Below are 72,089 nucleotides of genomic sequence, written 5' to 3' on the forward strand. Positions count from 1 at the left end.
ATGAAAAAGTGGCGGTGGAAATCGAGCGATTCATGCAGTGAAACGGACACTTTTTAAAATTTCTAATTGATCCAAATCATCGAGTCTACAAGGTATCTCCCAAAATTAGTAGGACTGATTCGAAAAAAATGGTTTTTCAGGATTGATACATTCCGCACACCGCTGCAAGCGGGTTTTCCACGCCTCGTACGTCTCCTGGAAGGCAGCGACCGGAATGTTGCTTAGCTCCCTCGCCAAGTCCTGTTGTAACGCTTCCACCGAGCCGTGGTGACACCCTTTTAGCACGAATTTGAGCCGGAGGAAGAGGAAGAAGTCAGGTGGGGCATTATCTAAAAAAATTGAATCCTGACTCACATGGTCGAGAAGCTCTTGGCTAATCCGCGTGCGAGTTTTCTTTTGTTCGCCCAAGAGCACTCTCGCGGCACCATCTTCGCACCCACCTTTCTCACGCCCACGTTTTCGGGATGCCAAGTTAATCATAAACCACGCGAGCATTTGATCTGCGATCCCTGTTCAGCAAAGCCTTCACTCTTGCAATATTTTCGTAACTTTTTGAGGTCGAAGAGCGTCCTGGACGTTCCGCGTTTTAAACATCTTGGGGATCGAGATGGTGAGGTGGCTATCGTACTGGCTTCCCACCCCGAGGGCCCGGGTTCACATCCCGGCGGTGTTGAATATTTTTCAGAGGCATCTCGATCCCTACTTGAGGTGCTTTGTGGAGGGCACTTTGAGTGAGTACGCCGTCCGTCGGATGGGACGTTAAGCTGCGGACCCTTTGGCGCCTTTCGTTAAGAGCAGGCTAATGCCGACTCCGGATTTCTCTCCACCCTTCATTCTTTCCTCTCCATCCCTTATGGCGCAAATGACCTCAGGTGTCGGTCGTCTCCCCTAAATACTACTACTACTCAATTTAAACATCTTATCTATCCTCCCGAAACAACTTGTCTCTCTCCCGGGTTGGCCCAGCTTCACGCAAAGTTCGATGCCATATCGCTGTTCCAATAACCAGTTCATGACGGAGCGTAACGAGGTCACTATACAGAGGTTTTGCAAACGAATGTTCCGCACTCCGCAAAGGTTAGGAGGCAATTGCCACCGGTTTCCAGCATTTCCTGAGACTGCCCTCCCTCGAACAAAGCCAGAGAAACCGCAGTCCGTCCGTCTATCCGAGAAAAAATAAGTCATACTACTTTTGGGACAGAAATTGTATGTCCCTTATTTTCGACATGGAGTAATTTAGGTTCTAAGTCACCTGTGAGGTTACGTTAAATAAAATGCTTGGCTACGATTATTGTTGCATTCAATGTGCGGAGTTATTTTGCCGAGAAAACGGGGAATTGTGCAGAATTTTTTATCCTGTGTTCGGTGTACACCCTGCACAAAGTATTAGCGCATTACTATCTCGGTCTGATTCTTGACATTACGTTACATTACAAACCTGGAATATTTTGCACATTTATGAAAGTTTATCAAAGAAAGTATGAATGATGCATTCCAATGAATAACTTGCTATATGTTTTCAAATAAAAGGTTATAATAGGCACGGTCTTTGTTCAATGAGGCCAACTACTATGCCAATCAACCCGGAACTGGCCTCTTATTGGTTCATTAGAAATAAATATTTACAAAACATTTTATACTTCGTCTAGACCGAGTAAGGTAGTCCTCATCTATCAAAGGCACGCTTCTCTTTCTGCACCTGACTTTTGGTGAATACGACACCACATTGCCAACAGCCCGTTAATAAAAATGGCGATAAACGCTTTCTGTCAATATTGCCTTGTCTACACAAGGTTTGACAATAAAGAAGATGTAAAAAATTGAAGGATTTTTGAAAACGCACAATGTGGAAGCAAGAAAACTATGGGCCTCAGCCAGGAGCGGGGGAGGCAATGGAGGAAAGATTATATCGTATCATATACTCCAGATAAAATAAGGTTTATGAATAATTTTCAAATAATTTAAGATTTCTTTTCTAGAAATGTTAAAATAAAAACAGCTAGAAATTTTTTTACAAATTAATGCAAATGTAAAAATGCAATTTTTATATTACAATTTCTAGCTGTTTCCCAGCACAGCTGTCGGTCGCCTCCCCTAAAAACTACTACTACCCAGCACAACATGTAATACACAACCTGCACACACCATTTGTCATAATTTTTAGGCTATGCTATTTCCCATTCAGGTGGGGAATATGGCACTCGGCTGCTGCTGGTACGCAAGGAATTAAACTTGCTAGAAAGTATAAATGTTGGACTATGTACATTTCCAAAGGAAACACAAATAATATTAATTCGATTGCCTGTGAGAATTTTCATCGAATAATTGTTACTTAAAATAGCCAGAGTAATGAAAATAGTGATAAAATAAAAAACTACATCATTTTTCACGCTTTACTTTTAATATACCTCAACAAGTTTCAACACTTTCTCGTTATTACGAACATTAGTGGCGGATTCATATTAAAAGGACTTGGTACTTTTCCACAGATTTTTATTATAAGGTACAACGCGTTCGTGAAGCCTCAAAGAGGAGAATATATAAGTGGCGGATATCATAATTTTTCAATGAGAGGAAGAGAGGGGAAGGGATTGGTTAGATGAAAGAGAAACAAGGGAAAAAGGGGAAGGGATAATTGCACAATTCAGAAAGAGGAGGGGAGCATTCTCATTGATAATACCAAGGTCATGTGGAACGAAGATCTTGAAGAAAAGGTTAGGAAGGGGATGGGACATAAATGAGATAGTTGAATTGGTACACACCTCATCTTATATATTTGATACCGTACAATTTTGAGAACAAGTGTGTAAAATAATATGATGAAAATCAGATGAGTATTGGTCATTAATCAAATACTTGCCGAGCATTGACTTATTGTCCACTACGCCAAGATGATAAATGCTACGCCGCTTTACGTTAAATTTTCTTCATATTTGACCAACATAACAACAATTACAATTTGGTGTCGTGTATGTTGAAAAATATACCCCACTCTTATCAGGCACGTTAGAAAAACAATTTTCCAACCGCCACAGGATTATAAAAGCATAATTTTACCATCTCTTCATGAATAATTCTATCCATTTTTTAAAGAAATGTTATTGAAGAAGTACAATTCTGTATAACACTTGGAGCTGGACGGGGAAACGGGAGCGAGATTGGTGGCTGGCATAACAAACTGTTTCCGGCGACGCCACTCTAATAAAATTTGAAAATTGATACGATAATCGCCACTCCTATATGTTTGTCGACCTCTTGAAACGCTGAAACCGGTTGAGGCAAATTAGTAGCGTGGAAAATTATAGAGTATTTTTATTTTATTACTATGCCTACATTCCACAAATATAATTGTAATCTGAGAGTTTGAACCATTTAAGTATACTTCACTGGGATAGCATAGTAAGTGGCATTACGCTTGGCGTTTTAGGCAATGAAGGGTGTGGCTGAAATCTCTCCCCCCCCCTCCCCTATCCGTCTCCCTCTCGCGGTTGGATTATCTTTCACACACTCTTCGTAATCACTCATAGAACGAACAACGAACTCACAGTACACCCTGTAAACCATAGGTCGAACGTGCCATTCTTATGTAATCTGCTTTCTCTCTAACGTTTACTCTTCTTCTCCCTCCTTTTTATTTCTCTTTCCTTTATTATTCAAAACATTTCCATTTGAGTTTTCATAGCGGCTACATTTCTTTCCTAAAGTGATTGGAGCCATCAATAGCATGATGCTTTTAACACACCGCGGAACGCATATAAGATTCTGAAAATCACTGTTCATGTAAGTTTGGCACCAAGGTACGCTAAGTATCCTCCATGTTTAGGTAATGGTTCTCCCAGAGTATTTGAGAAATGTATCGAACGCAGGTCGCGTATGCGTTCATGCTTAGGAAGTACTGATCCATTAAGCTATCCGCGCAATTTTTATCAAAAGTAATACCTTCCAATAATCTAGTATTATTTTGTCCTAGTCTAAAAATTATGTCCGCGAATTTGAGGGTGATTTACTTACTATATAGATACCTACTTTTTACTTACTGCCGTATGCAATAACTTGGGAGCATAATTTACCAAAATAGCATACTAGTTTTATTAGCTCAAAGATCCTTGAAAATTATATCAATTTTATAGCGAAAACATTGCTAAATTCAGAAGTACCTGAAAACCAGTCAATTATATTTTGTTGCATTTTGCATTGTGTAAATTGTAATACATCATCAATTAATTTACGTGATTTTGCTCTTAAAATAATGTGCTTGCCTGCTTATTGACCTCTAATTACCATACGTGTACAATAAACACTCTATGTGAATTTACGATATAAAACTTACATTTCGATTTTGCGATCTGTTTGAATCTGACGCCAAAAGGCAGAATGTGATCTGTCGGCGAGTTGTGACCGCTATGACACATTAAAAATGTTTGACGCGTCATGAATTGAGGCACTCAATAGTTGTGTGAGGAACGAATGATCAGTAATATAAAGTTTATAAAATAAGATAAGCATTCAGAAAATATTAAACTCTTGGTTGCGTTATCAACAGCTGATTTGTTTTCTCTGCGATGACATCTGTGATCAGTACTACCCAATGAGATTCGGGCTTGTCACAGGGTTCCAAAGGTTCTGAACATTCTGCTTGTTTTAATGGTGTAGGTTTCGGGTGCTGTGTACATATTTCACTCGTTTGTATCGAATAAGTGAAAAGAAATTATAATTACTCAAAATGTTGGCCCTCATTAATCGTATACTGGATTGGTTTAAGAGTTTATTTTGGAAAGAAGAAATGGAATTGACACTTGTAGGTTTGCAGTATTCAGGCAAAACAACATTTGTCAACGTTATAGCGGTATGAGATTAATTTATTTTAATTAGTGCATGGATTTTAATTTTCTTTCTGTATTGTGCGCATATTAACTTAACGTAACAAAATGCGTCGGTTCATGAAGAAATGTTGCAAAGAATAACATTATACTCAATATTAAATTTCAGTCGGGGCAGTTTAGTGAAGATATGATTCCAACTGTAGGTTTCAATATGAGGAAAATAACTAAAGGGAATGTGACCATTAAAGTTTGGGATATTGGCGGTCAACCAAGATTCAGATCTATGTGGGAAAGATATTGTCGCGGAGTGAATGCCATTGTGTAAGTATACCTGCATAGTTAGTACGTATGTTTGTGCTGCATAATATGAAATATTATATTTATTATTTCCTGATTGGGTATGTAGCCATGTATGCATCATTTCTTAAAGAGAATCACATCACACCCACTCAGGGCGGTGATCATGGTGATTGATTGAAATGGAATATCATAATCAATTTAAAATCGCCACATTATTGGTATTAATCAATTGTCATGAGTAAACTAGTCTTAAATAATAATTTTCAACAGTTCTGGTGTGATTTCTATGATGTAATGACAAAAATATTTTTTTATAAATTCGAAATTACGTCTCCGTATTGTGACTAATGTCTCATTTGCTCCATTGAAAAGTATTTCTTCGTTCTGTGAAAAATGTTTTGTGAAAGAAATGTGTATTTGCTCAGCATTATGCACAATATGAAAAAACCCGGTTTCCATTCGATGATTGCGGTCTGTTCAAATTATTTGTAGTAATTACATAAGGGTAAATATTTCATTTTGTTTCTTAACCTTTTTCGTGATGCCGTGATGAAACCAATACCAATAAACTCTTAATATGAACAATTTTATAGCTGTTTTTGGCGGAATGGCGTCTCAGTGAATTTTCCAATCGGGTTTATTTTTGTATTTGTGAAGGTTAGAATTATTGCCGTTAGCCTTCATATTCATTTCCCACGAGTTTTTTTCACGATTAATTAGTCTTTAAAGGCAACACAATTTATTAGCACTTGAAAGGTTGAAAGTTATGACATTGCAAGTCCAGAATACCAAGAAGTGTGTAGAAAACTCGGGTGTAAGGGTCGATCATACAATAATTACATTCTTGTATAACAGCAAATGCTCAAAATTAATATATTTTCCTTTTATCATCCTGTTATTCACAGTGTAATTTAAATGTTGGTATAGAAGCTTTTCAGGTAGTCTAGAATTTTTTTTTCTGTTCATCATGAAAAGTCTGTGTTGTAGATCTTGAGTTATATTTTCCTAGAAATAGTTTCATTAGAAAAATATTGTAAACTGAAAGGATTTTAAATAGGGCAAATCAATGCATATGTTCTTCTTGGTTGGCTATGTTGTTTGAATGCATACTAGCAAATGTGTCATAAGTGCATTGCACTGGTATTATTAGTATTATAATTGAATGATCCCCTTTAAGGATGGGTTCATAAACCTCAGTGTACCTAGCTATGCAGATAAAATTCATAGATCTTGGGGTTGCTCAGAGGGCATCCTTAAAAGGCATTGTTTGCACAAAGTAGACATTTTCACGCACTGTTAAGAGCAGGGTATTATGAGTGCCCCATCATCATTATTATTTAGGCGCAAAAAACAAAGAAAATGAGTTAATGATGATGAAAATTAATTTCCATTACTCCAGCTCCAGGCTCCAGAAATGATAGTCCAAGGAATCATTTCAATACCATGCCCGATATCCACATGGATATAAGCCATTATTTTGCAAACTTACTCAAATTATTTACATCTGAGTGTATCCAAGATTACAAGTTGTTTATTATTAATTCAGATCACATCTTTCGAGTAGATGACTAAACCACTGCGTTATTTTGTGCAGTGCTCCCTTGTCCATGACCACACTTTATGTAAACATGTTAATGACCTATTTATCATAAGCATATTCTTAGCAATGGCACTTCCACATTATATGACTACCAAACTTCTTCTTCTATTACTGCTTTGTATATCCCTTGGGGTAATTTGGATGATCCATCATCATTATTTATCAGGTAGCAGAAATAAAGGAAAGGAGTATTGATGATAAAGATTCATTTCAAGAAACCTACAGCCATAATGAACAGAGAAATGTGCAATATATAAGCATAATGTTTGATATTTTTATCACCAATGTGTTACCCTATCTTGCCCTACCTACATAAGTTACCCTAGCATCTGAGGAAGTTGAAAAAATAAACTGGTAAATTTTAAAAAGTGTAAGTTTTTATTTAATGCAAAAGAACATATATTAAATCTTTAAGCTCGGTTTTGATATTCAACCTATTTAAGGTAAAATTTTAGGTGTTTGAGGAAAGGTAGGTATTTTATCCTACATACTTGCAATTCTCTTCACTCTATGTACTCTACTCATATAAGGTCGAAATTGACCTCAGCAGTCAGTCACTCCCTTTACTACTATTTAAGGAAGTTAGTTATTATTTTGTGTTTGAACTTTATACAACTGTCTTTTCTCACTGATCTGATGTTGATACCTAGTGCCTCAACAGAAGTTGTTGCAGTCATTTCAAACACAGCCACAAAATTTTAATTTAATAATCATTTCAGATATCTGAAATTGTTTGAGCAGAGTTGAAGGGTTTTTGGTGCTGAAATCTGTGTTCAATCTGCTAATGTTGAAAGACTGTGAAATAAATGTCTTGGTTGAAAAGATACCTAACTGAATATCATTTATAAGTAGCTTAGATTTGCTGAACTTTGGAGTGCTATGAAGATTTATTGTTCTGATAAATTGCTTTTGTCATACTCTCAATATCCTCTTTGAGTGAGAAAGAGGTAGTAGTTCAATATTATATCATGCAGGCTAATGCATGGGAGGATGGCAGAGACTGTTGAGCTCAGCTATTGTGTGTATGTAGAGTTTATTTTATATAGTGTCAGAGAAGGAAAAGTACAAATAAAAATGCCCATAAATCTCTAATCTTTGTTTTCTAGCTAGATTTTGTTGTAATCTCAAATTGTTCCTGTGGCTAATCCCAGAGTCGTGCAATAAAGAATTATTAAAATGCTTTTAATGATTGAATGTTACATTTTCCTGTCCAATTATATTCTGAGGTACGTACGTGAATTATACCACCGAGTTTTTTTTCTGAGAGTTTAAACATATGATTTTTTCACATCATCAATCTTAGCATTTTTTAATTCTTTTTCATCAAGGGAATGAGCTTTCAATGTATGTAATTGGAGAATTCTGAAAAATATGTTTAGTATTAAAAAAATATTGGGAAAAAAGGTGTTAATTGGATAATTCCTGAAGCTTATCTGCCAATTTTAGTTATGCTAACACAAGATAATGGAATGAGAATTGGGAAAATATTAGTAAAAAGTTAGCATGTTCAAAATGTAAGTCGCGGTAATATTTAATTCACAATTAGATTATGCAGAACCTTAATTTTTGGTAATTATTCAGAATCCATATGTTCTCTCAACTAAGGACATAAGGACTCTCTCAACCCTATTCCAGTACCTAAAGCATTCCCATTAAATTGGACTTGCGATGACAAGTTGAGCTCAAGCCCATCAGTTTCCTCAGTAGAGTAATCAATCAATAATTAGAGACCTTTTTCAGCACTACCTTTCCCACCCTCCCTGTACTTTCAAATTTAGAAGATTTTATACCATGTTATATCCCCCTATGGATTAACATATAATATTTGTTTTCGGCCATTTCAAAACTTGTTCATTCTGCTCTCTATGACTGTAATTTGTTGTGTTGCTGGTACTCATACCTAAATCATTATGCTTTCACAACGCATGGTATTTCCTAGCAATTTTGTAAAATGCATGAACACTGCAAACGCTGTTAATGCACACTCAGTAGTTTCTGTGACAAAAGGAAAATGATTGGAGGGAAGGTTAAATCAAAACAGTTTAAGATAGAAGTAATGGTAGCCTTTGATACATATTTGATGAAACAGTTTAAAAATGAATGTAAGAGAAAGCCTTGCAGTATGTGATAGTTTGATTAATTACTGACCAATGATTGTCAATCTTATACCTTGATAATGAAAGGGAATGGTGGGTCACTAATTAAAATTAGTGTAATGTCATTAAGAGTTTTCCGTCTTTTGACCAATCCCAGACTAATCAGATGTGGGATTATAACTTAACCATCTATGATCATTAGCTAAGATTTTTCAGGTCTCTCAAAAAGTCTAACACCAGAGATTTTAATGCTGACTTAAAGTCATGGTGCTTGACACAGTTTTTCTCTGCATCATGTCACCATCATATCTTGTAAAACATACCATTGTGGTTTCAGTGTTTTCAGCCTGGATGGAGAAATGTGGCCAGGATACAATACAAATCCTCTTCTCTCCTTCTCATCACTTCTGCAAACAAATTAGAAAACATGATTACAGTTCAATACGGACCTTAATGAACTAAATATATAGTCTAAAAGCCAAAATTGGTTTCTCTGGTGCATACATATTTTTAGTTAAACAAGACCTTAAAAAATTGTTTATTGTTAAATGTAATACATACTAGTTAAGTGTTGAGTATCTTATACTGTAAGGCAATTAAGTGTAAAGATGTATCCTAAAGACAACAGTGTTAACCTGTAATGTCTGGGTGCATTCAAAATTTGTGTCATAAGTTAAGTACTTAATCCGTGTCCTCTCGCTCAGCATGCTAAGTATTTTTCAAAAATTGACATTTGGTATCCAAAGTATGAATGCTACTGTTAACCCCTATTCATAAATGTTCTAGTTACATGGTAGATGCAGCAGATACAGAGAAGATTGAGGCATCGCGGAATGAACTGCACAACCTCTTGGATAAAACGCAACTTGCAGGTATACCTGTGCTTGTGTTGGGCAACAAGAGAGATATCCCGCATGCCCTTGATGAAAATGGCCTAATTGAAAGAATGTAAGTTGCTTATTAATTCTCTCTAATGGACTATGTATGTGTTTATGTATGGATATCTATATATATATAATATGTGTGTATGTATATGTACACACATATATATAACACTTATGTGAAAGTCTCACGGATGTGAAGAATAACGTATCTGAAGTTAGCACTAGTGGAAAAAGACAGGAACATAAAAAATAAAAGAAACTCACTAGGTTTCAAATTTTCAGTGGTCCAAGCCACCTTTCTCACGGAAGAGAAGGAAGGAGCTGGTTCCAAGTATGGTGCATATAAAAGTTTTTCCCTACCAATTTCCATCGTAACTCCATCAATCATGATTCAGTGTGTTTGCTTTAATCATTTCCTATAAATCCGACTGGTATATTTTCATAATGATAATGCTAAATGAGATTTCTTTTTATTTGGTATGAATTAATTGCATCTAACTCTACATTAAAAAATGTGGTACTATGTATACATAGAGAATGGGTGTGACTAGCAATTTCGAAAGTGAGGGAAAGCATTACTCATAAAACTGGTGGAAAGCTTATGTAACTGAAACTTACTGAATGTAGAACTTAAGTAAAAGGTAAAATTGTGAGAATATGCTGTACCTCATGAGGTGAGGTGAAAGTCATCAATAAGAAATTTTAAATCACCTTTTGGCTAGCTTTGTGGATACGGATATGTGAAAGGAAGAATTGATTGAAATGTACAGACTTCTGGACCAGGTGAGGAGATGAGACTGAATTTCATTGTTGGTGGACTTAAGAAAAGGGAGATAGTAATGAAAATCGGGAGAAGGAACTCCTGCGTTGAAATTTCAATCAACATATGCAACCTTTCGGAAGCAAAAGTATGTTAGAGCTAGTTAGACTAGGAAGACAGCCCTAGCACATTTATGATTTAAAGCTACCTCCATTGACCAAACAAGGCCTACTTTCTCTCTCTTCTTCATTATTTTGGTATAGAATTTATACCTTTCTACAATTTCCTTCCTATAGTTCCCTCTTCTTCTTGGGGGTTTTAATAATGATCAGAATTGTTTCAATGTCAACATTATAAGTACCTAAAGCCCTTATTGTTAACTCAAATATAGCCGTTTATATAATCAATGTTGAATACAGGTGAAAATAGCCTTTATGGGAGTTTGGCATTCTCACTTGAGGCATGTATTGTTTAAGTATTGTCCACCAATTCCTCAAATTGGTTTTGGTCTATTTTAATCTTCTCTCTCTATTTCTATGCCTCTAATGTCACATTCTATCATGCCAGATTTTACTCATCCTAAAACTATTTCAAATTGCTTCCATTGACCTGTTGATTGCTTATTAATGAATCAGGAAATTCTAGCTTCGCCCTTATTGGAGAAATATTTTGAATCATTTTCCATAAGTATATTTGCCTTAGATCTTAAATCACTTGTAGAAGACATTGAATAATGAAAAATCTCAAAGAGAAAAATTTGTATGGAGAATTAAGGATAAAACAATGCATGGAAAAAACTTCAATGTTAGGGCCAGTTAAGAGGATAGAAAGCATTAATGATTTTTGCTTAAGTGTATCGTGTAATCAGGAAAGATGATGATTATTATCTGTTATCAGTCATGGTTAATGTCAAAATGGTCTTAGTCAAACCCCAAACCTGCTCCATTCCTCTTTATCACACAAGTCAAACCTTCCATCTTGCCAAGTTTGTGGTACCTTTTGTTGAAGGTTCCCTTTGGAGAAAGTTATAGGAGAGGGAGTTTTGATCTTCTCCTACTTCAAAAATAGGAACAGGGATTAAGATGATGCAGTGGCTAGCGTATTGGCTTCCCAACCAGAGGGCCCAGGTATGACTCCTGGAGACTGCAGATCTTTTTCAGTGGCATCCCAATCCCTACTGTGGAGAGCACTTTTAGTGAGTATGCCATCCGTTGAATGTGACGTTAAGCTGTGGACCCCCTGGTGCCTTTCGTCAAGAGTATGCTAATGCCAATGTCAGGTTTCTATCCATCCTTTCTCATTTATCCCAAATGGTGCAAATTACCTCAGCTGGCAGTTGCCTACCCTAAATCTATAGTACTACAAGGGAACAGGGCCTTCATTGTTACCTCTAAATCTGTTCTCCACAACTTGTCTGGATGATTAATGTGGGAGGAGGGATTGGAGCCAAGAAAGACTCTTCCAAGGAATCAGGGATGCAATATAAAACACTTCTTCTGAAGTGTGATGATACATCTTTATAGAGGATAAGACACGTGGTTGTCAAGTTTTTTGTTTTATTGGGTTATTTTGAAATGGGCCGGGGCCAATGGTCCAACTGGATATCACCTTCATGATTGGAGGCTTTACCTTAATATGAACTCTGAAAAGTTAATTAGTTGTTTGGTTTATATTTCCAACTTTCAGATTGCTTACTGCTGGTGCATTGAGTCAAGATAGTTTGTAACTTAGAGATGTTACTCACAGGTTTATGGCAAAGCTGTCAATAAAGAAACTGTTCAAATGTTTTATAGAATTTTAAAATCTGTATTGGATCCGAAGGAGTTAGGGGTAAAACTCCGGGTCTTCACTGATGGAAAATTCACATATACTACACTATAGTATCTGATTTGCATGTACTGTTGAATTATTTGGTGAGATGAGGTGCAGGTGATTTAAAATTCATTTTTTGAGGAGTTAGCATAGTAAAATGCTGGCTTGAAGACTGCATATTCTTATAGTTGACTCAGTTAATCAGTGATGAAAGGTTGAGGCTTTATGTGAATGCCACTAGTATTTTAGAGAATTAACTCTTAAATGATTTAAGTGCCAAAGGCAGAAGTAAAGGCGTAGAGATAAAGGAGAGGATGGAAGCAAACAGGAAGTATGGAATGCTGAAACACTGATAGATTTGCTAGTGTCAGTTTTTTAAAATCTAATGTTATTTTCTATTCTATTTAATGGAGAATTAAAAATGCAGCCAAGAGAAATGAGAAGTGTAAGTAATAATTATGGGAAAATAAAATCTAAATTATGAGGTGATAATATTGAAAAATTGTTTGGACTAAATAATTCTCATATAATGATTCATTCTTAACGAGTGGAGTTAGTGTACCTTCAAGGTACCTGCCTGCTATCTCAGGGATGACGGACTTGTTTTCTCTCTAGGTGTGGGATGTTGAGTTGATTTTGGTTATTAGTAATTAGGTTGGTAACCTAATGCCCATTGTCACCCACGATTGTGCAACTTGCATTTTAAGAGTTACGAGTATCATACTTGGTGCAAAATTCTTCTGTGGGTTATGGCAGAAGAAAAAAATAATTTTGTGAAAAAGTATTACTGTATTGAATTACTTCTCTCAATAGTTTATAAATGGTATATTTATTCATTATAGACAATGACGATGCCGTTATATCCTGGCAATAACTATAACTTGGTTATGGCAGACAGGTTATAACAGCTTGGTAACCCACTGGAATAGAGTATTTCATGATTGACTGGAGGGTTCAGAATACAATTCAGATTCACTAAACCCAATGTGTGTCCTTTTCTGTGTACATAACTTTATGAGAAACAGCAGAATGCACTGGTGGGTACTGACTCATTGACCCTAAAGTTGTGGATTTCTCATACAAAAAGGTTTTAGTATGAAGTGGTGAGCTATAGCATTTAGTATCAAAATTTCAGGTTAACAAATTAATAGTAAGTACTAACTTAAAAGTATTCTTAAGCTTCTAGTATTATTTCAGTCTTAGCTAAAGTGTATTCTTTCAACAATTAAATTCCAACTTCTCCATTATTTTTAAGGAACCTTTCAGCCATTCAGGATCGGGAGATATGCTGTTATTCTATTTCTTGCAAAGAGAAAGACAACATAGACATCACTCTTCAGTGGCTTATTACCCACTCTAAATCTGGTGGACGTTGATGAGAGAGGAAAGAAGTAAAAGTTGTGCATCCTAGCTCCAAAGAAGACCTAAGCTAGCTGCCAACTATCAGCATCCCCTACATCTCTGCTGGGCATGGTGCTTTAGCCATCTGCATACACTTAGCGTGATTCAACTCTTTTATTTGGTCACAATTGCCTTCTTCATTATCCTTTTCCTCAGTAGATAGCCCAGTTGCTTTCAAGTCACTCTTCAAGATATTTCAGTTACATCATCTGCTCTTGTGGTGATTTTGTGGGGGTTAATGAAGAGTTATTTGATTATTATTTATAAAAACAAGAGGCAAAAGAAGCTCAACATGAGAAACAGAAGGGGATGAAATGTTGTATATATTCAGCTACCCAAAAAAGTTTTGGACTTGGTATTTGATGAAAATTATTAACTTACATGATGCAGTTGCTTAGTTTTATGTATTCAATCGCTGAATTCTAGTGGCTGTTGTAAATGAAAGTTACATCTAAAGGAAAAGTTGTTAAATTATTTGTTTTGCCTACAAACGAGTGTCAATGAATTGCAAATTGGTGATATCCAATTCCGGAAGATCTGCGATCTTTGTAGGCTGAATGGTACATTTATATATCAAACATAAAAATCTGTTGGTAAGACAATTTTCATATCTTTGCTTTATTAAAAAACTTTTTGTACATGCAGCTTTAATTACTGGATTTTTGGATATTGGGTAATTGATATTGTATGCACAAGATTTAGTGTACAATATTAATTATACCTTGCATTTGACATGTAATCTTTATGTGGGAAAATGAGCATATGAGAAAGAAATGATAACCAATGTTTATGAAATGTTCATGTAAATAGGGTAATAAAAAATTATTTACCTAGTCTCATATTGGATCTTTTTTGCAATTTAGTTTTAAATGGGGTGATCAGGTGTTCATGGGTATTGCTGTGGTTGATCATTGCTTATGTATGAAAAGGAGATCATGCAAATGTAAGACAATTTCTCATGAGGAATCTGTTAAATTGATTTGGGAAGTCATTCAAGACATTGTTATATTTTATATTTTCTTTATTGTGAATGCAGTAGGTAACTTTTCATCTTGCCAATTATATTTACTACCATAAACGACATAAATTGTCATTTGTTACAGATTTGAGTAAGAGTGAATGGCCACTGATTAGAAAGGATGTATAGGATTCTGTTGGGCAGTATAAAGGTACAGTTTTACTCAAAACCATTAATGCATGAGTATTAGTATGTGTTGTATTAAATATGGCATGAAGAATATTTTAGGTAGAATGTCATGTTTTACATGGATAAGTTGATATTGAGGAAGTTGTTTCTGTCAAAAGGGAATATCAAATACCTAAACTTGTACCATACATAAATGAATGAGGAGAAAATCATCAAGAACCATGGAAGTGAAATCTAAAATTATAATAAGTGATATTTCTGGCAAAGATGCAGTATTATTGTTGAAATGTTCTTCTTTACTAACTCTGTAAAAATGATTCTTAATCGAAATCTTTGATTTATGATGCTTCATAAATTACATATGTAATGTATGATGTACAAATTATAAAACTTTTATATAAAAATAAAATCAGAACTTTCAAATTGTAGACACTTCATTTGATTTGAAATATGGTTCCTTGGAAATATTAAATGCAATGAAAATTTTGCTTTATACTTCCAGGAATCCAGGTCTTATTATTTGAGTACCTATTTACAGTAATTCATGTAATGTCCGACGCTATCAGTCTATATCAGTAATAATATATGTATGTGTGTGTATATATATATCCGGGTTCGATTCCCTGGTAAGGCACTCTGGGCACCTGCAGCTCCACCCAAGCTATGTGATTTTTCAGGTACCAGGTCTTCCTGGGAAACCATAACCGGCACAGGGAAAGGAGCTGGCCCCCCTACCCTGATGTGTGAATTTCACATGCCGTCGGGCTTAGTACTGGGTGAACTCTACCATCACTTACCAACCGACCTTCAGGTTGATTACTGTGTTTATGGTTTTTTTATATACATTCAAACGCAAAGTCCTACCAAACTGCGAACAAATACTCATTCACATGGAAATAGATATAAGGAAAAGGGATTATTATTAGGTAATCTACCGGTTAAGGTAGGTTTTTGGATGGACATAATTACTAATTCAATAATTTGTGACCCCTAGCAAAACACAGCATCCTACTTTACATCAGGTCCCTCTTCAGCTCTGAGTACTTTCTTCCTCCCTTCATCCCGTCCAACATCCCTATCCTGTTCCTTCCCTTTCCTCGTTTGCCTAACATTCTCCCCTCAATTACAGTCTTCAAAATCCGGCTGCTGGTCAATACCCCCTTCATCCACTTTTCCTGCCTCCATAGGATTGCTCCCAGCAAACCCCTCTCTTCGCCCACCATACCAAATACTTCCTCATTTATTTTCTTCTCTGTCCATTTTACCTTCTCCATTCTTCTCCACACCGACATCTCAAAAGCCTCCAGTCTACTTCAATCCTCCTGCTTCAATGACCACGTTTCTGCACCGTACATAGCTACGCTCCATATCAAAGTTTTTACGAGTCTTTTCTTAACATCCTTACTCAACGTCCCCGTCATCAACTCCCTCCTCCTTGTGAAAGCATCTTTGCCTAGAGCAAATTCTTCTCCTTACGTCCCTACTACTTTGACCGTGTTAGTCCAAAACACTACCGAGATACGTAAACTGTTCTACCTGCTCTAGTTTTTGCCCTCCTTTTTTAATGTTAAGCTTGGCCTTTTCTAGAAAATCGCATAACCTTTGTTTTATTAATATTGATTCTCATCGAATACCTTTCGCACTGAATTTCCAATTCACTAAGCAATGCTTGCAGCCCCTTGGCTGACTGACAAACTAAAGCTTGGTCATCAGCAAACCTAACTGCTTTTACGAATTCCTCACCCACTTTCATTCCTACCTCCAGTTCTTCCCATGCCTCTTTGATCATTTCCTCTGCATAAAGGTTGAACAGCAATGGTGATAATGGGCAACCCTGCCTTACACCTCTTCCTAACACTGCCCAACCAGACTCTCCGTTCCCCACTCGAACCTGAGCAGTCTGAGACATGTACAGGTTGCGGATTAGCCTCCTTTCCCTCCAATCTATTCCTATTTTCTGCAATACACTCATTAGTTTTTCCCAATTCACTCTATCAAACGCTTTTTCGAAATCTACGAAACAGGCAAATACCTCCTGGTGGTGTTCTATATTTCTCTCGATTAATAATCTCATAACTGCAATGGCATCACGCGTACCTTTCCCCTTCCTAAACCCAAACTGATCATCCCCTAAGTAATCATTTGCCCTACTCTCTATCCTTTTGTTTATGATCCTGAGAACAACTTTAGCTGTGTGGGATATCAAACTAATTGTTCTGTAGTCCTCACATGACGTGGCTTTTACCTTTTTCGGAATAGGAACTAAAACTGATCTCATAAAGTCTTCCGGCCAGATTCCCTCATAAATACTACGGATCAGCCCATATAGCCTCTTCCTCCCTCATTTTCCTAAGCATTTTAAAAGTTCCACAGGAATGTTATCCACCCCCACGGCCTTATTTAGTTTTATCTCCCTTAATGCCCTTTCTATCTCATTGTCTAGTATGCCTGGACCTAAGCTATCTTCCTCTATAAATAAATGAAAGGACTAACTTTGTAGTTGTGGAACTACAAAGTTAGTCCTTTCATTTATTTATAATGAATCGGTTCCATAAAGTTACGCCAGAAACCATTAATTATATCTTCCTCTACGTCAGGTTCCTTTCCTATGTCTAGCTTTGTTGGTCTAAGCTCATTACTATACAGTTCTTCTATATATTCCTTCCATCTCTCTTGGATCTTTCCTGTGTCAACTATTGCCTTACCCGCCTTATCTCTAACTGCTAACGTTGATCTCCCTTTCTTACTTCCCGATAAGGATTTAACTTTGCTGTACAGCGCACCGATTTCACCCTTCCTCTGCAGACTTTCCATATCCTCGCACTGCGTCTTCCACCATGCTTCGTTTGCTTTATTTGTTGCCCCCCTCAATTTATTGTTTAATTCTTTGTACTTCATTTTGCCTAATTCTGTATTTACATTCTTCCATTTTCGCCGCTCATCCATCTTTGTAATCATCTCATCTGTGATCCATGGTTTCCTAGTCCTTTTAGCGCTAAAAACCCTTTCTTGATCATTTCCCAGTTTTCTTCTATAGTACTAAGCCCTTTACCATCCTCCATGATTTTCTCTACCGCCTGTTTGTATTCCTTCCTTTTCAACCCATTTAATGCTTCTACATTCCATTTTCTAACTCGCCACCCCTACCTTATCCTTTTGAAACGGACGCTACATTTCATAGCAACTAAATTGTGGTCTGAGTCCGCATCTGCTCCCGAGAAGCTGTGGGAATTTATCACACTGTTCCTAAACCTGTGTCTAACCAGGATATAATCTAGCTGATACCTTTCTGAGTCACCTGGCATTTTCCATGTATACCTGCGTCTTTTGTGGTGTCTAAACCAAGTGTTGGTGATGACTAAGCCCTGTCTCCTGCAGAACTCAACTGCTTTCTCCCCGCGGTCATTCCTCATGCCTGAACTGTAGTCCCCGACCTCGTCACCATCTCTTCCTTCGCCTACCTTCACATTCCAATCCCCCATCACTATCAAATGTTTCCCTGCAGGAACACACGCGATTATTTCCTCTAACTGGTTGTATATCCTATCGACCTCTTCTTCTTTATGGTTGCTCGGTGACATGTATACCTGAATAATAACTAAGTTCGTTGGTTCTGCTTTTATCTCTACTAGTAGTATTCTATCCGTTACCTGCTCTATGTTGACTATGCTTCTTCCTACCTCTTCATTTAATACTATGGCAACCCCTCGTTGGCTCTCGTCCTCGCCGATGTATATTATTCTATAATTTTCACTCCAGTTATCCCCGCTATCTTTCCACCTCACCTCGCATAGACCTAAAATATCTATATTTCCCCTTTCTATCTCTCGCTTAACATTCTCCAATTTCCCTGTCCTCATTATTGTCTTAACATTCCACGTTCCTATTCTAGCTAATGTGGTCTTCTTCTCCTACGTCTTCTGTCCTGCTGCTGCTGGTTATCCCTTGCAAGGGTTTTGTGGGATGACAACCGCGGAAGCCTTGCCTCCCCCGCTGCCGGGCACGACACACGGCCGATTGGGCCGAGCCCCGTAGTTGCCAGGACTCAAAATCTCTGTATAGTCCATCATGTTAATCTTGGGAATGATAATTGATGTGGTTTCCCGTTGCCTTCCTCAATAGTGTTTTTAACGTGACACCATCACTTACTGGCCGCCCTACTGGGGTCAGACGCCGTTGCAGCCGCCTCATTGAGGAACAGACGCTGCATGGACTACCTTTCGTCTGGCTCCTAACCTTCGACCTATCTGGCATGGGTGACCCTACCAGGAGCAATAATTATTACTCCCGCCAGCACAGCTCTAGGGGTCATCAGAACGCACAAGCCCTTCCACCACGTCAAGGTTGTAGTCCGGGGAGGGAAAAGGGATAGAAACACATATAAAGGATGAACACAGTAGAGGTGGGGAAGGTTGAATGAAATATATTCTGCCTTCCCCACCTCTACTGTGTTTGTCCTTTATATTTGTTCCTGTCCCTTTTCCTTTTATAGATGCATATATGCACACAAGCTATGTGATTTTTTGGGTACAGGTCTGCCTGGGAAATCATAACCGGCACAGGGAAAGGAACTGGCCCCCCTACCCTGATGTGTGAATTTCACCTACCGTCGGGCTTAGTACTGGGTGAACTCAACCATCACCTACCCAACCGACCTTCTGGTTTTATATATATATATATATATATATATATATATATATATATATATATATATATATATATATATATATATCAGTAACTAAGCAATCATATTTCACACTGATATTTTTAAAATTTTGCAACTGATATTTAACAATGATTGCTTAATTACTGATATATATACATATATATATATATATATATATATATATATATATATATATATATATATATATATATATATATATTATATATCAGTAATATATCAATAATATCAGTTGCAAACATTTGCCGGTATTTAGAGTGCAGTCAGTGAAATTTAAGCTTTAAATTGATCAAGTTATTGCTTAAATAATGAATATCACTATCCTAAAAGGGTACTAAAGGAATGGCACCTTAAGTCTTCCGACCTTTTTTTAAAATACGAGGGTCATCCGGAAAGTAGTACCCGTTCGTGAAATAAAGACACAAAAGTAAATATTAACAAACATAAAAAATTTTATTTGAAAGAGGATACTTTAAACTACTTCTCAACATAATCTCCAAGCAAATTAAGGCATTTGTCATAACGTGTGACAAGTTTCTGTATTCCTGCTGCATAGTCCTTCGCCGCCAGCTCATTGAGATACGCGAGGGACCCATCTTGCACAAATTTTTGCATAATGCAGATGGTGTTTAACAATTTCATGAACAATTGTTCGAGAAACATTGGGAAAATGCTCACAGATGTCATCAATTGTGACGCGCCGATCGTTCCTCACGAATTCGTCAACTGAGCTCACCAGTTGGTCTGTAATGACAGACGGTCTCCCCGAACGCTCATCGTCGTGTGTGTTCCCCCTCCCCATGTTGAAGTTGCGACACCACCGCCGAACAGACGACTCGTCCATTACATTGTCTCCATACACCTCCTTTAATTGGCGATGAATATCACATGGGCGAACGTTTCTTGCATTGAGGAATTTAATCACTGCCCTCACTTCACAACTGGCGGCGTTCTCAATTTTTTTAAACATTGTAAACAATCACAGAAACAACACAGGCAATGCTAGCGTCACGCAACTTGGCTCAGAGAAGGCAGACAAGCCACTGAAGCTATCTGACCTCGTCCAGCGGCTACTCGCGTCGTCAGCACTTCATGCGGCACGAACGGGTACTACTTTCCGGATGACCCTCGTATTTAGAGTATTTTACGCAACTGACACAAGAAAACTGAAGGATTGAAATGACCTAGTCTGGTGGTAATAGTAAATTAGTAACTTGACATAAAGTAAAAGACAATTTTTTTAATTCTCCTTTCATCCAGGAATTTTAGATAATTTTTTAAGATATTCTTCAATTAAGAATTACTTGAGAAAAAGTATAATCTGAGGCATTTGCTGAAATCAATGTTGTTTCACAGAGTTATCTAGAAATTACTCGATTTGAATTAATGTATTAGATCCCAAGGACGAAAATCAATGTAAATTTGTTGATGTAGCAACACAAATATTGCTGATGTAGCAATAGTTTTAGTTCTATGATTAAAACACAAAAAACAGCTTTTTAGATAATCAAATCCCAAGATATAACAAATGTATTTGCGTACAGTACGTAAAACTAACATATTAAAATTAATACGACAAAAATTGTAGACCACCACTGAATCTAGCGGTTTTTTTCAAGGTATAACTGCTAGACCTCTTGACACCTGCCGCAAGAATGCCAGACTTGTTGTACATTAACCATCCTTACCTGCTCCAAGGGAACGTAAATGGTAAAATAACACTCCACAAATATCCTTTAAAGCACCTTACCACTCTGATTCATGTAAATATTCCTCTGGCACAAAAATACTTCAGTAAAGATTAAGTAAAATCATACATATAAATACCTTTGACACAGAGTGCTCTTTGGCGAAGCACAAATATGTAAACACATTGATTAATATTTTTAAAGGCAGAAACACAAAGAAAGGTCACTCACGTTATTTCAACAACATTGTCGTCATCATCCTGTACCATAAAAACCACGCACATCTGTTTAAAATCTTAATCAACAGATATATATGCATATATATATAAAAGATTTTTAAACACCAAGAAAGGACACATATGTAGTGGGTGTGTGTGTATATATATATATACACACACACACTGTGTTTATTACTGTGTTCTGTATTTTATATATATATATATATATATATATATATATATATATATATATATATATATATATATATATATATGAACACAGTAATCAACCCGAGGGTCAGTTTGGTAGGTGATGATAGAGTTCACCCTGTACTAAGCCCGACGGCATGTAATATTCACACATTACCGCGACCCACCACATTTTTTTTTTTAAGGTAATCTACCGGTTAAGGTAGGTTTTTCGATGGACACAACTACCAAATAAATATTTTATTACTCCTAACAAAACACAAAATCCATCATCCTACTCTATATCAGGTCCCTCTTCATCTCTGAGTACTTTCTTCCTCCCTTCATCCCGTCCAACATCCCTATCCTGTTCCTTCCCTTTCCTCTTTTGCCCAACATTCTACCCTCTATCACAGTCTTCAACATCCCACTGCCGGTCAACACCCCCTTCATCCACTTTTCCTGCCTCCATAGGATTGCACCAAACAAAACTCTCTCTTCGCCCACCATACCAAGTACTTCCTCATTTGTTTTCTTCTCTGGACCCACTATATATATATAAATATATATATATATATATATATATATATATATATATATATATATATTAATATATATATATATTAATATATATATATATATTAATATATATATATATATAATTATATATATATATATTTTATTATATATATATATATATATATATATATATATATATATATATATATATATATGACCAAAAAAGTTAGACATTGAAAAAGAAAATGACGTAGAGGAAGACAGCTTAGGTCCAGGCATACTAGACAATGAGATAGAAAGGGCATTAAGGGAGATGAAACTAAATCAGGCCGTGGGGGTAGATAACATTCCCGTGGAACTTTTAAAATGCTTAGGAAAATGTGGGAGGAAGAGGCCATATGGGCTGATCCGTAGTATTTATGAGGAGGGAATCTGGCCGGAAGACTTTGTGAGATCAGTTTTAGTTCCTATTCCGAAAAAGGTAAAGGTCACGTCATGTGAGGACTATAGGGCAATTAGTTTGAAATCCCACGCAGCTAAAGTTGTTCTCAGGATCATAAACAAAAGGATAGAGAGTAGGGCAAATGATTACTTAGGGGATGATCAGTTGGGTTTTGGAAGGGGAGAGGTACGCATGATGCCATTGCAGTACTGAGATTATTAATCGAGAGGAATAGAGAACACAACCAGGAGGTATTTGCCTGTTTCCCAGATTCCGAAAAAGCGTTTGATAGAGTGAATTGGGAAAAACTAATGAGTGTATTGCAGAAAATAGGAATAGATTGGAGGGAAAGGAGGCTAATCCGCAACCTGTACATGTCTCAGACTGCTCAGGTGCGGGTGGGAAACGGGGAGTCAGAATGGGCAGTGTCAGGAAGGGGTGTAAGGCAGGGTTGCCCATTATCACCATTGCTGTTTAACCTGTATGCAGAGGAAATGATCAAAGAGGCATGGGAAGAACTGGAGGTAGGAATGAAAGTGTGCGGGGAATTCGTAAAATCAGTTAGGTTTGCTGATGACCAAGCTTTAGTTTGTCAGTCAGCCAAGGGGCTGCAAGCATTGCTGAGTGAATTGGAAATTCAGTGCGAAAGGTATGGGATGAGAATCAATATTAATAAAACAAAGGTTATGCAATTTTCTAGAAAGAAAATTGCCAAGCTTAACATTAAAATAGGAGGGCAAAAACTAGAGCAGGTAGAACAGTTTACGTATCTCGGTAGTGTTTTGGACTAACACGGTCAAAGTAGTAGGGACGTAAGGAGAAGAATTGCGCTAGGCAAAGAGGCTTTCACAAGGAGGGAGGGAGTTGATGACAGGGACTTTGAGTAAGGATGTTAAGAAAAGACTCGTAAAAACTTTGATATGGAGCATAGCTATGTACGGTGCGGAAACGTGGTCATTGAAGCAGGAGGATAGACGTAGATTGGAGGCTTTTGAAATGTGGGTGTGGAGAAGAATGGAGAAGGTGAAATGGACAGAGAAGAAAACAAATGAGGAAGTACTTGGTATGGTGGGCGAAGAGAGGGGTTTGTTGTGAGCAATCGTATGGAGGCAGGAAAAGTGGATGAAGGGGGTGTTTACCGGCAGTGAGATGTTGAAGACTGTGATAGACGGTATGATGTTGGGCAAAAGAGGAAAGGGAAGGAACAGGATAGGGATGTTGGACGGGATGAAGGGAGGAAGAAAGTACTCAGAGATGAAGAGGGACCTGATATAGAGTAGGATGATGGATTTTGTGTTTTGTAGGAGTAATAAAATATTTGTTTGGTAGTTGTTTCCATCCAAAAACCTACCTTAACCGGTAGATTACATTAAAAAAAAATATATATATATAATTTTCAATTAAATATTAATTCATTAAATTTAATAAAATTATATATATATATATATATATATATATATATATATATATAATTTTATTAAATTTAATGAATTAATATTTAATTGAAAATTATATATATATATATATATATATATATATATATATATATATATATATATATATATATATATATATATATATATATAATGAAAATTTTATGTTGGCAGAGAGACAGCATTCAACTAAATAATTACTAAGTAAAAGACGGGGGATTAATTCAATCCTTCAGTTTTGCTAGGAAGCCAAAATCCATTAGGAGAACTTTTAAGCCTGAAAGGCTTTTGAATTATGCCATAACATCTACCTATATGGCATCTATATCCCTTTATATCATTTATGCTGACAATGATAAGGAACCAATTGAATGGTAAAAAACTGAGGGAACTCGGGGCGAAAAATGAACAATACCCATTCCCTTCGATGAGTAAAATGATTACACATACCCAATTATATGTTCCTATTTCGCCCCTTTTGAAATATTTTGAGCAATAAGATTTCCTTACAACCTGAAAATTAATTTGCCTACATCGCCTTTATAGAAAAGTTTTGTAAAAAGTAAAAAATACTGATATTTTTTATTTTTTCAATTTGATACCTTCTGGGCTCTTTCATCTCCACTTCTTAATTTTGGCTTTTCATCACCGAATCGGTTCGCTCGTCCTTCGTGCTTATCTAGCTGCGTTCCCAAAATCACCTCGCCACCCAATCGCGTCGGGTGATATGGCGAAAAAATGATTTTGCGCTGTATAATTTGCCTCTAAGCACTAACTCAAGTCATTCGCAATGCAAAAATTATAATTCGCGATGAGCGCTCAGGAACATCGCCAACCTTGCGCCCAGCCACGGGACTGATCGGTATTACTAACAAAATTTTTAAAAAATGAGTGAAGGATTGCGTCAAAATTCCCACTGTAGGCGGCACTTGGGAATCATCTTAGATCAACAGCAATCAAAGCATTTCGGCCAAACCTACCTAATATATCGCTGTCTGTGATTCATTGGTGGAAGTGCAACATCTGTTAAGGTTCCTTTCGAAAAGAGTCATTCGTTTGCCATAACTCCCCACTGTCTGAACTGTTACCAAATTTTCACTTAACATGGAGAAGTGCAAGTTGACATGCAAAATAGGCCCTTCTATTTTAAATGCTGATCTTTCCAAGCTATCTGAAGAATCCGAGAGGCTTCTGGACTCTGGTGCGGATTATCTACATTTGGACGTAATGGATGGGCATTTCGTACCCAATATTACCTTTGGGCACCCAGTCGTTAAGTGTCTCCGGACAAAGATACCCAAAGCATTTTTTGAAACTCATATGATGGTTTCAAATCCAGAGCAGGTGAGCAGTAATATCAGTAAAAGGTTGACATAAACCGATGTCAAACGTGGTTATCCAAGTGGAATGCCAAATCTTGGGCCATTGGCAAATTCCACGCAGTCCCCGAACAGTACCTTTGCCTCAGCATCTTTATCATCAAAGATATTTGATATGATGTTAATGTATAGAGGAGCAGGAATCCTAATGTTCATCTCAATCCTTTTTAAGGTCTTAATATTATTCTGAAGTGAAGATATTTTGTGATGCATACAAACGGTATAGCTTTCGGCAAAGAAGTTATGTATCTCTTTTTGAATAATCTGAGGAAGCTGGCTGAATTAATAGTGGTTCCCTGTTGTCGTTTATCATGCAGACAATGAAAATGTTTTGTTAGATAAAGGGGAGGTATCGCCTGAAGTGATTATTTTAAATTACAGAACTGAAGTTCCGTCTGACTTGTTGAACCCCTTCACACCAGAATAGGGTGTCCAATAGGAAACATTCTGCTGGATGAAGTTGATAATAGTTACATAGGAATGTTGAGATTTAGAAAAACGCTAAGGAACTAAGCGGAATCATTAAGTAGTTCATGCGTTTTTGAAAAATGAGAGCAGTTTCTATTCTTTTCATTAATTTTAAATTTTGCCACCATTAAGTCCCCCTCCCGCATATTTTAGTAATTTTCTTTATTTAAATCCCCCTCTTTTATTATGATTATCGTTGCACTGAGGTTTTTCTCGAGCATTAGATTTCGATCATGTTCATAACTCCACTTATTATCTTCTACTGCTCATTTATACACATTCCTGTCATCAAGTTCCTTGGTAAAATTCAAAATTTGCATCAATCCTCTTAATTGCCTTAATGGTTAGCATATTTGCCCGAAAGTGAAAGTTGGCACCACTGAGAGGACTTATTTCTTAATGACCAAATATTCTTATATCAGGCATTCTAAAACTCTCAAGTTTTACATTTTATGGTTTAGTATTTATAGATTTATAATCGCCATTGATTTTAATTTTAGTGGGTTGAACCGATGGCTGATGCCAACGTGGATCAATACACATTCCATTATGAAGCTTCCAATGATATACCTTCACTTTGTCGAAAAATCCGTGATTCAGGTATGAAGGTAAGTTAGACTTCGATGAATTTTATTTAAAGATATATTTTGTTTTGAATAAAAGCTTAAAAGAAATTTTCATGGATAAATTATTTATAGGTTGGAATAGGGATCAAGCCAAATACTCCTGTTGATATTGTTAAAGAATACATAAGCCTTGCTGATATGATATTGGTCATGACAGTTGAACCTGGATTTGGAGGCCAGGCCTTTATGGCTAATATGATGCCTAAAGTAGAATGGCTTAGACAAAATTACCCAGAATTAGACATTGAAGTTGATGGTGGTGTTAGCCTTGACAATATCAATTTGTGTGCAGAAGTATGTATCATTACTTATATATTTCAAGTAAAAATGTAATATGTATGTATGAGATCAATTAATAAATGTATTCTTGCTGTTTGCAGGCTGGAGCTAATATGATTGTTTCTGGTACAGCCGTAGTAAAGTCTCAAAATCCTAAAGAAGTAATGCTGGATATGAGAAACACAGTGATGAAAGGGGTGTTAAAAAATTGCTGAATAACACTACTTATCATGAATGGAATATGTCGCAACTTTGAGGAAAAGACTTATGCTAATGATCTACAGTATATCATTATGATACTGTTCCTTCTGGGGAAACTTTGAAGACTTAAGATAATGTCTACTGGTAGTAATGGTGCCCTTTTCAGATGGCCATGCATTTATGTTTTACAGGGAATATCATAAAATTGTCTATATTTTTTCAATATATGTATGAGTTATCAATTTGTTTTTTTATTTCTACTTTACACTTGTCTGGTGAGGATATACTACTTATGTTCTACATTTACCTGCTCATTTAGACCATTTAGACAAAGCCATTGAGCAAAAAATTAGTATACTGTAGTAAGGGGTACAATAATATTTGAAATTTTCCAGTAGTATTGTTAGTTTCAATGAAACAATTTCCGAGTGTAAAAATCATTTGCCTTGACTGGGATACGAACCCAGATCCCTCAATATCCAGTCGAGTGTTTTAGCCACTTAAGCTACCGAGGCATCCTCTTAAGCTCTGAAATATTGGGGCTTTTAAAGGAACTAGATGTTGTGACGAAATGCCATACATACAATGTCACAGGCATTCGTATTCGTGCGCGACGCCCCACAGTCCACGAGGTTAAAGCCAACTTTAAAACACTTATGGTGTTTACACTTTGACAAATTCATATAAACACCATAAGTGTTTAAAGTTGGCTTTAACCTCGTGGACTGTGGCGCGTCGCGCACGAATACGAATGCCTGTGACATTGTATGTATGGCATTTCGTCACAACATCTAGTTCCTTTAAAAGCCCCAAAATTTCATAGTTTAAGAGGACGCCTCAGTAGCTTAAGTGGCTAAAGCACTCGACCAGATATTGAGGGATCTGGGTTCGTATCCCAGTCAAGGCAAATGATTTTTACACTGAAATTGTTGCATTGAAATGCACATTAGCGGATGACTCTGTTAAAAGTTACTGTTGCGGCATCTCCCGCAGTTTCTTTAGTATTGGTAGTGTTTAGGGGAGGCAACCGACAGCTGAGGTCATTTGCACCATTAGGGATGGGTATTTCGAATAAGTGGGTAAAATATATATATAAACACAGCAATCAACCTGAAGGTCGGTTTGGTAGGTGATGAATAGAATGGTTTGAGGTATCACTTTGTGGAAGCGATTCATATCAAAAAAGGAAATACTTAGTTCTTCCACATGTCTTGTGGAAGAACAAAGTATTCTCTTTTCCAATTGGTTGGTAATGGAAGAGTTTACCCAGTACTAAGCCCAATGGCATTTGAAGTTCACACAGGGTAGGGGGCCAGTTCCTTTCTCTGTGCTAGGAAGATCTGGTACCCAAAAAATCATAGCGCTTGGGTGTAGCTGCAGGTGCCGAGAGGCTTGCCCTCCATTCCGTAGTTCAACGCTCTACCCCTGGACTACCACAACCCACCATGTTATATATAAATATATTATGTATAATATAAATTAGATACATTATAAAAGCTGTTTATTTCCACCAGAATTTTACTATATTTACCTGCTAAATATAGCAATGATCTCTTTAATATTGCGGTTAAATTATTATTAATCGTCTATTGAAGGTAGCGTTTGGTGTACAGACAATACTGCTACAAAACTGTTTCATTCTATAAGATAACGTAGCCCTACAAGAAGCCCTTAAATTACATGTGCTTTCTACTTCCCTTCATTTCATCCCCCAAGCCTATTCTTTTCATGCACTTACTCTCCTGCCTACCATTCTCCTATCACAATTTTCAGCATTCAATTCTCAAAAAATCATCAAAATGGTTGATGTAGAGCATCACAATGCCTGGTATTCTCCTTACCTGGCTCCTTTAAATTTCTCCCGACAATCCTCTCTCTTCATTCCACCATACCTAGTAAATCTTCGTTTGCTCTCCATTCCATCCATTTTTCCTTTCTCCATACCCATGTCTCCGAAGCCTCTAATCATCACCTTCATCTTGCTTAAACAACCAAGTTCTTACACAGTTCCAAACCACTCTTCATATAAAAGCTTTCAGTAATCCTTCCTTAACATCTGTACTTAACATCTCTTGTCTTGTAAAAGCTTCTTGATCTTATGTGGGGATTGAGATGGTGCAGTGGCTAATGTACAGGCTTCCCACCCAGAGGGCCCGGGATCAAATCCTTGAGTCAACAAATATTTTCAGTGGTATCCCGATCCCTACTTTAGGTGCTTTGTGGAGATCACTTTGAGTGAGCACAACATCCATCAGATTGGGCGTTAAACTGCGAAGCCCTTGGCGCTTTTCGACAAAAGTAGGCTAATGCCGACATTAGGTTTCTCTCCACCTATCCTTTCCCATCCTTCCCTAATGGCCCAAATGACCTTGGCTGTCAGTCGCCTTCCATAGAAACTACTTGATCTTATGCATCTCTCTTATGTCCCTCCTATGACCATCTTGGTCCAAAAGACTAAACTACATAGGCAGATGTCCACCTGCTTTATTATAATGCCTTCCAATTTTAACATTTCACTGTTTCTTACATTGATTCTCATCCCATACCTATCATAATGCTTTTCTCATGCACTCAGAAATGATTATAACCCCTTGACTGGCTGGCTAAGTAAATGTGTGAATCTAACATAATATGGATTCCATGTCAACTTTCATTCCTATCACTCTTCCCAGGACAGCCATCTAACCCCTTACCTAATGTTGCCCATCCTGACTCCAGCAACTATATATACACCTGAGCAGTCGATGAGATGTAGACATAGTGGATAATACACCTATCCATCCAATCTACTTCTACCTTCTATAATACATGCATCAATTCTCTCTCTTGCTTCAGCTGGAAAGTAGGAGAGGCTATTGAATATGAACAGAGCAGAAGAACCACAACAGTCAAAGCATAATAGCACTCTTGAGTCAGTTTCATATCCTTCAAAGAGCCAAAACTAAATCTGCTCACATGAATTTCATCATGACAAACAAGGTAATTATTAACCCCTTCCATACATGCTCACCAGGGATTGTTTTTTATATTTACAAGAAGAAAATAATTCCAGTTATGAGAATTGGTACTAGTTAATATACAAATATGTGCAAGTCCATTGTAAAAAGTATTTCATTTGCATAGAACCCAAATCTCCAGATTGTGGATCAATCTAACTTGATGAGACAGGATTCTGGACTAAATGAAATAATTCAAATAATCATGCATTAGTGAATGAAATTACTTGTAGTTAACCAAAAATAATATTACATAATTCATAAAAATTGACTGGATTATGAGTTATCTATCAAGAACTACCTATACTGAGACAATGCTACTGTTAGAAACAAATCAAAGAGTTTACCGGTACGTTTTTTCCTTCTCACTGCTATATGAGAATTTATGTAAGTGCTAGAAAATTGAAGAAAAAGCCACTTTTAATGCCAGCCAGACTAGTCAGGTGGGTAACATGCTCACCTCCTAACCCATATGTCGCTAGCTCAAGTCAGGTATTAGGCATGGGTGGTGAGTCAATTCCTTCAGCCCTTGGCAAACCTGATAATAAACCAAAAACTTGTGAGACCCTCAGATGGTATGCATCAGATGCAACAAGACCATCAGATGTAACCAGTAAACAAAAAAAATCAAATCCGTAAATATCACCAAGTATATATTTAAAATAATTGTAACACTAATAAATACAGTCTAGCAAGCACATTAACTTCTTCATGTTTGTGGTATGCTCATTTTTACTTTCTTCTTAGATAGCAAAGTAAAACGTATCAAGTGTTTTTAGTTATTATGCATGAAAATACCCATCACACAGTACAAACATAAGAAATGGTGAAAAGATAAAAATTTATTAATATTTTTTATTATTGGTATTCAAACAGTTAAATTGGGTTTTGGATGGACTCAGCCTATACAATGATACATTTACTTGCCTCGTCTAGCTAAACAACCTGGAATCCCACTTGGCAATAAGCTCCTCTTCATTCCTGCATACTTCTTTCCTCCCTTAATTATGTATAACATGCTAAACCAATTCCTTCCTCATTTGCCTAACATTCTCCCCTCTCTTACAGACTTCAACTTTCTATCGTCAATTAAAATGCCCTGCATCCATCTTTCCTACCATCTTTGTATTTCTTTCAACAATTCTCTTTCCTCCCCATCATGCCCAACACTTTCTTGTTTGTTTTCCTTTCTGTCCATTTCACTCTTTCCATCCTTTTCCAAATTCACATTAAAATTTACAGGTAATTCATGTAAATCTCAAAGTAGGTTTTTCACAGATATTTTCCCCTGCACCATTAAAAGGAAAGAATAAAAGAATATGTTTTGATGGATATATTACCTTCCTTAGCTAGATTCTTAGGAGAAGTAAGAAATGACTCTTCTCTAACTACAATGAAGAGGAGTGTGTGAGGAGTGAGACTGGATGGATGAGAGGTGAGTAATTGTTGTATGATTGTTGGGGAAAGAGTTTGAAAAGAGTCTGTATCTCCAAGAAATAGAAAAGATCACATAGTATCATACACCCTTTCTGATCCATCATGTGTAACTTACCAAAATTGAAATGACCAATGCAAAATAGGCCAGTACACACCTAATCATTTAGCCGTCACATCCAAGAAATGTGTCACTTGTGGATATGAATTCTAGTTGTAATCAAATTATGATATTCAATAATAAATAAAAAATAAATATTGTTTTACCTGTATTACCTTGGTTGCTTTTCCGTTGTATATTGAAGGGTGTATTTCAATTGGACTGTAAATTCACACAAATTTCACTTTTAATAGGAAAGAAGCATACAAAAGCTACTTTCAAAACTTATTCAAGGAAAATATCCAGGAATTTGACCCATTAGCTGAAAAAAATAAACAAAATACATGTTTCTAGGAACAAATAATCAAATACCATAGCAATACAATTTCTAATATTTTCTCATTGACACACTAACTGTCATTCCCATGTTCATTCAGATGGCTGCTGTCTGGAGATAATCAAAGCACCCATTCGTCTTTGTAGTGTCCTTGAAAATTGCATTACTGTGCACTGCTGAGCAAACTGACTTAAAAAATGTGAGCTGCTTCCCACGCTGAGGTTGGGAGCAACCATTGTCGCCTTGGGATCTCCTCATTCAGCTGTTCAATGGCCAATGAAACTCCTTGGAATGCTGTACCATTGTCCATGGAGGAATTCTGCCTCTCATACAAGTGAACCAATTTTCCATAATGGCCTCATCACTTGGACTTGATTCAATGGAGAGTTGGAGGCATGCAGAGGCCGGATGAAGAGGAAGAGGAGCCTTCCCTTTTGCAAGCTGAAGGGTGATTCCCTGAGAGGCCTCCAGCAAATCCTGTGGTCACTGAAGATGGTGAGGAATAGATCGCTGTGCTCTGGCCCTCCTACCTCTGATCCCTTGACCGCATGATGAACTAAGTCCATGAGCCTGGCATTGGTAAGCTGAATTTCCGAGGGATTCTCATGGCTGATCCCAACAATGAGTATACGGGTGAAGATCATCACCCTATTGGCATAGATGTTCAGGCAATGTGTTGTGTCTGATGACCATATGGGAAAGGAAACCAAAATAAGGATAAAAAATTTCATCATAAGGAGATATGTGAATTTTTGATTGTGCTACAAGCAAATGAAATTTTTTTAAAAAATTAAATCTTTTTTATGAAAACATCAAACTTCTTATCAAAAATGTGAAAAATAGACATTTTACAATTATTCTTGTCACTAGACATGCTCCGTCATTGTGAATTTAATCTCTCATATATTTGGGCCACCAAAAAGGGATTACATGCAGTAAAATGGACCCTTGTGACTTGTATTAGAAAATTTTGTACTTTTAATCTACAAAAATGTTAGAGAACTTTATCTGATCAAAGCATTACTATATGGGAACTTAGGTTGTGATTCTCTCAAACACAGAAATCCCTAGTCTTTCAGTTGCATTTCCCCTTTTTTCCCCCTCCTTCAAGTTCCCCTTTTTTACAAATAAAGGTAAAATTTAACCCAATCCAAGCTAAAAACAACCACCATTATTTAAAGGCTTCATTTAAAAAACTGATTACATTTAATTTCACAGTTGTAATTCCTTTTCTTTCGAGATAATTTTGCCATCAAATCTTTGTTTCTCTTTCTAATGTAGTTAGGTTACTTCATATGGAGGTGCCAACATATTTGCCACAAAATATTATTTTCAAGTTGTTATTAGAGCAATTATGCTTTCTCATCAGAAAAGGAGTATCCTGGATATCCGCTATTTATAAGTTAACAAATTGTTCCATAGATCAATGATAGAATAAATAATAGGAAATCCATTTCCTTATTTAAATAAATTGCTTATGTCTTTTGAGCAAAATGGAACCTAAATCTACCTAAGATGAAAAGGAAGCACCAATCATAGTTATCAACAAAAAGGTTGGTTTGATAGATGAGATTAGAGCTTCATGTAGTAATGTGCTCAACGTTGTGTGAAAATCACACATCAGGGTAGGGATGGGCCACTTACTTTCCCTGTGCCATCTTTAGTTTCTCAGGAAGATGATACCCAAAAAATCCAAAAGCCATGGTAAAATTGAGGGTGCCCAGAGGCATAACCTGGATTTGAACCAAGGCCCTTTGGTCAGTGGCCCAGCACTCTACTTTTCACCAAAAAATCATTCAAATTACATTTTCTGGGGCTATTCATTCCACATGCATGAATGATAGTCTTCTGACCTTGTATACATTCATTTTGACATCACTAAAGTTAGTCAGTATATCGATAATCTTATATGGCTGTCCTGTAGATGTTACGTAAGATAAATAAAATTATATAACATCATGGGATAAGCCATGTTTATGGGACACTTAGGGGTTACTATTGTTTTATAAATGCTTTAGGCTTAAATAATATTTAAATACAGGAAAACATAAGAAATATTTTCTAGTACAGGAAAATATTCCTTTTTCAATCGCGGGATAGAAGATTGAAATACTCTTCCCGAAAGAATCCCAGAACCTTCCCAAGTAATGTTAGGACATTTATGAGTAGACTGAGAAAAAATATATGTATTTTTTTGAGAGAGTATGTTGTTTATGTCTTGGTATGTACATTTTATTTCCTGCACGAGTATTAATTGTAACACTTCTTTTTGCCACCTCATGTTACCGCCCGAGCGAATGGTTGACTTGTAACTATTGTATTAATAATAAATATTTATCTATGCATAGGAATGATTAGTCAAAGTTTATCAGTCAAGTTTTATGATCTTTTAAATTTTCCAAATGTATTCTTACCTCTAAAAACGTGGAGACATCTTTGGAAATTTGCTATTTTTCACATTAGTTCATTACAATTAAGAAAGTGAAGTAATATTTGACTGACCACATAGATAATCTTTTATATGCATCAATTATAACCTCAACATACATGTTATACTTGTACATACCTAAAACACTATATGTGAACAAACTCTCAATGCTTTTCACCATACCAATAAGGGCTAATCATAGTGCCAGTAATTAATCATATTGCCTGTGGTATCCATTTTTAATTCTTTACCCTCTTTTCCAATGATAATTACAAAAATATTTTGTTTGAAACTACAGAGTCCAAAATATTAGATTAGGAACCAGCAATGCTTGACATTTCAAGACTCATAATTTTATAGCCATTTAGTGGCTCTACACCATACTAATGGCTTAAATTTTGGGTCATGGTAGTTTTGTGGTATAATTTAAGGCATAAATTTTAGTAAACATGCCTTTACCTTGATTTAAAGAAAACTATACTTAAAAATTCAATATTTTCATCACCTTTCTTAATATTTTAATAAAATTTCCAATGAAAGCACATCCCTCATTGTTTTACTTCTCTAAAACAAGTAATAGGTATACTAAAGCAACGAAATACATCATACCTAACCATTGGAGGCTTTTGCAATGTTGCTGTACTGGTGCTCAAATGTCTGTTAAATCGTTGTATGCATATCTCTCTCTCGAACCTATAGACTAACTGATCTTACATGGATTCAAATGCTTCAGAAAATACCCCCACCTTCAGAAGTTCAATATTATAATTTATTTCAGTAAATCATTAGAGTGAGGTGGAAAAAGCTCTTCTAGAGGAAGAAGTGTTTATAGATTAAGTAAAGTCATAGTCCAAACAATGAAAAAGGGGAAGCAAGAGAGGGAAAAAGTGTGGATGGCAGGGAGGGAATTCCCTTGGCTGGCAGAGAGACTCAGATTATCAATCCATTGTTTAGATGATTAAACATCAGATTAACAGCAGAGTTATCAGGAATGTAACTGGTTGACAATAATAGCTGATTTAATTGTAATCCTGCATACATATCTACAGCTAGCAAATTTTTGTTTGTATGCTGAATGATGTGCCTGATATCTGAAACATTGGTTGCTGGGAAAATGAATATTACTATTATTATTAATAGTGACTGCTAGAGTACCTGGCATCTGAGGAAGTCCTCTGGGTCAATGCCGATCGCCTCAGATTTCAAATGGCCATACCCCAAACTGACATCCACCTGACAATGCCATCAAAGGAATGGATTACTCCAACATTTTGGCAAGATTATTTGGTGACACCTGCAGGCATACTAAATTGTGCCTTCTCATATGAAAGTAAGATATCTGGATTATATATAGAGAGAATATCAACTGCTATTATTCCATCATAAAAGAACTATACCATAAAAGAACAATAGCCCAATGGATATGAGCTTAAGGTTTTATAATATTCTACCTGACCACCTGAAAATCAGCAAATCAACAACTTTTACATTGGGACTTGAAAAATTATTGTGAAAAAACTCTTACTATTCAGTTAGTAAATTTGTTAAAGAATAAAAATTGTAATGTAAGTTTTATTATTGCTATACATGTATTTTGCTCTCCTAAATGTGAATTATGTATTCCCATTTAACCACTCCTATATTTACCATACCTACATATGGGCTTTGAACAATAAAAAATTAATTTTACCAATAAATGTTCTTCATACCCAATAATGCACACTATCGATTGATAGCTCCCAATACATGGAGGGTCCCAAATGAAAGTATGTCACGTATTCATTCTTATATCAACTGTCGTGCATCTGTCAGAATTTACGTGATTGCTGTTTTTTTATTTACGGCCTGAAAACTTTCTAAAATAATAAAACATCATCATATAGTATGTGAAAACCAGTGCTCCTAGTTATGACACTTAGTAAGAGCTAGCTCTTTTTCTAGTTTGATCAGACTTAAAATGTAATTGATCAACTTTCCCACATAGGTGTCCACTTCGCACAAAATTTCCAACCACTGCTTAATTTTCAATATATTTATCATCCTTTCACCATTAAAAATATCAAAAATTGTATTTATTGTTTGAAAAGTCAAATATTTCACAGCAATAAAATGAAACAAAAATATGTGCATCAATTTTATTGCACTGTTAGGTGTATTAAATTTAAATAAAAACTACTAGTACATAAAAATTTCAACTGCAACTTATAATATAATAGTAGGAGATCCGATATAAATTTAGACAATTGTTAAGGCATTAGTTCATCATTTAATGTTTTCATCACTAGGAGTGCTGACCATCAGTTGATAGTGGGCATTGTAAAGTGAGGGATAGCCCCAGAAAAGAATAAAGATGTCATACGGATCCTTTAAGTCTTTACTATTGCATACTTGAGAGGAGCTAAGAGATTGCTAATGTTTTTCAATAGCTAACAAAATTCCAACATAATGTGAAAGGAACTATGTATATCTTCATACTCCTCTCAAACAGGAGGGTTTTTCTATGAAAAACAGTAGTCTACACTGTTATATTGGATAATTTGCACATAAATCAGTGGTTTGTAGCCTTGTGCATCAAAATGATTAGTCACAAGTTGCTCCTCGACCACAATGAGCATATATTGCCAGCATGAGTAAATACTCTCAAAGTATATGGGTCACATCTGAATTGTTATTAATAACCATATTAAGTCCTTTTGAAATAAATCTTGGTCAATCTCAAGAGAGAAAGGAATGTGTGCTCCTATGGAAACTCTAATGAAGCTTCCATTAGCAAAGACATGGGCACTCATGTAAAATAAACATACTCACTTTTATTTCTGCACAACTTGAGGTCATTGCATTTCCATCATTGGTCTCAATAACTGTTCCTGCGGACAAAGAATCCAGGCTGCTTTGCTTAATGGGACTTGCAGAGTTGTACGCAAAGTCTTTTACAAAAATCTTCTTGTTAGTGTTTGCACTAATGGACACCACAGAATCTTTCTCCTGACCACAACGCAACTCTTTTGATGCCCTGTCATTGTCATTCCCTTCTTTCTCAATCGGACACTTAAATTTCAGTTTCTGCAAAATTTCTTTCCTTTTGCAAAGACCTTTCAAGTTTCTCATTGTTGTAATTTTAAATCTCTGGTCTGAATTATTTAGTTTAGAGCAATTAGTTCCTTCTACTTTTCCCTGATATTCAGCAATATCTTTCTTCGGATTCACTTGGTTTGCCACCATTTTATAAAGCATCCAATTTTGGCAGTCTGATTCTAGCTGAAGGACATAAAGATAGGAAAATCATGTGAGTTAAAAAAACCATATGTATGACTGTTAGTTTAATGACATTAAGCATCCAGGCTGTCCACATCCAAGAAATTCCCGGAGTGTTCCCGGGGAATATGTACAATTTTGAATTCCATTCTGCCAGTTTCAATAAAATAATGCAACTGCAAAAGTAAGGAAGCCAAAAAGCACTGATAAAAAACTATTGCCCTATATATAGCCACTGATATATATATAGTTGAAGAGTCCCCCATCCCAGGAGATTACAAGCTTCTCATTGAAAGACTGAAGCAATATAAGTGCTATGCAAAATTATCTATTATATTAATAACATGATGCCAGATGTTTCTATAGCCATAAATAAATAAAATAGTCGATAATAGTCTTCAACTAATTTTGAGACTTAAAATTTTGATTTGAATTCAAAATACAAACTATCACTTTACACCACTTTCCTGGGACACCATGAAAACTTAGGGAAATTCTTGGTATTTGGACCTCCTGACACAAACGTTCATGGGAAGAACATGTTGACCAGTTAGCGGGCAAACTCTTACTCTGGTCAATTTTGGTAGGTGTATCATCCTGAAATGCCTATCACCTTGTTTTACTTGTCATTTCCCATGAAAAATTTTAATCCAGAGTAAATCATCAGATTGCATTTTGTGGAGCATTATTTCATCCTTTGAAAGTAGGCATTTTTAATCCAGAAATGGATTGTCAGCCTATTACAACAGAGAAAACTACAGAGATCATTATTACCCAATATTCAATTCAATATTCTTTGGTGACATAACATGTAAAATTTGGATTCTTTGACCGTATGGATAATAGTGAAAAACATAATTGTGGAGTGAGGGCAAATTAAGATTTTCACATTACATTTCTTGAAGCTAAAGGTGCATCATAAGCATTCAAATTAATGAATTAAATTAGAAACTCCAAAAGGTACCATGCAACCATAGTATGGCTCAAACTATAATAGTGTTTTTAAAAGGGTTAAAGCTCTTTGGCTGAATGGTTTACATGTGGTGACTGACTTATTTTGTGAGGTGATTTACTGTCATTATATTTTTTTTGGTGTACCTTATGTCATGACATGTTTGAAACTTTAAAAAGATCTTTAAGGAATTTAAAATTTATTATCATTATTATTTATATCCATCCCATCAAATCAAAATTTTTTTTGATCATTTAAAATGTTTGATAGTAAAAGAGTTACAAAATTTTCTAAATACACTGGAATTATATATTAAATGTGGTAGTAATATTTAGGGGAGGCGACCGACAGCTGAGGTCATTTGTGCCATTAGGGATGGACAGAAAGGATGAAGGATGGAGAGAAACCCGGCGTCAGCATTAGCCTACTCTTTACAAAAGGTGCCAAGGGGTCCGCAGCTTAACGTCCCATCCGATGGACGGCGTACTCACTCACCCTCCACGAAGCACCTCAAGTAGGAATCGAGATACCAATGAAAAATATTCAACACCACCGGGATTTGAGCTTGGGCCCTCTGGCTGGGAAGCCAGTGTGATAGCCACAGCATCATCTTGATCCCCTACATGAGTAGGAGACTAAGATGGTGCGGTGGAGGGCTTTCTGGTCCTAATGGCACAAATGACCTCAGCTGTTGGTCGCCTTCCCTAAAATAAAACTACTGTATTAAATGTGTCTCTAATGGAAAGCATTTGGAAAATCTGAGCTATAATCATTGGAATAACATTGAATTTAATGAAATCTGAAACAATATTGTAAACCGCAAGAAAATATAAATTCTGATAGCAAAAATATGTTGTTTTATTGCATATTGAGCTGAATTACAAGGTATATTTATAATGGGCCATTTGCTTATATTTAAACATTGGCAATTCAGAACACAGTTTTACTCCTGCAGCGCCACCTACTGATTCATTTAGAAGCTATAGTAGCATTTGCTTTGTTTCAGAAGTCGTTTTCTAGTCCGTGCAGGCAAACAACAATGTCCACGACAATCGTTCATCCCACCAGCTCTGAAGTGCGTTCTGTCAAAAGATTCTTGTATGCAAAAGGATTGTCGGCTGCTGAAATTCATCGGGAGTTATACCTAGTTTATGGACCTACAGTTATGAGTGAAGGAAAGGTTAGACAATGGTGCCGTGACTTTAAAAATGGACAAACAAATGTCCATGACAAAGAGCGAAATGGCAGGCCCAATATTCTGACCGACGAAATTATTTCGCAAGTGGAACAAAAACTGCTATGTGATCGTCGATTGACGATTAATGGCCTGGCGGAACAATTTCCTCAACTTGGATGCACTACTGTCTACAACATTGTCACGGAAAACCTCAGATGACACAAATTGTGTGCAAGGTGGGTACCACAAATGCTCACTAACCACCACAAAGAGCAAAGAATGTCCATTGGATGAAAGTTTTCAGGCCCCCCACCCCCACCGTACAGTCCTAACCTTGCACCTAGCGACTACTTCCTCTTCTTGCACTTGAAACAGTGGCTCAGTGGACATTTCGAAATCAAAAGGAACTCAAGAATAGCGTTGCCAATTGGTTCAACTCTCAGGCGGCAAGCTTCTATGCAGAAGGGTCAAAGAAGCTGGAGCAGTGGTAAAAAAAATGCTTAGAAGTGAACGGCCATTATGTAGAGAAGTGAAGTAGGTTTGTAACTAACTAAAAGTGCCAATAAAATGTGTTTCATATGAGTATATTTTTTCCTGTGACCAATCGACCCTTATTTTATGAACATACCTCAAATTTTATCCTTACATTCAATCTTAAAACATAGAATGGAACATATTAACTTTAAAATTTCAGACTTACATCAGAATGGTCCTCACAGCAAAGGTTAGGCCCACAGGGAATAAATGGCTTTCGAATTGCTTCAATCCATTTTTGATAGAGTTCTTTATTCTTCGGCATGCACAAAAATATTTCCTCTGGCTCCGAATCAATATTTTCTTTTATGCCCCCTGCCATTCTTGTTTCATGGGTGTCATCATCCACTGAGGTGGGGATCTCCAATTGCAAAGGGTACCGAACAGTGATAAGTGCTATTGGGTAAGGCTCCTCCTCTTCCACCCCATTGCCACTCAACACTTCACCTGCACCAAAAAGTCTTCCCTGCCCATCATGCACCAACTCATCCGCAAAGGGTGCTTCCCCATTAATCTTGTTGACACAGTCTGCTCTCCTCTCATCTCCATCTTTGCCTGCAAATTATCAAAGCAAACTGCATCAGGATCATCATTATTCATCCCTTCAAACCTCAATGTATCTTTTCATAGACCCTTCAAATTGTGAAAGAAATCTAAGTGGATTCTTACTATTAATACTAAAGTTTATTCAGTGTCTCAACAATTATGGATATTTTACACTGCCAATCATATTATTCACACAATTGCTTAGGCATCAATAAGCCTCATGCAAATGAGAAAACTTTTAACTCTTCTAAAAACTTCTAACTCTTGGTATGTAGAGCATCTTCTTTTTCACCACTAATCCTTTATGAGCTTTTATGTTATTAATAGAGAGAACAAGAGTTTACATGTCTGAATTAAATAGATTACCTAAACAATGCTTAATGCCCCTTAATACAAGTTTACATGAACACAATGGACGAGAAACTGAATATCAGGGTGGAGGAGTCCCTGCAAAGTCTTGCGCTGACTTTCTGTCTCATCCCCAGCCCCAAATTACCTATGTAATAATAATATTCTTTATTCATTTTGATAATTGGTACAGCCACATTAAATGCCATCATGATAAATAGTACAATATATAATTTAACACAGCATATATTCTTAAATTAGATGAAGCTTCTAATTAAAACAGTCATCAATTGAATCAAATTGGTTTCTAAGCAACCAAATATGTATATACCATATTCTTGAAACTCTGGACATGATCCAATTCTTACTAAGTTGGCAACCAGTTATACAAATGAATGCTCATATAACAAAATGAGTGATGAGTTGAAGTCTGTCTACAATATTTAGTATTCAAGTCTGAACTACCTTCAATGGCATATTTATGGATATTAAATCTTGATGGGTAAGTTTCTAGATTAACTTTCACATGAACTGGAGCCTTAAAGATGCACAAAATTAACAGTGGCATGATTCTATGCATAATAAAAAATGACTTGCAAGAATAATGTGGTGGAAGTTAAGCCAGAGAATGACCAGCTCTCATTTGTAGTAGCAGAATTTGCTTACTCTGCAGGGAATGACCCCATAACTCAACAACATAATTCAAGTGACATTGAAAGAAGGCATGGCAAAATGTTAATTGGAATGAAAATTTTAAGCTTTCTCTGCAATTGAACAGCTTTATTCAGTTTATCACAGATCTGACTCATGTGACTCTCCCAGTTAGGTTTTGTATAAATATAAACTCCCATTATTTTAACATTTTAAATTTCAGTTATTTTTGCTCTGATACATCATGATACGCTGCATTTTTCAGCATTTAAACATTAGAGCCTAAAAGAGTGACAAGTGCATCTAAGACACTGATTGACAATGTAATTACAAATCACAATCCTTCAAAATGTGTTTCATCTGGGTCCGATCCAGGACTGTCTGACCATTACATTCTTGCAACCACAATAACCTTGGACAGTCTGGATCAACCAGACAGGTTTATTTCCAAAAAGGTGTATTCTAGATACAATATTGAGAACTTTATTAACGCACTGAAAAAAAGAGACTTGGGTAGAAGTCTACTCAGCCAACTCATTTGAATTTAGCTTCAATTATTTTTACTTGAAATTCTGTTATTCATTCAAATGTGCTATCCCAACTATCAGAGTGAAAGACAATTGTTTGAAATATAGGAGAAAGCATTGGTTGTCTGATGACATCATTGCACTCTCAAGAATAATCAAAGGAAAAGCTAGATCATGTAAATTGTCAAATACCCTAGATGTGCGATCAGACTATCTCAAAATGAAGAGAGATTATAGTATCCTTAGCAGGCAAAAAAAGAGATCATACAAAGACCATAAGCTACTCATTACCAACATAATAAACAAGGCAACTAGTAAAAGGGTAGATAGCTCAATTCCTGATGTCTATGAATGTTCTGCTAAAATAAATACTGATGCCAAACTGATTGCTAACAGAATTAATGAATCTTTTTTAAGTTTAGCAGACATAATGGAAATGTTCCAGCAAAAATAATCCACTTCTCCTCAAATTAGCATCCCAGAAACATTGTATCTATATCTTTGTGATCATAAAGAAGTATTAGGCTGTCTTCAGAAGATTTCCAAAAAGCCTTCTCCAGGGGTGAATGAATTACCTGGAATGTAAGGATTACATAATTGAACCCCTAATTTATTTCATAAATGAATCTTTGAGATATGGAATTTTTCCTTACCAATTGAAAATTAGCAAGGATATACCAGTTTACAACAATAAAGGTGAAAAAAATGATATAATATCAATAGACCAATATCTCTTTTATCTCATTATGCAAAACTATTTGGTTAATTTTTTACATTTGTCTATTTAAAAGGAAATTGAGAGCTTTTCTCCAAAGGAATTTGTTCTATTCTATTAGGAATTACATGGAACATGAAACTTAGAATAGGTATATGTATTACATTGTGTATTATTGTATATATTGACGTGTCCTATACTATGTGTACAATTTTTTGTAAGATGCAGTCTCTGGACAAATAAAAATTATTATTATTATCATTATAGATTAGTAGGATTTTTAGATAAATTCAATGTTATTTCTGATTTGCAACGGGGTTATCAAAAAGGTAGATCAACACAGTCTGCGCTCATGAATACTTTCAGTTCCGTAACCAGTTTCTTGGATAACCAGAATGTATTTCTGCTTTGTTCCTGGATTTTACTCGTGCCTTTGACCTCGTTGCCTATCCCCTCCTTGCGAATAAAGCTAATAGAGTGGGTATCAGAGGCATTGCCTTACAATGGCTCAAATCTAATTCATTTGGAAGATCACAAAAAGTGCAAATAAGATTGAAATCTATAAAACATACATCAGATTCCTATTTAATTAGTATAGGAGTTCTGCAGGACTCAATATTGGGACCTATTTTATTTTTGTTATTTATTAATGACTGACCATAATAAATAAAAATGACTAGAGGATCTATACCATAATATTTGCTGATGATTCAAACTTCATAATTTCTGTTAAAAATATTCAAAGACTTCTGATTAAAACGCAAAAGGTTTTAGACAGTGTCTGGAACTGGTGCTATAACAACAAACTTAAGTAAAATTGTAAAAAGACTAAATACTAAAAACTGTTTAGTCTTTGCATTAAATCAAGCAGTATTGCAAGACGATACTAATTTAAATCTTAACAATGAAAGGATTGACTGTGAATCCAATACTAAGTTCTAGGTCTACATGCTCAAAAAACTGGTGCATGGAATATTCATGCCAATAATCTGGGTTCTAAATTGCACACTGTGATGTACACCATTAGGTTCCTGCATTACACAGTGTCTTTAGAGGTATTGAAACTTGTGTCTTATTCAAATTTTTACTCCAGGGCATCATATAGAATAGTGTTCTGGGGATCATCTGTATGCATGAGTCACTAAGTTTTTGCAATTTAAAAAAGTTATTAGATGTGTACTTGGTACTTCTTATAGGACACCATGTAGACTCATATTAAAAAAATTAAATGTACTTACTATTCAATCCATGCATATATTTGCCATTTCTGTCTTCATCAAAAATAATATCCATCTCTTTCTTGCAAATAGTGATATTCATTCACATTCCACTAGAAATTATCATCACATCCACTAAAGTTATCATAAATCAGCAATTTCATAAAAAAGCCTGATGACAATGGGAGTAAGAACATTGAAAATGAGTGATAAATTAAGTAGTTTCAATTTGAAACTCAGGAACTTTCTCCAAATGAGGTGCTATTATTCATTGAATGCATTTTTAAATGATAAGCAGTTGTATTCTTATTACATACTTTAATGTACATGCTCTTTTTCTACTAAGCATGTTCAGAGTGTAGAAATGAACAAATATTGCACTTTTCTTTCTGTTTGATGACTTCTATACCTACGTGATGTGTATGGTCAGCGGACAATAAAAATAATATTATTATTAATGATTAATATTAAACCATTCCTTAACTTGTCTTTGGACATCACTTGATAGTGCCATGGCATCTTCTAGAAGTTTAGCACAAAAGTAGTGTCAGCAACAGATAAAAATGATTTAGAGTTCATATTAATGGCCTGACCAGTCCTTCTGCCCTAAAGATTTTGAAAACAATTATGCTGCAGAATACAAGGAAATAAAAATCAATCACTCTGATGAATGAGCACAAACTGAGAAAATGCTCAATGAATTGCACATTTGAAAATGTACACAGAAACTGTGATTTTTACATAATTTGTAAATTACGTCATTTTTTTAATTCCCATATTGATTGTTATAATGATTGTCTCATTATTCTGATAATGTATTATTATTTGAAGAGGCTTGTTTATATGGTGGTAATAATAACTGACATAATATTGGCGATTCCCACCAAATGCATTGTAACTGGTTATGCTACAGTGTGGTGAGGGGCATTGTGCCTTTACCTTCAATGAAACTGAGGAAACTACAAAGTTATTTTTTAAATACGAGTACTTTACTTTTGAAAATCAGCTAATAATATAATGCAACAGCAATTGGTTGACCTTAGTTTAGCATATTATTTCATTTTAATATCATTAATTTTAAGGGTAAAGAAAAGAAACTTAGCATTTCCACATAAAGATTTAATAATTCACGACCATTGTTTCGATTCTGCGCAGCATTGAAACCATCTGGGACGCTTCTGATAAAATCCACATTTAAATTTGCCAAAAAATGCACATGTCACTTACATAGCAAACCTTATATGGAAATAAAGATCATTGGCTGTAAAACTAATATGGAGTAGAATGATGGGTCAAATAGAGCTGTTGCAAGTGTTATATCAGCCAAACATCTAGAAGGTTAATATGTTACCTGCAAGGACATATTAGAGCCATAATAAACATCCATGAAATCCATCTGCGTGTGATTGTGAAGCCCACTTAGGATGGAAAAATATCTAAGATTCACTACCAAACTTCTGAAATAAAGAAGGTATTTCATTTCACCTGAAGAAGCAGACTGGAGTACCAGCAAAACTGTCATATTTTTATAAACATTATACATGTAATAAATACCAAATATAAATATATTCAAAAGCACCATTCATGCAAGAAATAAAAAATGATATAGCAATATTTTGATCTAAAAGTATTTCATGGGAACTTGGAACTCTATTCAGTGGATAAAATAATTTCATAGGAGGGCATGGGGTGTACCAAGCAACCAGGTAAAATACTTTCCAGAAATAATTTTTTTCGTTTCAAAGAAGGGCTCAATGAAATAATATGTAAAAGTGATTAATTCCAAAGAAACTGCGGGAGATGCCGCAACAGTAACTTTTAACGGAGTCATCCGCTAATGTGCATTTCAATGCAACAATTTCAGAGTGTAAAAATCATTCGCCTTGACTGGGATTCGAAAAAAAAAATTTCAGAGTTTAAGAGGACGCCTCGGTAGCTTAAGTGGCTAAAGCACTCAACCAGATATTGAGGGATCTGGGTTCGAATCCCAGTCAAGGCAAATGATTTTTACACTCTGAAATTGTTGCATTGTAAAAGTGATGTTTATATAAAACTGAGGCTGAGGGTAAAACACTTTTAAAATATACTTTCACAGTTAAAGAGTCTAAAGAACCTTAGTTAAAGAGGTTGAAATCTTTTGCTAACCACATAAAAGACTGCTAATCTCTCTTGCTCAGCCATTCACCACTTTCACCATAGAGCGGTCAGTCATTTAGTATCTTGAGGAGAGTAAAAACCAGACTAAGGTCAACAATGACAGGGGAGCATCTTAATTGGATATGCATACAGAATGTGCACAGAAAAACTACATATAAAACAATGAGAAGTTTGAGAAGGAAGGGCTGAACAATTTTCTTGGGATTTGAAGAAAACTTCTTTAGTTTTTTGATAAGAAATCCCTTGTAATTTTTCATTAAAAAATGTGTCCGTGCAGATTTAAAAATATAGATTAAAAAAATGTTCTTTGTAAATCTGGAAAATATATTTGTTAACTGAATGAAAGGTAGTCCATTATTTTGATTTATTTAACTTTCTAGTTTTTAAATTACAGGATTTTGAGAGATTTTTCTTAGTACTTTGGTTCAAAAGAAAGTAATTTAAAGTAACAGTTGTTGGTACATTTCATTTCAAATCTGCTTAGACAGTGGCAAACAGGATGGTGACAGGTGGGTGTCCTCCCCCCCCCCTCCCTAACAACATAAATCCTGGCTATGCCCAGGGACCTGAGTAACCAATGTATTAGCAGAAACTAATTTTAATGAACCAATAGGCATTATATGAACATAAAGCTTCAATTTATGAATTCAACCTGGGTTACAAAAAAATATCAGCTGGTCATCTCCATGAGGTATTGAGCTTTTATATGAATACCATGTTCCAGGGACATAAAATTGAGGTTTTTCATAGCATTGATTTATACAATTACAATGATATATTGATATGCTAATTTGTAAAAAAAAACATGCACATTTAAGGATTAAGTGAATTTGGGGTTTGTGAATCCCAGGTTTTTCTGAATTTAGAAAATGATGCGACTAATACTGACCCTTCCCCAGGGATAGACAATCCACCTTTGCCCAGTCATGATGTTGTCCCAATGTTGTGGTGTTGGCGACACCAAAGGAAGTATTCCCAGTTGTAAAAATACCAGAGCCTCCACTCTTAACTGCTGTGCTGCCAAAGAGTGATGTCTGTCCATGGTTGAGATCTGTGCCTTGAAGGGAAAAAGAAGAAACAAATGAACTGTTTTGGCAAAGTAAGAAATTTCATTCTTCCATTTCATCCACTGAATCCTAAAGGAACAGAAATTCAATAAAACTACTTCACTCATTCACCACCCATTCTCAAATATCCAACAAAAGTACATCAACTATCTTTTCATTATCATTAACCAAAGAACTTCCCCCTATTTTCAAACTCTATAACAGATCCTTCTTCAGCAGATTTAAATTAGGAAAATAACCAAAAAGTTGCAACAAAACACAAACCAGATGAACTAATCACCAACTCCTCAGATTCAAAAACATTTAGCCCACTTTAATTACAATAGCCTGGAAAAAACATGACTTTAGCAAACACCTAAAAATAACAACCAGTCTATTAATACCACCAGACCACAGGCTTAAATCTTCAAAAAGTTCAACAACCATCCCCTGTAACCTAATGAATTTCACATACAAATCTGACAAAAGAATGGATTCTCAAAAGGATGTTCCTTGGTAGCACATTTTCTCACTTAGCTCATCCATTCCTTTACATCCCAAACCATGTTAATGATGTAATGATGGCAAATGAATTTTGGTTACCATTTCTGTGTTCAATGAAAGACTAAATTTCATATTTGTCCCTGATTAAGTATACAATCAATGGATAAAATCAACTTTAATTTAATTTCAAACAATAATTCTTAAAAAAGCATATTTTATTAATATATTTTGAACAAATATTTTTGACTGCAATGGTAAATCATTTCTTCTTGTAACATTAGAGGCCTATAAAAAAGTATTTGACCTTGGGCAAGAATAAAGGTCCTATAACTAATTGATTACACAACCTAATCAATCACCTACATAGCGTACCCATTGTAATCTCACATAGTCCAGTTGTCCTTCCATTACTGAAAGTAATGCTTATAGTCTTCTTTAGGGATGGCACACAGCTGCGTCATTGCACTTCGCATGATGACCTCGTGGCTCCCAAAATGAGATGTCTTTAGGAACATCTTCATTTTTGGGAGGAACCAGAAATCACAAGGAATCATGTCTGCAGAAGAGGGAGTCTGGTAAGTCTGGGGAAGTCATGCTTGTCTTAACTTGGTTCAATAATAGCTTAATTTGGATTGTGTGTGCTGAATGGGCTGAGCATGAGGAAGATGCAAGTACCTTACAGCCCACAGCTGCTATGCCTGGTGTCAAACAGCATCAAAACACATCTGAGGACTTCTCAGTGGTGCTCCTTATTGATGGTCTGATTTTCTGGCGCACACTCACGATTCACAATTTTCTGGATAGAAAATGCTGTTTCTGAAACAGACTATCTTAGGGCTTGCAATTATCTGAATGTCATTAAGAGTTAGCTTAGTTGTAATGGATACAACTATGAAAGACTAACCAGATCAATAAAGGGATTTCATGAAACAAAGTGTCATACATTTGAAGACTTTCAACCTCCAAACCTAGCAGAAATACAACAAATCATTTAGGAACTAAAAACAACAAAGCCTGTGCAGAATGCACAGCATTTGTAGAAATGTGTAAAAATGCAGATGTCAAGCAAGGAGCAATCAAGGAAGTATAGAATATGGAAGAATACCAACAAATAGGAAAATGACATTAATACATATATTCCAGAAAAAGTGGGATAGAACTGAGTATCAACTACAGAATAAAATACCATCTGTCTGTGGAATACAAAACCTCTTGAAAGTGCTACAAAAGACTAGAAAGCCAATTGAATGAGCAACTATGATATTATGAAAGAGGATATAGTAAAGGAAGACCCTGTTCAGACCAGATCTTAAGTCAAATTCTTAACCAGTCACAGAAGATTGAGAGCCGATGACATCTTTCCTACTCAGATAGGCTTACAACTATCAATGGAGAGATATTATTTAACAACTTGAAAGAATTCAGAGCCAACAACAAAGCAATTGATATCACAAGACAAAACACAAGAAATGTATGTGAAATCAAAAATAAAATTTTTGGGAGAAATTTCAAAATATTTCCAAATGAAAATGGGAATGAGGATTGTCCCCTTCACTTTCCAGGTATGTTCTGGAAAAAAGTTGTGATAAGAGAGTGGAGAAAAACAAATTATATTCAATCTAAAACAAGGAGTGAAGTCCCTCAGTTAGACCTCTGCTTTAAAGGCCAACACATAGAAAGGGTACACAACACCAAGTTTTTAGGGTAGCCTATGGATGAGTCCTTAAACTGGGGGATCCATACCAATATCCTATGTTCCACTTTGGCAAAAAGTGGATTTATTCCACAAAATCTTAAAAATATTGTAGATTTAAATATACTAAAAATGGCATATATACTATGGCAACTTTCAGGCACATATTAGCTACAGAATTATTTTCTGGGGAGCATGACCTGGTTTCCTTGGTTTTTTAATACAAAAAAGATGTATTAGGTATACAGTTAAAATACCCCCATGGCAAACCTTATTTTAAAGGATTGAAAATTTTAACTTTACCTTGTCTGTATATTTAATACTTATATATGTCCTTTAAGGATAATATGAAACAACAATTCACCAATGCTCAAGTACAAGGGCATTATACCTAATAGAGTGTTGATGTAAATTTATTATACCACTCTTCTATTATGCATAATAAAACTCCCTTTCATGTGACTATCAAAATTTTCAACAATCTGCCACCATGCATAGAATATTCTCCTCCCAGGGGTACATTTCAGAAATATCTCAAGCATTTTCTGATAAATTCATGCTATTATAGTGTGGAGGAATTTCTGGAGTTTTCAGAAAACTGAAGCAGCTGATTGTTGGTTCTCTGACTGGTCCTATATTTTGCTATGTTAATTCCTAGGACCAATTCATTTTTTAAATTTTTATTTATTTATAACACAAAACTGAGGTACCAGAATGCAGTGATAAAACTAAAAAGACTTGATGCATCAGAATGAATCACATTAAGCACAAACTAACAAATAAAGTAGAAAAGGTTGGGAAAAAATATGGAAAATTGTAGGACCAAAATTTAAGAATGAAAATGGATATTTAGAAGCAACAGGGAACTTTTTAAAAAATTCTTTACTTTCAGGGTTTCCAGGAGAAAATAAAAGAGAGGAGAGGGGAGAATTGGACTGAAGAAAGAAAGGAAAGGCAGATAAAAATAATGAAAAAATAAAGAAAGGATAGAAAGAAGATGGGATGGAAATCATTAAAACTATTTTTCTATTTCATATACGGCCAAATCAAAGAAAAAAAAGTGTCTTTAAAAGGGGAACAGCTCCAATTTTTCCAAATGAAGGAGGCAAATTCCTTAGAATTGAAATGCCTGATATTTTGACATACGTTTGAGAGTTTGCAACTGATTCATGCCATCATGTATCTCTGTTCTCCTTTACAGCCTTTGCCCTTCTAGATATTAGATTAGTGAGAGATACAGCCTAGAGAATGTACAAATACTGGGGCAATGGCTCTTGATTTACATGAAAATAAGGGCCTAAAGAAATTCTAAATCTATTGTCTGCATATTTTTAGGTTAAAAATGTTTAATTAGAGATAATTTTTACCGTTTTACTCTACGTAAATGTTCTAGTTCATTCCACCACCATCTATCATTCAAGATGTGCTTTTCTTGTTCTTTTGAGCACTTTTCATGTTTCCCATTGATCAAAGAGAATTACAAATTTTTAATGTAATTTAATAACACCATCCTTCCCACCTTAGTGTTCTTGTACATATGCAATGTGAAAATGAAACAGTGCATCATTCAATAAATATATATCAAAATTGATGTCAAAATACTAAACTAGAATCACTTTCATCTTGCTCCACACCAATCATCCTTCATAGGACCTCACTTAAGGTGGATACATCCACTGTGATTACAACAATACATTTGGGATTTGGAACACTCCTATGATACATAGGAGTGTTCCGAATGATATCATGACCACAGTCTTCAGGGATTCAGGGTCCTTGATGGTGCACAAAGAGTATCAACAAGGCGTCACTTTCGTTTCAGTGAAAGCAGGTTGAGTACAAATTTTTCAACCACTCAGCACGTGCCCCAATCTTCATTCTGAATGCTGTCTGTGGAACCAACACTGATCCCAACTTCATCAGCAAAGTCCCTGACTGTCAAATAATGGTTCTCCATAATCATTGCCAACATTTTCTTGATAACAGCAGCATTTCAGCACTTTGATGCTACTCCTGAAGGCTAGTCACTCTCCATGACTATCTTTGAAATGGCTATATTACCCTTCAATTTGATTAACAACCATTTCATTACATCTGAAAACCGGATTACTCATTTCCATTGCTTCTCCTCGCATATCCCATAGTTTTGCTCAGAATTTGATGCGGTACAGGTGCGCCAAATGTTCCATTATTGCAATGAAAATGAGAATCAAACAATTATTGCACCACATCACTCTCTGGGAGTTATTAATGTAACTGGCAGTGCCATGAGAAACAGCAAAACTGCATGTGCATATATATGAAAGTTTTTTTTAACATAATCATTGTGGTCACATTTCGATCATTCATTACAATGAAAAAAATATGTTTTGATACTTTATTTACAGACCTCATAGTATAGAGTTTTTGTATTTCTTTGTCTTATTGGTACACAATATCTGTTTTGAGACAGCAAATCAGATTTTGTAGCTGGAACATTTTTTGAGCTATAATAATATTTATTGTATATTTATTTATTAATACTCTTTTCACTTTCGGTGACAGAAACATCACACACCATACAATGTACACTGTCAGAAACAGCGATTGAATAAATTCCATTCAATCCTCGATGAACAAAAACAAATTCTTAACAACTTCAGCACACTCCGCAGTGCATCAGAGAACTTACCCAACCCAGCATTTGCTTGACTGGTTGAGCCAAATGTAAATGCTTTCATGAAACCAAAGGCACTGCTAATCACTGGAGAATTGGCTGAGGGTGACAAACCAAAATCTGAAAAGAGAGTATTTCTTATTACCTTACTGCAAAAATTCTCATCAAATTTACACATTTCCCTCTCTAAGCATGGTTTTCAAATTGAATTTACATCATTTAATACCCATATCTCGATGATTACAAATGTTGAGAACACATCTAAAAGAGACAAATGCTCAGTAAAGCTCATAATGCAAAACTTCATTCTGACATGAACTGTCCCACCATTCTGAAAGGACACATCACATAAATTGGACACCAGTGATATACTCATACTAAGAAATTATATCAAAAACTTGGCAAGCTATGAGACCACACTCTTGACAGGTTTTTGAAAACTTAACACAGATCTTTCAAGAGTGCACAGGCTAGGTATTTAAAATTAAATAGGTAAATATCTTGAAAGCAAATGGATATATAGAAAAATGCTTAATGGATGTAGTTTGATCTGAGGGTGCAGTGGCATTCATTGGGGATTGGGTCACCTGGGTCGAGAAATTTTTATAGACGCACATCTTTTCATTTACAGGATTCAAATAGGGCAATAATTATTTAATAAAATTTAACACGGAAGCAGTGCTCAACATTTAATAATTTAAGAGATATTTCTGCAAAAAAACCTGATCTTTGAAAAAAAACCTGATCTGCTTGCTATAGCAGGGCAGGAAGGAGCACGGAGAGATTTTGGCTTCTTCCTTGGAAGGGAGGATATCTCTCCTGTTTCACAAGAGCAAATAATGAATTAAGACAAATAAAGGTTTTCCTGTGATCCCTGATCAAAGCTCATCTCATTCATTATTGCCCAATGTCTAAGATTCCTCTAAGGCACTAATTGTGTCATATCAATAACAGAGGCAAAAAAATTTTATTTATTGTTTTTCTGTGTTGATACTATTTCCTTTTTTTGTTAACATTCATTTTGCCATCTCACCATAATGAGAAGTTCCCAAGAAAGCAGAACAAATGCATCAAAATAATTTTTCACTGAGATTGAAATCTAAAATCTCCCATTTCATCAATTATTACTTCATAGTATCTCTCTCACAGATTTATTAAGAGTATAAACCCCTTGAGGATGATGGAAGGAAGGACTTGTATTTAGGTGGACATAGCACAATCCTTCACTTTCCCACAGTTGCAATACCCTAATGCAGTTTCTCTGAATTTTTCCAAGGAAGGCACCTTCCATAAACCTAAAATGCTGGCTTTTTCTTATAATTTTTGGTCCTGTGTGAATAATTATGACATCTTTATGGCATTGGATGGACTGTAATTTATTAGAGCTTTTCCTACTTCACAAACTCCATGGAAAAAGTAGTGCCATAGGGATGGGTGGGAAAGGAGGAAGGGTGGAGAGAAACCTGGCAACGGCATTTGCCTACTCTTAACAATAGGCACCAAGGGGTCCACCGCTTGACGTTCCATCCAACGGATGGCATACTCAAAGCGCTCTTCACAAAGAACCTCAATTAGGGATCTGGAAACTAATGAAAAATATCTGCCATCACTAGGATTCGAACCCGGGCTATCTGGGTGGGAAGCCATTATGTTCGTCACCACACCATCCCGATTCCCGCAGATTCAGATCATATCGAATATTTTTCCAATTGTGAAATTTCATGCACCAAGTGGTCATGAGAATGTGAGGACGTTTCCAGGTTTTTCCCAGAAAAAGAGGCAATGTTTCCAGGTTGTATTTTGAACAATTTACAATATGTCCATGTTAATGAAATCATTTTGTAAGCCTTGTCTTTTATACAGTCTAGGTTCAGCCAGAATAAGGCAGGAGATAATCTCCTCTATAATATAAAAATGAAAATTGACAGAAAGTAGCAAAAAATGTTTATCTTATTTCTATTAAATGCAGACATGAAAGTTCCTCTCTGTTTACTCAAGGGTTTACATAGTCAGGACTGTGAAAAATTAGACATTTCTTTCATTTGGCATTAATATTGGTATTCCACTGTAATATAAAATTGTAATTGATATAATGTGATTATAATTGGGATTAAATAATTACCAGGTGGAAGGCGAAAAGTATTTGGCACTGTTGTTGATGCCCCAAAGGTCCCAGAAACATTTGCACTTTGGGTGGAAACTGCACCAAATATTCCAGTAGCAGAAAAAGGATTCTTGTACTGGCCAAAGAGGCCAGTATTCTGAAAATTCATACTTTAATTAACACTCTAAGTAATCAAAACTCAACAAAGTAATTTGGCAAATCCAATAAATTGAAATACATATTAGAAATGGTGAGAAAAGGTATATTTTTATCCAATTTCAATGATATGAAAAAATAGGACATTCATATATTCATTATAGCTGTTTTTAACAACATGTTTAACAACATAGGCCTTGTTTTACAAAAACAAATTGGCTTGAATTTTTTTTATAGGAGATAGTATCTTTGAGCATCCATTTTTATTGATGATATTGGCTCTGGGCATATTGTTAGCATTGACAAATTTTAACTTTGTTCTTTCATTGAACATACCGAAGGGGTAACAAAAACCTCTCAACCAATATTATTTACTGGAACCTGAAGGAATGGAAATGCTAATGAGAAAAACATGCTGCCAATGAGGTCAACATACAGGAAACCTTATTGTGCAAAGGAAACTCTCCTGTACATCAAAATTCAAACTTATCAGTACCAAAGGTCCTCCTTCATTCCCATTTGTTCAATCTGGTTGTCTAAACAAATTGCAGCAGTGCACATTATGTATTGTATTATAATCATGCAAGATACTCCCCTTATAAAATATGAAATTAAACCTTCCAAAGTATTTTTCACTCCACTTTTCACTTCAATTACTTCACACCTCAATTTTACATGAACCTCAATTTGATAATCTTTTCACTAGTCCCTTAAAAAACATAAATTTGAGGTTTCTTGTTACCACTACGAAACAGTGGCCAATATCATTCATTGAGTGTTATTTGTATATGTATGTATGTGTGTATGTATGTATACATGTATGTATGTATACATGTATGTATGTATACATGTATGTATGTATGTATGTTTACATATAATTCAAAGAATCATATTTAATTGAATTATTCTTTGAATAATTATACATATATTGAAATTGAAAATAAAAAACTTGGCTTTTCCGCATAGGAATAATTATTTGTGGAAAAGCCAATTTGTTTATTTTTAATTTCAATATGAAGATTTTCCACCAAGTCACCCAAGAAACTGTTTTATTGAATTATATACATTTATAAATACTTCCATAACTTTTCTAAAAGGGCAGTATTTTCATGGAAGGAATTCTTAAAGTTAAACAAAGACATAACAACAAAAAGCAACGTCCTTGCTGAATATCAAAATATAATTTCCAGAATTACGACTAGCATTTACAATAAGCTGTATAGGGATCTGGCCAATTAAGATGACTCCCAAACACTGAATAGAATTTCAAGTATAAGAGATCAAACCCCACCAAAGACACTAAGTTAAAAGGAGAAATTCTGTGAAGAATTTGAAACATCTTACCTGGTTTTTCTCACCAAAGGCACTAAACCTAAATGAATTCATTGTGAACCCATCTTGAAATGGTGTGCTTGGCCAGGGTGTAGCTGAAATAACAAATGCCAGTGTTGCCACTTCGCAGCTCATGCAAAAGTGGAAACAATTTAGGTGGAACAAGTTCATTCTCATAGTTTTACAGAAACTCCAATTTGATGAAGTAAAACCTCCTAAGCAGGTTAAACCAATTTCAATGAACTTCTATTTTTTTCTAAATTGGCTACACATGGGAAAGTTGATTTATACTATTTTTGATATAAAGGTACTATGTGAAGTGATTTGTTTTTCATTTTATCTGAAATTTCAACATTTATTGTTGTATTTGTCTATCTCTGCCACATCTACAGGGCAATTCATATTATTGCTGTTTCAGCTATCCACTTCACATCAATATTAAAGAGGAGTAAGTTATTTTTCATTACAAGTTATACCAAAAAAAATTACTTGTATTTGGACATATATTGCATTTCAAGAGAATCTTAAACAATATTAAGAACGAGTTCAAAGTATTTTCTGTAAACTATCGAGCAATAGCTTACCCATGTATGATTAATTTACACAGGTAACATCATAGTTAATTTACTATAAGTGGTAAATTTAATCACCACCATATGGAAACACAATCACTTTATTATTGAAAATAATGCACCGCATTCTCAAACAAATGAGAAGTTTGGATGATAAAAAACCACAATAAATAAAATGAATAAACCTTATCATTAAAACTCACTTTTTATATGTCAACGGTTAATAAATTCAATATAAATTAATTGAAAAATCAAAATTACAGGAATTTTTAAGGGGCACTAATCCTTAAAGAATGGGGTAGGCCTCACCTCCAAAAGATCCAATACCATTGGGTGTCCCAAATGAGTTGGACCCTGGGACTGTGTAAGTGAATCCTGAATTGGCAAACACTCCCATTGCTGATGAAAATCCTCCAGCTGGAGCGATAGCCCTGGCTGGAGTACTGAAAAAACTCCCAGCTGTTCCAAAGACACCAGCCATAGTGCCAAATCCTAGAATAAGAAGGAAAGTTTTACAGACTGTAAAGACTTAACTATTTTCCTTTGAGTAAGCACGTCAATAATCTCTGGTCAAAAGCACACACAGTAAATTCTAGATAGAGCAAATTGTTTCATAAATATATCATTATTACCATGAATACTACCTTGATCAAAAATTTCCCGGAATTTATTCAGAAAATTAAAAATACAAGTTTATTCATCTAAATCTATATTGTCCCCTTCAAAGTAATCCCCATCGACTGCAACACACTTATGCCAGCGCTTGATCCAATCCTCGAAACATTTTTTATATTCGGTTTTCGGTATGTCCATCAGTGCTTCCTGCGATTTTTCCATTACTTCCTCTCGGCTGCTAAAACGCGTTCCCCGTAATGGTTTTTTAACTCGATTGAACAGAAAGAAGTCACAGGGAGCCAAATCAGGTGAATTCGGTGGCTGTTGGATGGTATTTGTTGCATTTTTCGTCAAAAAATTACGAATAATGATAGCACTGTGCGACGGTGCGTTATCATGGTGCAAAATCCACGAGTTTTCTGCCCACATTTCTGGTCTCTTTCGGCGAATTGCTTCACGCAAACGTCTCATAACGCCCAAATAATACTCTTTGTTTACTGTCTGGCCTTCTGGCAAAAATTCATGATGCACTACACCGTTGTAATCCATGAAAACCGTCAGCATTGCCTTCTTTTTTGACTGAAAACGACGTGGTTTTTTTGGTCTCGGCTCATTTGGTGAACGCCATTCACTTGCCTGATGTCTGGATTGCGTGTCGTACTCATAAACCCACGTCTCGTCTCCAGTAATGATCCTTTTGATGAATGTGGGATCGGATTCAGCCTCGCAAATCATGTCTTTTGCGACGTCAACACGGTCTCTTTTTTGCATGAAATTGAGGTCTTTTGGCATGCCACACGACGGAAACCCAAATCATTAACCACAATGTCTTGGGCGGATCCATAGGCAATGTTCAAGTCCTCCGCTATTTCTCTGATGGTTAATTTGCGGTTATTGACCAACATTTCTTTTACTTTATCAATTTTTTCACCGACTTTCGATGTCGATGGTCTGCCACTGCGTTCATCATCTTCGATTGACTCACGACCACTTCTGAACCGCTCGTGCCACTGGTAAACGACCGTTTTTTTTTAGAGAATCTTTGCCGAAACACTTTTCCAACATTTCCAACGTCCGTGCGCCACTAAATCCGTTTTTTACGCAAAATTTAATACAAGTTCGTTGTTGCAAATTTAAATCCATTTCTGCAATTGTAAAAAATCGCCAACACACACAGAGATAGATGTACTCTTGGCTACGTAACTTTTGCAAATGTCAAGTTATGACACTAAGATTTAAAGGGAATATCAACAACAGATGTACCAATTTAACAAAAAAAACAGAACTCAAATCGGAACGATGGGAGCGCCACACGGTGGTTATTCCGGGAACTTTTTGATCAAGGTAGTATAAATCTATGCTGCCATAAGAGGGGATTGGGATTTATATATGATAAGGGACACCCAGCATAGAACATTGGCCCACTCTCAATCCAAGCTACCAAGTGGCCACAAAATTTACCCCATCTGATGAAGTATGGATCAGAACAACCAACCAATCCCATTTAAGAATACTCTGTTAAGACGAGATGATTCCAAGACTATTCCCTCACTTCACCAGGCAGAGACACACAGGAAAACTTTTGATAGAATATGAGATTAATGCAATAAAATACTGTTAATTATTAAACACCGTTCTTATCTTTTGCATCAAAAAGGAAAACTATGAAAAACAATGGAGGAAGTCTGGCCACATTGGATTTTTTCTCATTTTTATAGAAGGAATACCTGATAATTATTTTCATAAAAACTGATAAAAATCTTCAGTTGATATTTTATTTTTCTTTACTAAAATATTAAAGAATTGAGTTATGAGCTTGGAAATTGGGTCATTAAATAGATAAGAGGATTGAATTTTCTTATTCTCTTCCGCCACATATCATATCTCAAATAAAAATATATGAAACATCATTTATAGTTGGATTTTTAATGTTCTGTTGGCCCATTTGAATGTGGTCACGATGGGATTGTTATTGTTTCGGCTGGCTCATTCACCACATTACACTTTCCACATATTCTGTACAAGCACAGGTTTATGTACAGTTCAAATTTTTTAGACCAAAATTTTGGACAAAAAAATGGCTAGTCTAAATGTACACGAGCAATTATTATGAGGGATTAAAATCTTAGCTCCAAACATTGGCACTGCCTTCACTATATCATGAATAATGTATTATTTAAGGCAATAGAAAGTAAAAATCATTCAGCAATCTTCCTCCATAAGGTATCAATATGAAAAATATCAGCCACAATATAAACGTTTCTCAAGAAAAGAAAAATAGGGTTAAATATACAGAAGACGTAATAAAATCCCTTTTTTCTGAGAAAAATAGGTGGTCAAACTATACATGTGCATGTAGGGCAACATTATTTGTAAATATTGTCAATTTGAGCAATTGTACAAGGCATATTCATAAAGTAAGGGCAGTTTGCTTATATTTAAATATTGGTACTTCAGAACAGTTTTACTCCTGCAGCGCCAACTACTGATTCATTGAGAAGCTATAGCAGCAGATGCTTTGTTTCAGAATTCGTTTTCTAGTTCGTGCGGGCAAACAACAATGTCCACGAAAATTGTTCATCCCACCAGCTGTGAAATGCATTCTGTCATACGATTCTTACGATACAATATTGTTATGGAAAACCTCGGATACCACAAATTGTGCACAAGGTGGGTACCGAAAATAACCACCACAAAGAGCAAAGAATGCCCAGTGGATGAGAGTTTTTGGGCCCCCCACCCCCACCTTACAGTCCTGACCTTGCACCTAGGGACTACTTCCTCTTCTTGAACTTGAAACAGTGGCTCAGTGGACAATGTTTTGAAACCGAAGAGGAACTCAAGAACGGCGTTGCCAATTGGTTCAACTCTCAGGCAGCAAGCTTCTATGCAGAAGGGTGAAAGAAGCTGAAGCAGCAGTACAAAAATACTTAGAAAAGAACAGCGATAATGTAGAGAAGTTAAGTAGGTTTGTAGCTAACTAAAAGTGCCAATAAAATGTGTTTCATATGAGTATATTTTTTCCTGTGACCAAACGGCCCTTACTTTATGAACATGCCTCGAACATAATTTTCATTTCCATACTTGGGGCCATTCTAAATTGTCCTTACCATGAGTCACCTCTGAGGTGGGAGATCTGCCCTTGGCACTGCTGCTCACCCTCCCCATGGCATAGTCCTCATGCCGAAGTTCCTCAAGTGATTTTGACTGGTACTCCAGCATGAATGTAATGCACTGATAACTTGCATGTATTTTCCGCCGTGCACCTTTCCACCGCATATGCTCCGTCCGCAATGTGGGTAAGAATTTCCAAGATGTGCCAGAAACCATGGCAGCACAAAAAGGGCTACTGAAACCTGAATGGTAAATTTAAAAAGAACATTCAGGTTGACCTCACAGAAAAAAACGTTTTATTTCCCTTAATTCCTATCCCTGGTGTCACTCAAACAGAGTAGTCTTAATCAAGACCATTTGAAACCCTTAGTGAATTAAATGTTTTTTGGGCACAAATAGAAAAACATTAACCAGAGCAGAACATTTTTCAAAATGTACAGGTGCCCCATTTCACTTATCCTGAGTATTTAATTTTAAACCCTTGATTATGAAATGAAGACCTCTTTTTTGTGGAATGAAGATGTTTCAAAAAAGCCTGTGAATGACACTTTTAAATGATATCTCAATCAGCGGGAAATAATCCGCTGTTGCATTGCCCAAAGAAAAAATGAGCACACAATACTTAATATACACATTTAAAATTGATTGAGCTTTGATATCATTTGACTGAACATACTTAATTCAAGAGAAATATTGTCATTCAATCAATATCAAGCATCAAAATATGCTCCTATGAAAATCACAAAACTTTCTAGCAATATATGGTGTGTTTAACTTTATGCAGTCAATTATAAAATGAATACTCATTTGTGTGTACTGATGATTATTTTTTCTCGCAGCCTGTGAATGGCACTTTTGAATGACTCCTTAATTAGCAGGATTTAATCAGCTGTTTAACTGTAAGAGGGGCATATTGCAAAAGGTCTTACAAAAATAAATCAACATTTGTTTTTATTGCTGTTTTCTCTTGAGGTGATGCAAAAGCTCTTCAAAATTTGTGACTATGCTTTTATTTTGCCACAGGTTCACATAAAAGTGGAACCAGAGAATGTGAATCCAGAAGGGTGCTTTACCCTGGCATCTCACATCACTTGGAAATGACAAAAGAGCTAATCATCATTTATACAGAATTGCCTCCATTAGTTCTCTTGAGAAAGTAGTGTTGCCCCACGAAAACCCATTTAAAATGGGTAAGAGAATTGAGAACTATTTTCTTTGGTGACAACTATGAATATCCATTAAGCACATTTATTTTCTCATTAAAATGAATTACTAACCACTATATGTTAGCAATTAAATTTTCCTATTCTGTTCACCATTTACTGTATCCTATAGAAACCATTTATCAAACTCCACTCATACATGATGATTTTCATGTTTAGCGTTATAGGGACACTCAAAGAGTATGAAAATTATTCAGCTGATACATACATATATAGAGCTCACTAGAGCCCTTAGTGGAATGAATGCCGTAAGTAATATTTTGTACAGCTTGAAATTATGACTATTCTTCATGTATTCAAGAGTTATTTTCAGATTTAAAAGACAAACAATCAACACACTAAATAAGATCAGGCGATCACATTTACAAAACGAGATAAAAAAGATTTAGAATCACCTTTCTTTAAATTAGTCTACCACCTTTGCCTTAAAATGGTACATTGAGTAATCAGTGCTTTCAAAGTCGGAATCTGTATCCCACGTAGTAACTCTTTGTGGTTACAAAACATACAACTGCATGAAATTCCTCCTTGATTGCCATCGTCAACCATTTTGAATGATCCATTGTATTTAATTCCCTGATTAGTAAGTGATAGTTGAGAAGCAACCACTGTTGGGGGAACAAATGTTAAGCTGAGTCCAGACAAAGTTATTTTCCCAGGAGAACAGAGATGGGTGGAGGAGGCTCCTACTATAGGTTCATTTCGAAGGGGAGTAAGGGGTCTGCATACAGCAAGGGTTAGAAGCTGATATGTGTGCGACATAGACCACAAGTAATTTCAAGCAAGAGACAAAGACTGAGTCAGTAAAGGGAACACTCACTTGCTGGTGCCTAGGTCTATTTTAGCCATGGAAGATGAAATGATTGTATTTGAATGTTCTTGTTCTGACTGCCCAATGCTGTATAATTGCTCTGCTTCAAATAAAATGTTTTCAAAAGAGAAAATACTCATCCCAAGGAGGGTTTTCAGAAATAAAAACAAAAAACTATATGTTTAAAAAATGGATTTTCCTCAGATAAATGGTAAAAAATAATTACATAAAGAGGATGAGCATGAAGGCTCTAAGATGTGGGAGTACTGATGAAGAATCCAGATTGCAATCCTCAGGTCTTAACAAATCTAAGTACCTAATAACAGACTATATTTTTGCAAAACCAGAATTTAATGGATCCTGCCAGCGTGAGTCTAATTTTTGCCTTATGCAGTGATGATGATCATTTCAAAGATAGAGGAGAAGACCGATGAAGAATTATTCTCGGGCATACCATAGGTGGAATAAAGTACAAAGTTAGAAAAAGCCAACACTAGCTTGACAGCAGTGTACTGTTTTCCCTTGGAAATGAATTTTCTAACACCGCATAGGAGTAGTTCATTTGGGAAAATACAAATAAAACGGGCAAAGTATCAGTTTCTTTCATTGGCTATGAATTTTAAGGTATCATATACTACTAGTGTAATAGATCTTCTCTTAGACTGCTCTCAAGAAAGTAGCGACTTGTATTCCACCTGTTTAGCTGAATGGCTTGATTCCCTGAAACGAGTGATTCAGCCAAAAGCTGCTGACTTAGATGGTCTCTCAAGAAGAATGAAGTAAAAATTGACATATGTCAATGGACAGACAAGAAATAAGATCTATGCTGCCTCAGCTTCATTATCATGAATGGAAATTATCAGTGAATTTAATGTCCCATACTTCTGATGGACAGGCAAAAAAGTGCAACTATCAAATACAGTTTTCATTTCTCAGAAAAAGTACAGATGCAATAGAACATGAAAAAGCTATTATCATCACGTAATTCAGAGAAATATTTTAATTCTCATTCAGGAATGGCATGCCCATAAGGACAACTAACACACACATTGAACAAATACACAATGTACTTTCACCTTTGTGTTTATTTACACCTGTGCAAATGTCATTTGCACAACCTCATCTCACTGCTTTTTATCAGATGAGATTGGGCCTAATATTGTATTTATACATTAAGTATAGTTTCACTCAATAAATATAATGAAAATGAACTTTCCCAGCGTGAAAAAAGCATAATTCTTTACTGATATATGTGCTGGTCAGTCTAAGAACTGCACAACTTTATCACTCCTGTGGCCTCATAGTAATGTTGGGCAACAAGATAGGTACTTAATATGATGCAAATAACTTACCTAACTTCTTCAAAAAATTCCTGAACATTTTTTATGGAAAATTTTCAATTATTATAATGAAATCTTATAATTAATCGTTACAGTAAAGAAGCATGTAGGGCAAAAAAGAGCTGGGTGCAAAGGAAATCCATAGTATACATTTGAAACAATAATTAATGGCCATTGGTGACCCAACCAGCTTGCTGAACTACCCAACTCAGATACATACATTACTACAAGAATGCATCGTCATTTCACAGGATATTATGCATTTTAAGTAATAAAGATGTGGGAAAGTCGTCAAAAAATAAATTATCATAATTACAAATTTGATAACGATACTACGGGGCAAATGTTTCGAAGGATAATAATGGATCATAAAAACATAGTGCCAAAACCATATCTGCAAGTATCCCACGGTAAACAATCAATCTACACGTAAATAATGTAATAAACCTAATGAAAGTGGTAAACAAAATGAATGAAGAACCAAATAATATTCCAATGAGCAGATTTACACCTAACAACATAAAATGATTATTTGACAGCATCAGTATCATTGCGAACCATATGAAATCAAAACATTTAACAAAAAGCAATATTACCAAAAGCAACGGCTCCAGGTTGACTGAAAACTGTCTTGCCATCTGAGAGCATTTTACGGCTCTTGTTTCGGGTAAACAGAAGAATGGATAAATATTTACAGGTAAATTAGGCGCTGTAAAGGTAAAATAAAAACAGGTGTCAACACATTTTTAGAACTTACGTTTTAGACAGGACTTTTTTACATAACGACAGCTAAATGAAGCAATAAACAAACTCCATTTTGGTTCTCTCAAAGTTTAACTGAGGTCGTCTCGGATCCGAAAACATTATTCAAGAAAACAATTGAAATAACCTAACCACAGGTGATGAAAACAACAATTATTTCTTTAACGATCAAAACATACATCAAGCATAATCCAAGACCACGAGGCCACACGATATAATCTTTCATAACTCAAGTTCTTCCCGGGCAGAATATGGAATGTCATGGCCGCCGTGCGAAAGGGGCGGCTGGAATGTGAGTGAATATAACTTTTGAAACATTAACATTTTTAACCAATGTGTTCTGTTTAAAAATATTTTGAAATATTTTTAATGCAGAAATATACTACATTAAGGCCCTTAAAACTTAATGATTGTATTAAAAAGCATACAAATTCTATCTCTTTTTGATTGACCAATCAAGGTGGGGAAGCGTTTGGCGAGTTGGTCAATGGGCAGTCGAGTTTATACTTTAAATGGTTCAATTAATCCGCGGGACTTTCCTAAAAGAAAGTACGATATAAATCATATTATAAAAAATATTTTGAAGAGGGGTTTGTTTATGCTTGGTTAAAATGTAAAATTATTGGAGTGAGTGAGAGTACTTCCTTTCTCTGCACATCTTTACCGCGCCTAATTATAAATGTTTTCGGTAAAAATAATGCATCGAAGATGAAATGAACATTAACTGATTACTACTCAATAAGTATCAAGATTTAACATCGTAATACCATACATGGGATCACTGAAATGGTGTTTTACTTCGACACCTTGGATCCAGTCATTAAAATAATAACAACAGCAGGAACAATAGGTTCTATTTTTCAAGGTAATAATGTAAAGCTTAATGGGATAGGGGATAGTGAACTCGAAGGACTCCTACAGTTGCACCGCGGCACGTCAACTCCTGTACGACGAGCTCACTACCAGTACCGTATCGCGGTAACTTCAGAACAGATGGCGTAAATATTCGAGGCCCATCATATTCAATGTCTGATAAAGTGCTCGTACTAATATTAAAATAAATCATGAAAATCCAACATTGGAATAACACCATTTTCAGCATGAAAGACCGAAGGGCACAAAAAATTTGTATATTTCAACATATTTTTATTGGTAATCTACCGGTTAGGGTAAGTTCTGGATGGATATATGGTACACAACTGTACAACGATAATTGCCTTTCCTCTTCCACAGAACTTAACCTGACATCCAACACTACAAGACCCCATTCAATACAGTATACTTCCTTCCTCCATTAATTCCGCCCAACATGCCAATCCTACTCCAACCCCTTCCTCGTTTGCCTAACATGCTCCCCTTTATCACAGTGTTCAATATCCCATTGCCTATTAAAATACTCTTTAAATAAATCTTTCCCGCCTCCTTTGAATTTCTCCTAACAATCCCCTCTCCCCCACCATATCTAGCTCTTCCTTGTTTGTGTTCCTTTCAGTCCACTTCATCTTTTCAATCCTTTCCCACACGCGCATTTCAAAAGCTATGCCTATTATCTTGCATCAATGACCATGTTTCCGCGCTGTACAAAAAAACTCTCCATTTCAAAGTCTGACCAGCCGTTTCTAATTATCCTTACTCAACGTCCATGGGATCAATTCTCTTCTCCTTGTGAAAGCCTCTTTGCCTAACGCAATTCTTCTTCTTTTATACCAACTGATTTGACCATTTGGGGGTAGTAGTTTTGAGGGGAGGCGACCGACAGCTAAGGTCATTTGCGCCATAGGGGAAGGACAGGAAAGGATGAAGGGTGGAGAGAAACCCGGCGTCGGCATTAGCCTACTCTTTACGAAAGGCGCCAAGGGGTCCGCGGCTTAACGTCCCATCCGACGGACGGCGTACTCACTCAAAGTGCCCTCCACAAAGCACCTCAAGTAGGGATCGAGATACCTCTGAAAAATATTCAACACTGCCGGGATTTGAACCCGTGCCCTCAGGGTGGGAAGCCAGTACGTTAGCCCCCGCACCATCTCGATCCCCTTGACCATTTGGTCCAGAACCGTTTACCTAAAGGTAAACTGTTTCAACTGACCTAGTTATTGCCCTCCTATATATAACTTTTAACTTGGCCTTCCTCTTTTTCGAAAATCTCGTAACCTTTGATTATTTACATTGGTTCTTAACCCAAACTTATTTCACTGATTTCTTAATATTCTCAATAAAGATTGGAAACTCTAGACAGACTTGAAATCTAAAGTTTGACCACCCGCAAACCTACTTATTTTATGGATTCCCCACTAACTTCCATTCCTATCTCCAGTTCTTGCCGAGCTTCTTTAACCATTTCCTCCGCATGTACATTAAACAACAAAGATGATATTGGTCACCCGTCTTACTCATCTACCTAACGCTGCCATTCTGGACTCTCCATTCCCCACTCGCAACTGAGCAGTATGATTCATGTACATGTTGCAGATTGGTCTCTTATCACTCCAATGTACTTCTCTTCTGCAACACATCCCAATTACTTTACTACCAATTACTACATCCCAAAAACTACCCAATTCTTTTTACCAAACCTTTTCAAATGTACATAACAGACAAATATCGTCTGATTTCTCTGTTTCTGATGTTCCTCTCTATTACTGATCTCATTAATGCTATGGCATAACGTTTCCTCGCTCTCCATCTTCTTACTTATGATCTTGAGAACCACGCTGGCTGCTAAAGAAGTTAAAATTATTGATCTATGGCTCTTATATATTGTTGCATTTCCCTTTTCTGGAATTGGAACTAACACTGATGTGACGAAGTCTTCCGGTAAAATTCCTTCCTCGGAAATGCTACGAATTAGGCCATACAAAAAATCTTCCTCTCACCTTTTCCTAAACCTTTAAGCAGTTCCGTGGAAATGTTGCCTACCCACACGACCTTATTAGGTTTCAATTCCCTTAATACCCTTTTATATCTCGCCATCAGGTATGCCTGGACCTAAGCTATCTACGTCATATTTTCCTTCTTTGTCTAACCTTGCTGACCTAAGTTCTTTAGCTCTGTTTGTATCCCTCCTCCGTTTATAATTCAACTCTTTATATTTCCTTCTACCCAACTCTGCGTTTACAGTCTTTCATTTCCTTCTACTATTTCCTTCCATTTTCTCCTTGTATATCTATCTTTCTAATCGCTTGACCTCTAATCAATGGTTTTCTTGTACTTTTCCGATTTAATATTCCTTTAGTTTTATATTCGGCTTTCACTATCCCTTCATTGATATGTTCCCATTTTTCCTTTATTATATCCAGCTCCCTGTTCTCACCCATTATGTTCTCTAAAGCTTGCTGACACTTCTTCCTTTTCATTCCTGTTAATGCTTATACGTTTCATTTCCTATACCACCTTCCTTGTTTTATCTTTTTTGAATAGGAAGCTACCGTCCATTATTACTAAATTATGATCTGAGTCCGCATCCACTCCCGGAATATTGTGCGAATTAATCACTCCGTTCATTAATCTGTACCTAACCGAAAAATAGTCAAACTGATATCTTTCTGAATCCCTGTGCGTTTTTATTGCACACCTACGCCTTTTATGGTGTCTAAACCAAGTGTTTGTTATGGGGTTAACCCTTTCCCCTGCAGAACTCTTATCGCTTCCTCCCCGCGGTTATTTCTTGTTCCTTAACCGTAGCCTTCTACGTCTCTACTACGTGCATATCTCGCCCACAATTGCGTTAAAACCACCAAAACCTATCGAAAACTTCCACCTACAGACAACCGCAATAATATCCTGTAATTGATCATATGAACTCAATTTCTTTCTCCCTGTGATTAACTGTCGGCCTATAAGCCGGAATAATGACTAAGTTCATTGTTTCAGTTATTACTTATAATAATAACATTGCATTCGTTGCTCGCTCAATGTTTACTAACCTTCTTCCTAACTGTTTGTTCAAAATTATTGTCACCCCATGCTGGCTCTCTTCCCCTCCGCTTTATATTACTCTATGAAAAGGCTGGCGAAAGATTCACATGGATAAATTAGGAATTTTTGAAGATTAAATAGTTGGATTCATATAATATGTACGATTAAAAATTGCACTCAAAACCTACCCAAGTTCTTAAGTGATACATATTAATAGACACAGATATCCAGGAATGTAAACTCGTAATTAAACAGGATTCTTCTAATCTAATCTTAGTAAAATAACAATTAGGGTATTATCAATAGTCATAAAAAATATTACCCTTGTATCGGAGTATGTCCATTTCTCGATTGCCTTTCAGCCCAAGTAACCTAATTTGTCATGAATAGGGAAGAGGAATCTTCATTCGATGCAGCCTTGGAAAAAAGAATTAATAGATAATGGAGAACTAGCATTTCAATACTTCATCATCCTATCTTAAACTTTTTCTAAGTGTTGACAATTTTCATGCCCATCAAAATTGCATTTGTAGTTTTACGTCTAATCATTCATTGCTCTATAAAATTCAATCAAGTCTTTTTTCCCCTCTTTATCTTCTTTTACAACACTCATTGCCGAGGTGCTGTGTTTAGCTAACATAGGACGAGTAGGTGCTATTACTATTTTTGCTACGTCATCAGTTTATTTCGAAAGCTTGTATGAACGCCCTGTGGTGCTGGTGAGAGAGAAGTTAATCAGCCTTCTTCTTCCTATTACACCTGGCTTGACTGTGTTACTATTTAACTCTTTTAGTATTATTTCTTAAGTCCAAAATTTCATAAAAGCTAAAACCAAAAATTCATAAAATGGCCTCATTAAATCATTTTAATTAATTCAACTACTCTATTAATTACTAACAAAGAAATAGGCCGATTTATTTTTAACTCACTACTTTCGTGACAACTGTTAAGGCAATCACCTTATGAATCCTTTCCAGACCGAAGAAAACTTCAGTAAAACACGATTTTTCATTTACAGAAACTGATGGCTGATCTTTACCATGAAGCTGAAGACTATGATATGTAAAGCAAATGTAGCATAGAAGAAATAATAAAAGCACCCATAGATTGATTTTCAACTACTTGGTTGAGGTTTCTGGAGAAATGGAGGCCGATTGAATGGGTCAAGTTAGAAGTTTTGATTCATTGGAGCCTATTAGTTGGAATAAATTAATTTTGTATCTATTTAAAAGACTGCATGACGACATAAAGATATTAAATTGCAGTTATTAAAGATGGTATACTTTGAACGTAAAGAGACGGAACAGGCATGGAGCATGCGATACTAGGCAACCATTTTGGAACGCATATTTTAGCTTAAATAATAAAAGGTATTTTAAAAGCTGTTATCTTTCTCCAATGCCTCAAGTGTTATTATAATTGATATCACATACTCTTCCCTCAGCTCAATGATAATTATGATTTGGAAACTTGTGAAACCAAAGTATAAGATACAGTACAATATCCTAAAAAATCTTCATAATTCTTCCGCTTCTTTGGCTTCATTTTTTCTAAATCGATGAGACAATTTACATTGTGTTTGAAATGAAAGGTAATATCATTTCTGACTTCAAAGAACGTTTAACTGTTCTCATTTTTATGCTGAGTGTATCCTTGTGATTATATCTCCCGCTATACCACATGAACCCACACAAAAGTTCATTGACTGCCCAAGCGGGCAAGTATAAACCGTCCCGGTGAGTGAAGTCCCACCTTTACCGGTCATTGTACATAAGAAACGCATGGCATTGAAGAAAGAAACATGGCTGAGGTGGAAGTGCGGTTTGCGAGAAAGTGAAACTTAAAACTAGGAATAAAATATGAATTCTTAATCTAACAAGAAAGGAAAGCCGACAGGGAACGGCTTTTTACAAAAAAGAAAAAAAAAAAAAGTACGTCACTAACAGCACTAACTGCCCACCGGCACACTCTGAGCATAGAGCGGTACAAAATGGAAGCGGTGGCGAGGGTCGCCCATTTCCCACAGCGGGAAATTACACTTGGGCTTGAGGAAGCGGGTGACAGCAAGACCGTGAAGCGGATAAAATAATACTAAAATAACTTGGAGGACGGAGGAAGAGATCCGTCCGGCCGTGAAGCGGCTTAAGACTATGAAGAAAATTTAAAATTAAAAGACATAGTAAAGACTCATAGGCGAGTAATATCTTTAGGCAGTGTATAAGTGTGTTTCTCTCCGGGATCATAGTCCCAGATGGTTTGTAGCAGCGGATTTCCAGACGGTGCGAGGCGGGATTTGAAAGACGCGACTTGCGAGCGAATGAATTCCGCGACGGATGGGAGTTTATGCGCCGCTCGCACGTCGGCCATCCTAGTGAAGCGACTCACTTGGAGTAACGACCGAACAGCCTTGTTTTGGATGGTTTCAAGGTGACGCCAGAGCGTTTTCCGGATGGCAAACACGGGGCAAGCGTACAGAAACTGCGGGCGAATGATTGACCTGTAAATTCGCATCCTGTCGGCGTGATTCAGGGGAGATATCACGGAGGAAAGGCAGCCGAGACGGCTCCTTGCAACCATTGCCTTCTGACGGCAAAAGTCGAGGTGCGGCTGAAAAGTGAGCTGGTTGTCTAGAATGACACCAAGAAATCGGTGCGAAGAAGCCCTCGGTATAATGTGTTGGTGGAAGAAAAGAGGAATGTGGGGTGTGCGTTTTCGTCTGCGGGAAAAGTGAATATGTGTGCTTTTGTCAGGATTGATTCGTATTTTCCAAGTCCGTGTCCACCGGTGCAGTTTGTAAAGGTGTGCTGTAAGTCGTCTGATGTTCGCGGAGTGTGTTCGAGATGTGGCGGCGATAGCAGTGTCATCGGCGTACATGTAAAGGGAAGTGTGAGGCGTAGAAGGCAGATCGTTGACGTACAAGTTGAATAACAGAGGGCTGATAAGAGAGCCCTGCGGCACGCCCGCCTCGGCTCTCTTTACAGAAGAGAGGGAATCACCCAACGACACGCGGAACGTACGATCGGAGAGGTAATTTCGGACGAGGAGGAGAAGGGGAGGGGGAAAGTCGAGGGTATGCATTTTGTAAATGAGTCCCTTGTGCCAAACGCGGTCGAAAGCACGGGCGACGTCCAGGAAGACGGCGTCCGTCGTACGGCGAAGATTGAAGCCGTGCGAAATTTGTTCACTGAGGCGAAGGATCTGATGACACGCGGACACACGCGAACGAAAGCCAAGCTGCTCAGGACGGAGAATACCGCGGTCGCGGACGTGGGTCTCTAGGAGGGTCAGAAGGACCCTCTCGAAAATTTTCGAGAAGTTTGAAAGAAGGGTAATCGGACGACTATTTCCCGGGATGGTGGCATCTTTCCCTGGTTTCGGGAGGAGAATAACTTTCCCTGACTTCCAGGGGGAAGGAAAATGGGAGGAGAGGTAGCAGTGATTAATTAAATCTGAAAGGATGAGAGGAAAAGCGGGGACAGAGGCGGCGAGCTTGAGCTCGCGATTTGAAACATTATCTAATCCTGGCGCCTTATGGTTTGGGAGTGAGGTGAGGATAACCTTAATTTCGGCCGCAGACGTAATCAAGGGGAGGAAAGGAGGATTCGGGGGAATGTTGGAAAAGAATTTACGAATTTTTCGGTCAGCAGGAGAGGGAGCGGGATCGGCGGCCATGATTGACTCCAGGTGGGTTGCTTGTATCTCCGCTTTGCGGCTAGGATCGAAGATTAGGGCATCATTAAATTGGAGTGGGGGGTTGGTACGCTTGGGATAGAGGCGAAGGGATTTTGAAGTACGCCAGAGAGAGTTATCCTCGAACGACAGGGAAGCAACGTGGCGCATCCATTCCTGCGATGAATAAGCCGCAATAGATTTCTTAACTTCGGCCGCCAGGCGGTTGTATCTGGACTTGTCCCACGGCAGAC

At 36.3% G+C, this 72,089-nt stretch overlaps 4 protein-coding genes across 4 annotated transcripts; 2 read left to right on the plus strand and 2 right to left on the minus strand.

The window, feature by feature from the left end:
* The first annotated feature begins 4,455 nt into the window (after positions 1–4,455).
* Positions 4,456–15,232, plus strand: Arl8 (ADP-ribosylation factor-like protein 8). Its single transcript, XM_071587286.1, has 4 exons — positions 4,456–4,846; positions 4,990–5,144; positions 9,606–9,767; positions 13,531–15,232. Exons 1-4 carry the CDS (start codon positions 4,724–4,726, stop codon positions 13,649–13,651), a joined length of 561 nt encoding a protein of 186 aa, XP_071443387.1. The 5' UTR covers positions 4,456–4,723; the 3' UTR covers positions 13,652–15,232.
* A 9,637-nt stretch (positions 15,233–24,869) lies between these two features.
* Positions 24,870–27,296, plus strand: Rpe (ribulose-phosphate 3-epimerase). Its single transcript, XM_071587284.1, has 4 exons — positions 24,870–25,340; positions 26,344–26,451; positions 26,542–26,763; positions 26,850–27,296. Exons 1-4 carry the CDS (start codon positions 25,101–25,103, stop codon positions 26,961–26,963), a joined length of 684 nt encoding a protein of 227 aa, XP_071443385.1. The 5' UTR covers positions 24,870–25,100; the 3' UTR covers positions 26,964–27,296.
* An 8,094-nt stretch (positions 27,297–35,390) lies between these two features.
* On the minus strand, positions 35,391–40,484 carry LOC139689991 (uncharacterized). Its single transcript, XM_071587155.1, has 3 exons — positions 40,329–40,484; positions 37,053–37,502; positions 35,391–35,477 (listed from the first exon to the last, which is right to left on the minus strand). The coding sequence occupies exons 1-3, from the start codon at positions 40,482–40,484 to the stop codon at positions 35,391–35,393; spliced, it is 693 nt and encodes a 230-aa protein (XP_071443256.1).
* A 10,937-nt stretch (positions 40,485–51,421) lies between these two features.
* On the minus strand, positions 51,422–60,331 carry LOC139689992 (nuclear pore complex protein Nup98-Nup96-like). Its single transcript, XM_071587157.1, has 6 exons — positions 60,112–60,331; positions 56,696–56,878; positions 55,827–55,909; positions 54,345–54,483; positions 52,238–52,342; positions 51,422–51,501 (listed from the first exon to the last, which is right to left on the minus strand). The coding sequence occupies exons 1-6, from the start codon at positions 60,329–60,331 to the stop codon at positions 51,422–51,424; spliced, it is 810 nt and encodes a 269-aa protein (XP_071443258.1).
* Between the last annotated feature and the right edge of the window lie 11,758 nt (positions 60,332–72,089).

This window comes from Hetaerina americana, unplaced genomic scaffold, assembly GCF_022747635.1.
Source record: "Hetaerina americana unplaced genomic scaffold, ioHetAmer1.1.p SCAF_3, whole genome shotgun sequence".
Classification (NCBI taxonomy): Eukaryota; Metazoa; Arthropoda; class Insecta; order Odonata; family Calopterygidae; genus Hetaerina; species Hetaerina americana.

Excerpts from the sequence above, each read along its gene's own strand:
- LOC139689992 (XM_071587157.1), bottom strand. The coding sequence starts at position 60,331 with ATGGTTTCTGGCACATCTTGGAAATTCTTACCCACATTGCGGACGGAG. Across the intron at positions 55,910-56,695 it reads TGGTATTGGATCTTTTGGAG|CTACACCCTGGCCAAGCACA; the intron begins GTGAGGCCTACC and ends TTGTTATTTCAG. Across the intron at positions 52,343-54,344 it reads TACTTTTCGCCTTCCACCTG|ATTTTGGTTTGTCACCCTCA; the intron begins GTAATTATTTAA and ends CTCTCTTTTCAG.
- LOC139689991 (XM_071587155.1), bottom strand. The coding sequence starts at position 40,484 with ATGGCAGGGGGCATAAAAGAAAATATTGATTCGGAGCCAGAGGAAATA. Across the intron at positions 37,503-40,328 it reads GCTGTGAGGACCATTCTGAT|CTAGAATCAGACTGCCAAAA; the intron begins GTAAGTCTGAAA and ends TATGTCCTTCAG. Across the intron at positions 35,478-37,052 it reads CAAGTTGTGCAGAAATAAAA|GTGGATGTCAGTTTGGGGTA; the intron begins GTGAGTATGTTT and ends TGGCATTGTCAG.
- Rpe (XM_071587284.1), top strand. The coding sequence starts at position 25,101 with ATGGAGAAGTGCAAGTTGACATGCAAAATAGGCCCTTCTATTTTAAAT. Across the intron at positions 26,452-26,541 it reads TCCGTGATTCAGGTATGAAG|GTTGGAATAGGGATCAAGCC; the intron begins GTAAGTTAGACT and ends AATTATTTATAG. Across the intron at positions 26,764-26,849 it reads ATATCAATTTGTGTGCAGAA|GCTGGAGCTAATATGATTGT; the intron begins GTATGTATCATT and ends TGCTGTTTGCAG.
- Arl8 (XM_071587286.1), top strand. The coding sequence starts at position 4,724 with ATGTTGGCCCTCATTAATCGTATACTGGATTGGTTTAAGAGTTTATTT. Across the intron at positions 4,847-4,989 it reads CATTTGTCAACGTTATAGCG|TCGGGGCAGTTTAGTGAAGA; the intron begins GTATGAGATTAA and ends ATTAAATTTCAG. Across the intron at positions 5,145-9,605 it reads CGCGGAGTGAATGCCATTGT|TTACATGGTAGATGCAGCAG; the intron begins GTAAGTATACCT and ends TAAATGTTCTAG.